At 32.5% G+C, this 72,089-nt stretch overlaps 2 protein-coding genes, 1 long non-coding RNA gene, 1 other non-coding gene and 1 pseudogene across 4 annotated transcripts; 1 reads left to right on the forward strand and 4 right to left on the reverse strand.

Annotated features, from left to right (window-relative positions):
* The first annotated feature begins 11,839 nt into the window (after window positions 1–11,839).
* On the forward strand, window positions 11,840–11,911 carry TRNAT-UGU. Its single transcript has one exon. It is a non-coding gene; the product is annotated as a tRNA-Thr (tRNA).
* Window positions 11,912–26,398: 14,487 nt separating this feature from the next.
* On the reverse strand, window positions 26,399–27,356 carry LOC110619184. Its single transcript, XR_002488612.2, has 2 exons — window positions 26,940–27,356; window positions 26,399–26,832 (listed from the first exon to the last, which is right to left on the reverse strand). It is a non-coding gene; the product is annotated as an uncharacterized LOC110619184 (long non-coding RNA).
* Window positions 27,357–30,254: 2,898 nt separating this feature from the next.
* Window positions 30,255–32,555, reverse strand: LOC110618633 (annotated as a pseudogene).
* An 838-nt stretch (window positions 32,556–33,393) lies between these two features.
* LOC110619639 lies at window positions 33,394–34,000 on the reverse strand. The gene has a single exon (XM_021763163.2). The coding sequence runs from the start codon at window positions 33,932–33,934 to the stop codon at window positions 33,695–33,697; it is 240 nt and encodes a 79-aa protein (XP_021618855.1). The 5' UTR covers window positions 33,935–34,000; the 3' UTR covers window positions 33,394–33,694.
* Window positions 34,001–39,082: 5,082 nt separating this feature from the next.
* LOC110619610 (inactive protein RESTRICTED TEV MOVEMENT 2) lies at window positions 39,083–40,466 on the reverse strand. Its single transcript, XM_021763122.2, has 2 exons — window positions 40,277–40,466; window positions 39,083–40,151 (listed from the first exon to the last, which is right to left on the reverse strand). The coding sequence occupies exons 1-2, from the start codon at window positions 40,383–40,385 to the stop codon at window positions 39,229–39,231; spliced, it is 1,032 nt and encodes a 343-aa protein (XP_021618814.1). The 5' UTR covers window positions 40,386–40,466; the 3' UTR covers window positions 39,083–39,228.
* Between the last annotated feature and the right edge of the window lie 31,623 nt (window positions 40,467–72,089).

The raw sequence follows: 72,089 nt of genomic DNA on the forward strand, positions 1-72,089 counted from the left end.
TTAGTTATGGAGATGGAAGATGCTTCTCACCACCATGTCTCTCCTTATGATTAAACCAATTAGGGAACGTCCTCTAATTAATTACTAATTAACAAATTGCCAAGGAACGTCCTTGGACCTTAGGCATCAAAACAATTGTTAATTGCATTAAGAAATAGAGAGATATAATCCTAGCTACCCAAACGTATGGTGACAACGCTAGATCATGCAACTTCCTTAGTTTTTACACCAAGTGTTCTTATGTCTGAATAATCCAAGCAATTACGGACTTAAATCATCCAAACTAACAAATAATTACTTTGCAATCAAGAATCAATGTAAATCCAAACAACAAAGCAATATAGAAATCAAGCATGAAATTACATGAATATTGAACATCCAAAAGATAAACAATGTTTGATCAAGTCTTCCAATCCGTAAAACAACTAAAGTATCACCTAATCTTCAACTAGAATAAAAGATTTCAGCCTCTCATGGCTGAAACAAAATAAAAAATAAAATAAAAGAAGAAGAAAAGAAGAAGAAGAGAAGTGTCCAATTGCAATCCCGTAGGTGTGCCCAATGGGGGGCTTGAAAAAGCATGGGGAGGCTCCTTATGTGTCTTTTTATAGTCTCTAGAGGCTGCCCTAGGTCATACTTCTTCCTAATTAGTTTAGAGGCTGCCCAAGACGCTGCCTTTGCTTCCTAATTAGTGAAGAGGCTGCCCATGTACAACTTGCTGCCCAAGTTGTTGCAAAAGAGGAAAGAATTGCATTGCAAGCTTACCCGAGGGAAGGAGGTGTGCGGCTTGTCTTCAGAAGAGGAAATAATCGTGCATTAATGTTTTCAGAAGAGGCAAGAGACGTGGCTGGAGCTTGAAGAGGAAAGAGGAGCGCATCAAGGCTTGCAGAGGGAAAGTGGCGCGCGGCAGGCTTTCCGAAAGAGGTGTGCGCGCGTACTGTTTCCTGAATAGGTGTGTGCGCAGATCCTTTTGCAGAAGAGGAAGGATATGCTGTCCAAACTTCCTTTTTAGGTGGAGCCTTTATTTGAATTTTGAATGCTGATCGCAGAAGAGGCAAGTGCATCTCCTTGAAATCTTGCTGCCTAAATATGAAGATATGACTACTGCAGTGTGTGCACATCTTCGAACAAGGAAAGAAAGATCTGCAGTTTGAACATCAAATAATCTTCTGACTGAGCTTTCCTTATTTGGTTTTGCTTCTGCACTTTCTTGATTTAAAAACTTCCCTTTTCTGAAACTTTCTTTATAGGAGAACTTTTCTTGTTTGACTTCACATTCTAAATAAGGAAAGAAGGATCTGCAATTTGAATTTCAAGGAATCTGTTGATTGCGCTTTCCTTTTTTGACACTTTCCTTATTTAGCACTTTCCATATTTAAAAACTTTCCTTTTCTGGCACTTTCCATATTTGGCACTTTTTGGCATTTTTAAGAGCATTTTTATCAGATTGTCTCTTTACACCTAATATCTGCAAAACATGATCAAAACCACAAAATTAGATAGAAAGGGTGTAAATAAACATCAATAATATCATGATAAAATGGTCTAAAATATGCTCTATCACCATACGAAACTGGGTACTGATGAAGCAGATGTTTGAACAACGGTTCTTCCTAGCGATCATGCTCAGGTCTTATATAACCGGTATCATGACTGTGTACAAAGGAACCGAAGGGTGGATGAGTATACCGAGGAGTTTTTAAGGCTGCAGGCGAGATGTGAAAACTGTGAGAACGAGGCCCAACAGGTTGCTCATTATCAGAGGGGGCTGAATCACGAAGTTCGTTGTATGATGGAAGTAGCAGCGATTTTCACCTTGGCAGACGCTATTGAGATGGCAAAAAGGGCAGAAGAGCGTGTTGATTGGTAGCCACGACAGCAGCAGTACAACCGGAATTTCAATTATAGAAGTTCTAGTTCAACAGGGATGCAGCAATATAGAGGCAACTATAGCAAGCAGCCTTCTAAGGTTGTAAACTCTGGCAACCCTCTGAATACCATGGAAGAAAGGAGAGACAGTAAGGGCAAGGCAGTCACTACTACAACAGACAAAGGAGGCAGGACCAATCCTTATCAGAAGCCAACGGGAGACATATGTTACCGGTGCAGGCAATCTGGTCATCGATCGAATAATTATCTAGAACGTAGAGGAGTTAATACTGACCGCCGGCAGGTTAATATAGTTGAGCAGGTGGCTGAAACTGACGAGGAAGAGGATGACGATGACGGATCTATTGCTGGTTCTGAAGATGGAGAGGTCACCTATATGGTGAAAAAGATCTTATGCTCAACAAAACAGGAGGACGAGACACAAAGGAGGAAGATTTTCCAGGCAAAGTGTCGAGTAGGAGAGGCAATTTGCAGGCTAATTATAGATAGCTGCAGTTGTGAGAATTTGATAGCTAAGCAGTTGGTGGAAAAATTACAGTTGCCTACACAGCCTCACCCCTCACCATACAAAGTCAGATGGATTAAGGAATGACCGACAATTGAGGTCAACAGAATCTGCAGCGTGCCTATCTCGATCGGTAAACCTTATACTGAACCTGTTAATTGTGATGTTGTGGATATGGATTGTTGTGGCATTTTGCTAGGTCGCCCGTGGCAATTCGACATTGATGCTTTGTATAAAGGGAAGGAGAATTCATACACGTTCACGTGGAATCAAAAGAAGATTACTATCTTGCCTTCCGATTCTGCGAAACATTCTAAGGTGGAAGGGAAGCATACTGTTGCTGTTTCTACGGGAGTGCAGAAGCTATCAGGCGCAGTTGAGAAATCTGGAGGCACACTAGCTTTATTGGTGAGAGCAAAAGGTACAATGGAGGATGCACCATCTTTACCACTGCCCTTCAAAGAGTTATTGAAGGAGTTTCCGAAGATAGTGGAGGAATCATCCAAGCTTCCACCCCTGCGGGATATCCAACATCAGATTGATCTCATTCCTGGATCAAAATTACCAAATCTGCCTCATTATAAGATGAGTCCAAAGGAGAGTGAAATCCTCCAAGAACAGGTGGAAGAATTACTGAAGAAGGGGCATATTCGGGAGAGCATTAGCCCCTGCGGAGTACCTGCCCTATTAGTTCCAAAGAAAGATGGGACTTGGAGAATGTGCGTGGATAGCAGGGCCATCAACAAAATTACAGTTCAATATCGATTTCCTATCCCACGATTGGATGACATGCTAGATCAGCTATCCGAGGCTAAAGTCTTTTCTAAAATCGACCTCAAAAGTGGCTATCACCAAGTTCGGATCAAGGAGGGAGATGAATGGAAGACTGCCTTCAAGACTAAGGAAGGCTTGTATGAGTGGCTGGTTATGCCTTTTGGTTTAACAAATGCACCTAGCACTTTTATGCGACTCATGAACCAGGTTTTGCGTCCTTTCTTACATAAATTTGTGGTTGTTTATTTTGATGACATTTTGATATTTAGTCATAGTGAGGAAGAACATCTACAGCATCTCCGTCAAGTCATGACGGCCCTACAAGAAAGTGAGCTAATTATTAATCTTAAGAAGTGCATCTATATGACAGAGCGCGTTCTATTCCTGGGATTCGTTGTTAGTGCAGAAGGGATACATGTTGATGAGACGAAGGTAGAAGCAATACGGAATTGGCCCATCCCCAAAACTATTTCTGAAGTTCGCAGCTTTCATGGCCTTGCCACTTTCTACCGACGGTTTATCAAAAATTTCAGCAGCATCGTTGCCCCTATCACAGATTGCTTGAAGAAAGAGAGAGTGCAGAAATTTGCATGGACTGAAGCTGCCAACAAGAGCTTTGAAGAGATTAAAGATAAGCTTACTTCTGCCCCTATTCTTGCTCTACCTGATTTTGATAAACTGTTTGAGATTGAATGTGATGCTTGTGGAGTTGGGATTGGAGGAGTATTGTCACAGTCTAAAAGGCCTATTGCCTTCTTTAGTGAGAAATTGAATGAAGCTAGAAAGAAGTGGTCTACTTATGAGCAGGAACTATATGCAGTATTCCAGGCTTTTAAAACTTGGGAGCAGTATTTGATGGGACGAGAATTTATTATTCACACAGATCATCAGTCTCTGATCCATTTTAAAACTCAAAAACATGTGAATAATATGCATGCCCGATGGGTAGCTTACTTTGGAGCCTTTCATTATGTCATCAAACATAAGGCTGGCCATAGTAATAAGGTGGCAGATGCTTTGAGTAGGAGGGCTGCTCTGTTGATTACAGTTAATCAGAAGATTGTAGGTTTTGAATTCCTGAAGGATTTGTATGCTACAAATGATGATTTTGCTGATATATGGGCTAGAGTCCAGACTCACCAGCCTACTGATGGGTTCTTAATACATGATGACTTTCTTTTTAAGGAGAACAGGTTATGCATCCCTCAATCTTCCTTGTGGGAAAAGTTGATTCGCGAGATCCATGGAGGAGGTTTGAGTGGTCATTTGGGGCGTGACAAGACTATTGCTGGGTTGGAGGAGCGTTTTTACTGGCCTCAATTAAAAAAGGATACAGGTCGAATGGTTCAGAAGTGTCCAGTGTGTCAAACTCAGAAGGGACATTCGCAGAATACAGGCTTATACACTCCACTGCCTATTCCAACCCATCCTTGGGAGGACTTGTCTATGGATTTTGTTCTTGGTCTTCCACGTACTCAACGTGGATCTGATTCTATTTTTGTTGTTGTTGACAGGTTCTCTAAAATGGCGCATTTCATTCCCTATAAGAAAACTAATGATGCTTCTCATGTAGCAAAACTGTTTTTCCAGGAGATTGTTCGCTTACATAGTGTCCCCAAGACCATTACTTCTAACAGAGATGTGAAGTTTCTAGCTCACTTTTGGGTGACTTTATGGAAATGTTTTGGGACTGAACTTCGATACAGCAGTGCTGCCCATCCCCAAACTGATGGACAAACTGAAGTCGTGAACCGAACGCTTGGCAATCTTCTACGCTGCATCTGTAGTAACAAGAAAACTGCTTGCGATCTTGCTCTTGCCCAAGCAGAATTTGCTTACAACAGTGCGATTCACAGCTCCAAAAATATGTCACCGTTTGCTATTGTGTACAGGAAAGTCCCAGCGCATACGTTGATCTTATCGCACTTCCCACAGGTTATCACAACAGTATTGTAACAAGCAACTTGGCAAAGCAGCATGTGGATGTTTTCAAACAGGTACAACAATGCCTTATAGAAGCCAATGACAAATATAAAGCTACAGCTGATAAACATAGGCGTTTCAAGTCCTTCAATGTCGGTGACCAAGTTATGGTGTATTTACACAAGGAGCGTGGTGGAGGACAGAAAAAACTTGACGCCAAGAAGATTGGTCCATTCCGGATCATTCAGAAGATCAATGACAATGCCTATGTTCTTGACCTCCTACATGAGATGAAAATTTCCAAGACGTTTAATGTGGCAGATCTATTTTAGTACTACCCTGCTGATGACAACTCGAGGTCGAGTTCTTTACAAGTGGAAGGGAATCACATGGAGCAACTAGCCTTGGATTTTACGGCAGACTTGGACCGGGGCTAACTTTTGTATTTTAATTATTATTTTTGGATATTTTGGGTATTTTCATAATTTTGCACATTAGAGTTTTGTTTCTATTATAAATAGCCTCCCTTGGCTATTAGAAAGATACTTTTCAATCTTTGAGAAATTTCAATAAGATTTTTAGTCTTTCATCCTATCTTTTCTCTTATTTCGTCTTAGCCAAATGATATTGGTTGAAACTCCTGACGGAGTCTAAATAGTCCTTTATCACCAATTATATGTCATTTAATCATAATTTATAATTAATTATATTGCTGAATACTGAGACATTATCTTATGGGTAGTCTGTGTAAATTAAGTCATAAATGGAGTCGTAGATGTCCAAATGACCAAAAATTATATTCAAAGGAAACTTAAGATAGGGAGAAAATGTATTAGAAGACAATTTTTCTACTTCTATCTTCAGTTCTATCTAATTGGTTGGTAAAAATAGAATACGTGAATAAGAGAATCCTGATACTAGTTACTTAGGTTGGTGGGTAGCCTTGATTTAATGGAGCATATCTTGAGTTCTATTTGTCCAAATGGGATTATTAATAGATTTTTAGAAAGCTAAGATATAAGTAATCAATTATCATGAAGAGACTATGGTGAATTGGACCTTTAAGATTTCCAAAACTTGACTATAACTTAAGATTGAAATTTTCCTTGAAGATATAGTGTTGAATTTGCAAGGCAAATGTGTTTAAATGTTATGAAATGTGTCTATTTTTGTTAGAAAGCAACCTTGAATGCTTAATTTACCATTTTCTTGCTAAATTGAGGCATAATAAGAGAAAATATGATGTTGGTTTTGTATTAAGCAATTTAAATGCCTCACATTAAATGTGTGCATGTGATTATATTAGAATATATGAATGATTATATCAATGTGCGAATGAGATGAGAAATAAACTAATGATAATTGTTTTATGATTTGGCGTTGTTCTAAATATATCATATGAGCATGCATAAAGTACCTAAAATGCTTAACTTGGAAAGCTAGTAGAAAAGAGGGGAATTAGCATGCCAATAGGGGCAATTTATGACAGTACCATACGATAGCATAAGACGACATCTAAAAGAAGGCGTTACAGCTTGAAAATATCATTAATGAAACTATATGCTACATTTTATATGACATAAGACAACACTTGAAAGGCAGCATCACAGTCCAAATGTATGATATAAGATAGCATTTGAAAGACTCTATTGCAGTCCAGTTATGAGACATAAGACGACATTTGAGAGGAAGTGTCATAACTATGTTGAATCCCCATTTACTAGCAGACTAAATGAAATTATAAATCAAAAAAATAATTATTAAATAAGATGATCACTCATTCCATAATTCCTTTTTCATTTTTGACATTTGATACTTGTATGAAAAGCTTATTGAGACTTATTATGAGCATGATTTAATTAATTTAATAATTGTAATTATTTGCATTGTATTGTTATTACTCTATTTCCTTTTTTATGAAACTTTTTTAGACGATGCTAATATTAGTCATTTAATGGAAAGTATGCACCACTAAGCTCTGAGCTTAGTGCATTTGGTTATCTTTTTCTACGTGCGGATACCGAGGTAGATAAAGTTATATTAGATCTGCAGAGTTACTAAGCATTAAGTCACAATAGTCGAGTCATCTTTGGTTAGATTTTGTAATAGTGATAATATTTTTATAAATCATATAATGTGTAATTTTAAAATACTATGTTTTGTAGAAGTACATTTAAGGTTTAATTACCATATATTGGATTGTGTTATTTTCACATGGGTTATTTAATTAGTAGGCATATTGAAAGTCTAAATTTGTACATATATCAAAATAAATAGAAGTATATATAATAGGAAGAGAAATCAAATATTACATGTAATGGTATCAGGTAATGCTCCCTAGTTTACTTATGATTTAGTTAATTAGGGGTGTTATAGTTATCCTTCAGGATGTAGGGTTAATAATCGGGTTGCCAATTAATTGTGCAAGCCTTTACGGTTCAATTAAGTAACCATTGACCAACAAATTATAAGTTGTTGTTAAGTATCATTCCATCTAATAATGCAATTATGGGATGTTATTTTAAAAATGCAGTGGCTAGTAGATGAATTTAGTCAACTTCAAGAAGATGCTAATAAGGAAGTTGTACAGAGATACACATAGACATGTATATTGAGTTATCAGATTTATTTTTAGTGATATCTATGTTTCTCGTGTGAACCTTACGTTTTTACCATTACTAGCTGATTTGGAAGAAGTCAGCAATTATAGCCGGAGGTATAGAATGACTGACATGGTTGTATAAGTAATTATATAAGGTAAAAAGTCCATTAGTTCTCCAGATTTATGGTCCATTATTCATACTTCAAATATGAACATGGGATAAAATTACAAGAGTAGCACCCACACTAGCTAATAAAAAATCGAACAATGATGCTCCAATTGGTAATAGATATATGATATTGTAATATTTTTTATAATTTTTCCTTAATTAAGCATTTGATAATATTATATATTATACAGGTGGTGGAGCAATGCTAAATAAATTGAGGTACAACATCAGTTAAATCGATCATTATTTGAGCATGCAATAAATTAAAAATAAAGTTAGTAAATAATTTATAAATAAATGTAATATGAAGATGTTAATTTTAAGTCATTTGAAATTTATACACCATAGTCCTAATCGAGTCACTCCCAAATACTGTCACTAAGACAAGAGATTTGAAAGATTGTTGTGCCACTTGTATACTTTCACATTATACAATGGCATCAACTAAATCATGTAATACGAATGTTTACTTAACCACAATAATTTGTTGTGCTGAGTTACATTTAATTTATTTTAATATAAAATTAATAATATATATTATTTTACTTTATTTTAGTCATATCCAAATATTACCTTATACGATTTTTTTATCTTCTCAATATATAAAAGTTAATGTTATCTATAACTTTTCAAAATAATGAATCCAAATTTAGATTATGGATAATCACATTTTTTAATGAAAAGTTATATATATATTTATAGATATTTTTTAATAAAATTTAAAGTTAAAGAAATATTTTGTGATACACATAACTAAGTTGAAGAAAATAAAGAAAATTTATTATAAGTTAACCAATAAATTAGTAATAGCAGTTTATACGAATTTTAAAAATATTTAAATCAATATTTGTAATATTTTATAATAAACTGTAGTTAATAGATATTTTTCATACAACCACTTAACTTGAGAGCAGACCAAAATTCCTTATAAATATATGAATAGGAGTTTGTGAAAGTCTTGTTGGAAATTATTTCAATAGGAACGTTAATGTGCAAAATTTAAATTAATAATTGCTTTTGTAACTCGGTGGTAGAGTGTTGGTCTTGTAAACTAAAGGTAGGTTCAATCTTGCATAAGGTCATTTTTAATGTTTTTTTTTTTTTTACCCTTTTTAACATTCCCTAAATAATTTTAATATTAAACTTGGATAAAATTATTATTTAGTCTATATAATATAAAAAAAACTCATTAGTTGAATCGAGTTTAATAAAATTATTATTTAATCTTTATAATATGAAAAAACTCATTATTTGATCTCTCGATTTTGAAAAATTAGATATTTTAACATTCCCTAAATGATTTTAATATTAAACTTAGAAAATATTATTATTTAGTCTCTAAAATATAGAAAAACTCACTAGTTAATCACTCAATTTTGAAAAATATATTAAAATATCCCTAAGATTTTAAAAAGTCTACTAGTTAGTCTCTCTGTTAGTTTTAACCGTTAAATATTGTAAAAAAGTTTAAAATACTCTTAATATGGAGGGACTAATTAGTAAAATTTTTAAACATTTGAGTAACTAACTAATAAAATTTTTAAAATTGTAGGAACTAAATAGTAAAATAATTAACGGAGAGACTAAATAGTAAACTTTTTAAATCGTCAGAGATATTTTAATGTATTTTTCAAAATCGAGTGACTAACTAGTGGATTTTTCTATATTATAGAGACTAAATAGTAAGTTTCGCTTAAACTTATAATACAAACAAAACAACTTTTAACATAATTATCCATACAAATTTTCTCTCTTTACAAACTAAACTTTCCTTGCTTTTTTTTTTAGAAAAAAAATATCCATTTCACATTTTAATTAAATATAAATGATGGAGAACACTTAATATCATATCTACGACTCAAAAATTTAATTTATATCAATCCTAATTCAACATAAGAATTATTAATATAACCTACACTTATATTGATCCATTACTAAATTATTTTTGAAATTAATAAATCTTATATTTTTTAATTTATCAAAATTTTATGATTTAGTCTCTCATATTTATTCCCTTAGTATATAAATGTTTATAATTATAAAATCTCAAAATCTAAAATATTTATATTTAAAAAAAAATTGAAAACTCAAAAGGCAAAATATAGTTCACTATTGTCGTATTATTAAATTATGCATTGATTTGTTTGTGTATTTAAACTACAAAAACTAAATTACTAGAATGTATAAAATTATAAGATTAATTTTTTTTTTAAGCAGAGGAAGAATCAATTACATAAAAACTAGAACTATTTAATTATCTCTCATTGTTTTGTAAGACAGAGGCAACGACTCAAAAGGTGGAGAGATAAAAATTTTCATTTGAACTCTAATTCTGAATGATATTGAGGCGAGAAAGTCTGTATAAGAATTGGCTTCTTTTAAAACATGATTGAAAAATACAATGCTCCTTTCTGAATCTGTCGAACGATTCTATTTGTGGAGACTCTTATATTATAAAATCAATTCAACATTGAAATAATAGACGAGTTATCACATTCCATCTCAAACCTATTAAAACGCCATCATTTAGCAAGTTTGATACCAAGAATAATAAGTTATAAGTCGGCATTTAGGACTATCAGCATTTAGGACTGTTGATCATCCAAAGGAAATGATGAAGCCTTTAATCTATCGGTCACTGTTGTCATGAAAGATACCTCCACCTAAAGCAAAATTGTCTTTTAGAGAGACTGCTGCATTAGTATTGAGTTTTATAAAATTCTCGACTGGTTTCTTCCATTTGGTAAGATAAATACTTCTTTGCAGCACAGAATCTGACTGAGGAGTCTTACTCAGAAATCGATTGACTTCAATTGTTTCATTGCATGCTAGACACATAAAAGAGTGTAGGTTAGAGACAACTTGGTTAACCAGAAAGTTGTTCCTCCTGTTCCATAATTGTCAACAGACAATACAGAATAATAAAGGTCAGGTACCTCTCTCAACTTCCTCCTTATCTTGTAAGTTCATTTTAATCCAGTCTTGTATCGACATGCTAGTGGAAAAAAAAAATCCTCCATTTGTATCTCGACACTAAGTTTTTTCATACATAAGTCGTTGGAAAGCAATCTCTAAAAACATGCAAAATAGATTATGGTTTTAAGTTGCAACAAGTACATAAAGAGATATTGTTCGATATTTGCCAAAAGTCTTTCATGATAAGCTAACTAAAAGAACATTCTTATGCGCTATGGACCTTCCAAGTCCAAATTAGTTTTCAAGTTATATCCTTTTTGTAGGATTCAATATCTCAGAGGAACATGTATGTCAATTTGACTGTGATTTTGGTAATAAAATAAATAAATCATATTTGTGTTTGTCATCGTAGGATTGATATGTATTTTCTAAAAAAAAATTAAAAAATTTGATATGCATATTTATAGGCTACCATGAAATGCTATTGATATGTATATATGTCAATTTATATCTAAATTTCACCCTCTTAAATTAATATATATATTTCACAAAAAAATTTTATAAAATAAGTTAAATAATTTTTATATGCAAATTAAAATTGAATGAGGGTTATAATACATACATAACAATTTATACATTATGAATAAGTAATTTATTTAAGAATTTATAGTTACTTTAAGAATTAAATTTTTATTTCTTTTTATTTTTGTTGATTGAAATTTTTAATTAATTTTATTTTTATAATTCAGTGAGTTATTATATAAATAATTCACTATATCTCATTTATTTTTATTTTATTGACTTCATTTTAATGTAAAAAATTAATGATATATACTATTTCACATTATTTTAATTATATCCAAATACTACTTGATATAGTTGGTCTTTTTTATGTTATACATATATACTTTGTTGTTGTATTATTTATATTAATAAATAATAAATTTCATTTTAAATTATTGCTAATTATATTTAATATAAAATTTTTCAGTATAATTCATCTAAGCTTAACAAATTAAATGTATATTATTAATGTTATTCATATTATACTTTTATTGTAGCCCTTATAGCTCAGTGGTAGAGCGTCAGTCTTGTAAACTGAAGGTCTGTAGTTCAATCCTGCATGAGGGCATTTCCTTTAGTTTATATTTTTCTACTTATTTAATTTTCTACTTATTTTCAAATACAACTTATGGAGGTGAAACATGAGATCGGGCATTTCCTTTAGTTTATATTTTTCTACTTATTTATTTTTCTACTTATTTTCAAATATAACTTATGGAGGTGAAACATGAAATCCTGAAGCAACTCCAAAATCGAAAAAATGCAACCCAATCACCAACAGTTTGAGTTCTATAGACTTACTCTTTAGGAAATTGAAGTGTTTTTTTTTGTGATTGATGAGATTGATTGATAATTGATGAACATTCTGAAATTTTTAAAAACTTTTATGTTTTTTTTCCTGCCATTTTGGTGTTTGAGTTAGAGGTTTATCCAACCCTATAAACACTTGATCTGTTTTTATGATTCTCAGCAGTTTCTCAGCACTTGCACTTTAAATTATTTCTCATATTTAATTTTTGTGATTCTAGTATTGACATCATTTTGTTCAAAAAAATAAAATAAATAAAAAGTAAATAAAAAAATAAAAAATAAAAAATAAAAATTTTTACAGCTCCTTACTTGCCATAAGAAATTGATATGTCCTTTATCGTAGAATACAAGTTATTATGTCATTTGTATGCTAGCTTAAATAGAATAAATTTATCATTATTTATTTTGTTAGTTTTATTTTTAAGGCTTGTTTTGAAAGCTCATGAAATATGATCTTTATTTAAATAGTTGGGTAATAAATACATATTCTTTTAAATGAGTTGCTGTCATTTGTTGAGAATGAATTAAAGGACATTTTATAGACTATATATTCATGTGAAAATTAAGGGGTGTCATCAAAGAAAAGAAAAAAGAGAAAAGAATATTAAAAATAAAAATAAAAATAAAAATAAAAATAAAAAATAAATGCACTCCTATGACCCATTCCTCTGGTTACTTGATTAATTGGTTATCAACCCGATAGCCCAAGTAGTGCGGTACTTAGTGACCCCTTAAGGTGATTCCGTGTGGAGAAATCGGTGTTTGGGAGAGTATCATCCCTTTTTGGGCCGTTTAAAAACTCGTTCATACCTTTTTATTAGTTAACTATGAGTGGAGCTAGTAGCCACCTGAGCTGAATAACCTGGGCAAGTGACTCAGTAACCATTTGTTTCAAGTTCACTTTATCGGTTTCAGACAAGATATAGTGGGAAGTGTAAATAATAATAAACCCCAAAGTCTTTAAATTTTATTGCAGTCTAGTCAAGAGTTCTAAAATTATATTCTTTCAAAAGGACAATTTAATATTATATGGCATTCTAATATTTAATGTGCTTAAAATTGAATTGAGGACCAACTTTATGTCTTGAGAAAGACGCTTTAAACATGAAACTTGTTGAAGTGAACTTTGATGAAATTAAGTTATTTCTGCTATCATCCTATTGCATGACAATTTGGTTCTTTGCTTTGGACAAATTAAATTTCAGATTGGTTGAGGATAGGGTTGTATCTTATTGTTTCATTTCAATTTTTGTGCTTGAGGACAAACAAAGGTGCAAGTGTGGGGGAATCTGATCAGTTCCAAAACTCACAATTTTTTCCTCATTTAATTCCTTAATTTTACTGTAATTTTGATATAAATATTTAATTTTAATTTGAATTTGATTTTGGACAGGTTAGTGAGCATAAGTTGAGAAAAGGAAGAAAAAAGGTTGAATTAAAGGATTTTTTTTATACTGGGAGACTACAACCTTGACTAAACCTGTAACCCGAGGCGATGGAGAGATAAGATAGATTTTGCCACTTAAGCAAGGATAAGATCAGCTTCAAGTGGAGTCAAATTGAATCAAACTCAATCAGATGAGGATAAAGATCATATTAGGATAGAGATAAGATGAGGATAGAGATAAGATAGAGATAATAGATTTTATTTTAAATTTTATCTTTTTGCGCCTATATAAAGGCTCCTAGCATTCAACCTGAAGAATCATATTCTATCTTTCACTCTCACTCTCTTCTCTATTTTTTTTCCTTCTTTTGCTCAGTTATTATAATTTTATTATGACCATGAGTGGCTAAACAATTTATTTTCAGTTGAAGGTTAATTTAAATTGAGGTTTGTTCAAGTTATGAGGTTATGCATTACAACTTTATTCATCTTATTTCTATTTTTTGTCAACTGATTTCGAGGAACACCACCTTCATTGTTGTTTTCTTGAGAATTTAAGAGGACTATTGAATCTCTTGGGAAAACAACTTATAACTAATTAATCTAATTAAATCCGTAATTGTTTAATTGGGTTAATAATAAGTAGTAATTAACATATTAGTTTATGTTAAGAAATTGACAGATTTAATTTAAATAAAACGCGTGTTTTTATTGATCAAGTTTGGGTTCTTCTCTCTTAATGCAATTGACTAATTAAATTTACACGCGTGCTGGGATTGTAACATAAGGAAGTTTTTTTAATAATAAAGTTAATGAGGTATTTTTCATATATTGTATTCTCCATGATAAGGAACAATGGGATTGCTTTTCTCAAAAAGATTAAGGAGACAAGAAGAGGCAACAAAGCAGGTTCTACCAGGCTAGGTCACAAGGCAGGTTCCGCTAGACCACTCAAGCGTTGGTCCCACTAAACAAGGCCATAAGGCAGGTTCCGCAAGGTAGTTCACAAGGCAGGTTTCGCCAGACTATTCGAGCGTTAGCCCCACTAAACAAGGCTGCAAGGCGAGTTCTATCAGACCAAGTCACAAGGCGGGTTTCGCCAAACCACTCGGGCATTGGTCCCACTAAATAAGGCCACAAGGCAGGTTTCGCCAGTCTAGGTCATAAGACGGGTTCTGCTAGACCACACGGGTGTTGGTCCTACTAAACAAGGCCACAAGGCAGGTTTCGCCAGGCTAGGTCACAAGGCAAGTTCAGCCAAACTATTCGGGCATTGGTCTCACTAAATAAGGCCACAAGACGGGTTCCACCAGGCTAGGCCATAAGGCAGATTCTACTAGACCATGTGGGCATTGGTCCCACTAAACAAGGCCATAAGACGGGTTCCGTCAGGCTAGGTCACAAGGCGAGTTCTGCCAGACCACTCGAGCGTTGGTCCCACTAAATGAGGCCACAAGGCAGGTTGCATCTAATGCTACATCAAATCTGATCCTGCATAACAACCGCCCAAAGTAAGCCGTAAACTGCCACTGCGTGATAGGTCCACATGGCAAGGACTCGGTACGTAGAAAATATAGTCTAGCTTAAGGAAGGAAGATCCGAACGCCATAATGCCCTGTGCATCCTCAAGACTCGCCTTTCCCTTAATAGGGCGAGTCTCGTCATGAAGTTACCGTTAAACAGACACAGGCTAACATATCCCCATGATTCTTATAATCACGGGATTACCAAATTGTTAGCCGGCAATATCCCTTATTAAGCAACTGGACCACATCACCGCCGGATTGTCAGGAAATGCTATATTTATCTCCACCTTCTTACAGTATAAAAAAGAAAGAATTACAGAGGCAAAGGTACGCTATTTTCTCACACAAAAGCTCTAAGCAATTCATTGTGTTTACTCCCTTCTCCAATATTCTGACTTGAGTGTCGGAGTGGCTGCCGTAGGCACCTGCCACCACCTCACATTCTCTTCCTTGCATGTTCTAACCAATCACAATACAGCTCTATTCCGGCCACATCATCAATCTAATCTCTACAACATCATTTGGTTCCGTTGCCGAAAAGATCCTCTGAATTTACCATTCATTTGGATTCACATCGGGCTCTCGTCCCTTTTCCCTTTAAAAAATGAACTTTTCTTCTTTATCTCTTGAAATGGCCAAAATTTTACATGTCATCACGGGAGGACCCATGGACCGAGCTAGAGGTAAGGTTCGGTTCTTCTAACAAAGCAATCGAATTCTTCCAAAACGATCCACTAGTCATTAAGATCCTCCTAAATCGGTACGAGGTAAGGCGAGTATTGGTGGATATAGGAAGTTCGTTAACCTTCTCATCGTAAATGTTTTTAACAAGTAAGGCTTAGATAAAAGAGCCTTGTTAGAGTTTTCAATCCTTTAGTGGGATTAGGAGATAAGATCGTGACAGTGCTAGGTACCATCAACCTTCCCCTGGTACTAGGTGATGAAAAGTATAGGCGAGAGTTGTATGCAGAATTTGTGATGGTAGATATCCCATTTGCATACAATGTGATACTCGGTCGTCTAGTCCTGAACTGCCATGGTATCATTATTAACATTAGTGTAACGGTTAGCTGTCTGCTTCTACTGCGGAAGCCGTCCCACATCGGAAGATTATAGAAAATCAAAATTGTATATAATAGCTAGCACGGAACTACTAAATAACTTGGGTTAATCATTTTGGGCCAAGTGAAAAGTGACTTCAAAAGTTATTTAGGCCAGTTTGGGTCGGGCTGTTTCAATTGGTATCAGAGCCACCTTGGGTCAGACAAATTGTGCAGCTAGTGGGCCTGTGAGGAAAGGGCTACCCGTGTGAGACAAGGTCGAGCCGCCCAAGTTACTAGCGAACCACAATACCCAAGGGTCTGGTCCTGGTTAGCAATTGTATCCGATTCAGTTGCGACGAGGACGTCGCAAAATTTAGCGGGACTGAGTGTAACGGTTAGCTGCCTGCTTCTGCTGCGGAAGCCGTCCCACATCGGGAGATTATAGAAAACCAAAATTGTATATAATAGCTAGCACGAAACTACTAAATAACTTGGGTTAACTATTTTGGGCCAAGTGGAAAGTGACTTCAAAAGTTATTTAGGCTAGTTTGGGTCGGACTGTTTTAATTGGTATCAGAGCCACCCTGGGTCATACAAATTGTGCGGAGCTAGTGGACCTGCGAGGAAAGGGCTACCCGTGTGAGATAAGTTAAAGTCGTCCGAAGTACTAGCGAACCACAATACTCAAGGGTCCAGTCCTGATTAGCAATTGTATCCAATTCAGTTGCGACGAGAACGTCGCAAATTTAGCAATAGCTAGAACGAAACTACTAAATAACTTGGGTTAACTATTTTGGGCCAAGTGGAAAGTGACTTCAAAAGTTATTTGGGCCAGTTTGTGCTGGGCTGTTTCAATTGGTGCTATGTGTCTTAACTTCTAGCTCTAGAGGAAATTGCAATAGTCCGAGGCAAACCCTGAGAAAATCAGCACTATCCAAAACATGGAAGCACCCATGACTATTAATGAAGTGCAAAGGTTGAATGGGCGAGTCACAGCCTTTAGTGTATTATCGGAACCTGCATGATCTGCATGATGCATTTCAGTTTCACCATGCAAGTACCAAACAAGTTAATTTTGCACAAAACCATGCTTCATTAAATGATATTTTACTGTATTTTCGTCTTGAAAGCTATGGATTTGACATTTATATTGGTTGCAAGGACAACGAATTTGATCACCATTTAAATAATCTGGTTAGTTCTTAGCTTTCTCAATAAATTCATTTATTCCATCTAAAAATTTGGAGTTCAGTAGACCCTCTCTGAGATGGGCATACATCCAACTTCTTTCAATAGCCATAATAACTACAATCACTATGTTGATATGGAAGCAGAATACTTATAAACCCTATCTTGTAATAGAGCCTATAAGAATAACAGAAGTTGAGTGTACATTTCAACCATTCTCAATTGTGGACAATTTGCAAAAAATTATTGGAGGACAGTTAAAAGCTTTTGGAAAAATAATATCCATAAAATTGTAGGAGGATATGTTATTGAAGATGCATTCACATCTATGCTCCCAAATGAGCAATAAAACTGATTCATAAAAAATCTACAATAATAGGTTCCCCTTAGAAGTTCCAAAAATGGAAGGAACCTACACACACACACATTCAGAGAGAGAGAGAGAGTGCAGAACAACTTCTAGATAAATAAATAACAACAGGCTTCAGCAGTTATCAGAATGAATTGATTACCAGTTAAGACAAATAATAGTGCAAAAAGTAAGAATAAAAAGCTAGACTAGAAAAACATGAAGTAAAAAAAAAGGAAAGAACTAAGTGATTAAAATATATATATGCAAATAGTTCCAATTTGATTTTTTAAGAGTCTCATGTGGAGAAATGGTAAGTTGACAAGAGATTTCAACTTGTATTTCTTTCATATGCCAAATATACAAAGCAATAATAACCCCATTTAAAGCCAAAACATCATCCCTGCGAAATATACTAGGGCTCTATTTATTCTAGAGAATGACTTGCATATGAAAAATGAATCATTCTCTCTTAATTGTTTCCAACACTGAAAATTAAGTCAAACTTTTGTTTCCTAGCCTTAGAATACTAAAAAATCTTAATTTTTCATTCTATAGAGTATACATTGTGAACGTTTAGACCAAGGATACTCAATGTATGCACAATGGTTTCAAATTTTACATGAACATAATAGACAATAAAGCAGAAAGTGGCAAATTTATGCAGTTCTTATGGTTATTGGTCACTACAGTGGATAGTAGTGATCTGCAGCAATGAGTATATGCCCTAATCCTTTTGTGAGTTCCTTCTCGTGTTGTGAGTCATAGACTTTCCATGTTCAAAATGTCTATGAAAATACTTTAATTTTTCTTTTGACTGTCAAATGTCTCTGAAAATACTTTAATTTTTCTTTTGACTGTCAAAATATTCTATATAAAAAAAATTTCTACACACCATATACCCTTGAAATCGTGAAATATCTTTCTTTTCGAAATATTATTTTCCACGAAAAAGGAATAGACCACAGATAAACACCAACCAGTACAACCCATTGAATGAGCTACCCATCCTCATAATAGCACAAGCCGGATCTCCAATAATATTGGCAAACATCCTCATTTTTTAAACAAGAACATTACAATTTACTACACACAACCATAATTACAAGCAAGAACAAATATTCTAAATTTCCAGAACTGAAGAACACCATATTTTACTACACAACTGAAGAACAAATACATGAAAACTTAGTTCATTAAATTTCCAAAAAACTAAGACAAAAGATAAGCATCAAATTATAACAAAAAGAAAGAAGAAGAATGAAGATAATAGAGGGGATAAAAAAATCAATTGAGTATAATTAAGTTTACCTTCAATTGACCATTTGGGAGAGAAAATAAGGTTGCCAATAGGCAGTTGATCGGTGATAGTGTTGGCAATGAGGGATTTCACATTAACGGGGATTTCAAAAATAGAAAAGGAGATGACAGGTGTCAAATCCGTCAATTAAATTTACTTCTCTTTTCTTGATTGATAAGAACTTGTAAATAGCGTAAGTGAGTATCGATCCCACAGAGGCCTTAATCCTGTTTAATTCAGATGACCAATTTGAAATAGAAGAGTAGTTTAATACAAAAGTGAGAAGAAGAGAGTTTTTTTATGAAAGTGATTTTGCCTTGGGCAAGCCAAAAAAAATAATAAATAATGCAATTGAAATTTGATAAACAAATAATTAATTAAAACTTTCAGCTGAAGGTAATCAAATTGAGGTGTTTTACAGTTAATCATTGGTTAGAAAAAAAAATAATTCATTTTATTATCTATTGTTTGGTTATAGTGGTCAAACACGCGAATCCCACCAATTTTTCCTTATGAAAATTAATCTGCTTCGCACTTAAATTAATTCCTAGTTAATTAAAAACTCTAACACGCGTGTAGATTTAATTAGTCAACTGCATTAAGAGAAAAGAACTCAAATTTGATCAATAAAAATATGCATTTTATTTAAATCAAATCTACTAATTTCTTAACATAAACTAATATGTTAATTGCTACTTATTATTAACCCAATTAAATAATTACGGATTTAATTAGATAAATTAGCAATATGTTGTCTTTCCAAGAGATTCAATGGACTCCTTGAATTCTCAAGAAAACAACAATGGAGGTAGTGTTCCTCGAATTCAGAATTTAACATAAAATAGAAATAAGATGAAAATAATTAAAGCACATAACCTCACAACTTGAATAAAACCTCAATTTAAATTAACTTTCAACTGAAAATAATTGTTTAGCTTCTAAGGCCATAATAAAATTAAGAAGAAAAGAAGAAAAAAAAAAAGAAGAAGATGGAGAAGAAGAGGGGGGCGGCGGCAAGAGAGGAGAGGAGGTAGAGAAGAAAAATATGATGCCTAGATTTAATTATAGGAGCCTTTATATAGGCACAAAAAGATAGAATTTAATAATTTAAAATAAACTCTACTACTCCTATCTTATTCCTATCCTAATCTGATTGTGTTTGATCTAACTTGAAGCTTATTTTATCCTTGCTTAGGTGGCAAAATCTGCTGAGGTGGCACTTTCTGAAACTTCTCATCGCCTTGGACTACAGGTTTGGCCAAGGTTGCAACATCCCAGTACAAAAATCCTTTAATTCAGCCTTTTTTCGTTCTTTTTCTCAACGTCTGCTCAAAACCTGTCCAAAATTAAATTCCAAGTAAAATTAAATATTTATATTAAAATTATAGCAAAATCATAGATTTAAATGAGAAAAAAATAGTGAGTTCTGCAACTCATCAGATTCCCCCACACTTGCACCTTTACTTGTCCTCAAGCATAAAAATTCAAAATAATAAAAACAATAAAATACATTCCTGTCCTCAATCAACCTGAAATTTAATTTATCCAAAATAAAGAACCAAATTGTCATGCAATAAGATGATAGCAGAAATAGCTTAATTTCGCCAAAATTCACTTCAACAAGTTTCATGTTTAAAATGTGTTTCTCAAGACATAAAGTTAGTCCTCAATTCAATTTCAAGCACATAAAATATTAGAATGTCATATAATATTAAACTGCCATTTTGAAAGAATATCATCTTAGGAACTCTTGACTAGACCAATAAAATTTAAAGATTTGGGGAATTTTTTACACTTCCTACTATATCTTGCCTAAAATCGATAAAGTGAACGTGAAACAAATGGTTACTAAACCACTTGCCCCAAGTTATTCAGTTCAGGTGGCTACTAGCTCCACTCATGATCACCAGATTAAAGGGTATGGGGCGAGTGTTTAAACGGTCCAAAAGGGGTGATACTCTCCCAAACACAGATTTTTCCATACAGAATCACCTTAAGGGGTCACCAAGTACCGTACTACTTGGGCCATCGGATTGGTATTCAATTAATCAAGTAACTAGAAGAATGGGTTATAAGAGTACATTTATTTCTAATTTTTTGCTTTTGCTATTATTCTTTTTTTTTTCTTTGTTGACACTCTTTATGTGATTCTTTTTTTTTTCTTTGTTGACACTCTTTAATTTTTCACATAAACACATAGTCTAGATAATATCCTTTAAATCATTCTCAACAAAAGGCAGCAACTCATTTAAAAGAACATGTATTCATTATCAATTATTTAAATAAGGACCATACTTCATGAGATTTTAAAATAAGTCTTAAAAACAAGACTAATAAAATGAATAATGATCAGCTTATTCTATTTAAGCTAGCATGCAAATCGCATAAGAACTTAAATTCATTGATAAATGACATATCAATTTCTCATGGCAAATAAGGAGCTGTAAAAAATTTTATATATTTATCATTATTATTTATTTATTATTACTTTTATTTTTATTTTTATTTTATTTTATTTTGAATAAAATGATGCTAATACTGAAAATCATAAAAAAATTAAATCAGAGAATCATAAAAACAGATGAAGAACAGATGAAGTGTTTAACAAGTGCAAGTGCAGAGAATCATAAAAACAGATGAAGTGTTTATAGACTTGGACAAACCTCTAACTCAAACAGCAAAAACGCAGAGAAGAATTTAAAACTTTTAAAAAAATTTCCAGCACACGGCAAAAATATATCTAGAATCAATCAATCTCATCAATCACAAAAACACTTCTATTTCTATTCCAACCATATCTCTGATTCCCCCACACCTACTCCTCACATTATTCTCAATGTGGAAAAAAAAATTCAATCAAACGGAGAAGTTTACAAAATAAAATAAAAGTCAAAGAGAACTTCCCTGAGGAGTAAATCACATAGAACTGAAACTGGTGGTGATTGGGGTATAGGCAATCCCAAGTGAGAGAGAATGATGTCCAATTTGGCATCAATGTGGTGCATGTTCTATCTTGGAGTTGCTTCAGGATCTCTAATTTCACCTCCAATTCTTCCTCATTATCATCACTCATTAAGTCATAGACAGGAGTCTTACCTTTTGTCTATGAACAAGTCTGGTGTGTGGCTGCGACCGACAAGAAAAGCTCCAAAAAGGTTCTCTAAATTTCCAAATTACCCAGAAGATCCAATCTGCTCCAAAAATAACAAATAAATTAATTAAAAATAAAAAAATTAAAAGAAAACTTACTTGTGACTCTACAAGCTTGGGCAAGCCTGTAACCTTGGGTTGCCTCCCAAACAGTGCCTTTGTTTATTGTCTTAGGCTAGACTTCAGTAGCATGTTAAGCTTTATCCACTTCCATCTTCGTACTCATTTAGCACCCAAATTAACTTTATTGCTTTTAAAGGATTCAACTTGGAGAAGATTATGATTGGAAGTGTGTTATTACTTCCTAAAAATGCATATTTCAAATGAGCTGAAAGCATTTTTAACTCAAGTTCTGGTGTCTTGTGGCTCAAAGTGTCCAATGAGTGGACTATTTCTATGATTTCTTCATTGAATTGCGATGTACTATTATCAAGGCAGTCCATTGCCAAGTTTTCGGTTAAAACTACCTTCAATTTGTTTTCCTTGCTTAGTTCAAATGCTTCTTGAGCGAGAGGTTCAACCACATCTATGCTGCAAAGAGAAAAGTTTTTATCAGGACACTTCATTGCATCATAGACATTAAATTTTATCTCCTGTCCATCAAACTCCATTGTGAGTGTGCCTTCGTGCACATCAATCTTTGTTCTAGCTGTGCTAAGGAATGGTCTTCCTAGCAATAAATCTGTAGAGTTGGATGAACTGCCATCCTCTATGTCTAGGACAAAGAAGTCTGCTGGGAAGATTAATTTTCCCACTTGGACCAAAACATCTTCCAACACGCATTTAGGATACACTATTGATCTATCGGTGAGTTGGACTGTGAATCCTGTTTGTTTCAAAGGACCTGCATCCAAAGACAAATAAACTGACAGAGGCATAACATTTATGGAAGCTCCTAAATCACACATTGCCTTCTTGATTTCAAGGTTTCCAACTTTACATGATATTGCAAACATGCCTTTATCTTTACATTTTTGTGAAAAATTTCTTTGAAGTACAGCTGATACATTCTCCCCTACTTTAATCTTTTAATGCCCATATAATTTTCTTTTATTAGTGCAAAGGTCTTATAGAAATTTCGCGTACCTGGGAATTTACTTTATGGTTTCAATGAGGGGTATGTTCACCTGGACTTTGCGAAAGATCTCTAAGATATCTTTCTCTTCCTTTTCTTTTTTTAATTGAGCAAATTTTTCAAGAAAAGGTGGACGTATTACCTGCATTGGGGATTGTTCTTCCTCAAATTTATGAGGTTGTTTCTCTTCTGGAATCTTTATTTATGCTTCTACCTTCTGGTCTACAGTACTGCCTTAGGCAAGCCTCTTCGGGTTGGCAAATTTCAACTCCTTCCCATTTCGCAGCGTAATTGCACTTACGTTCTGTTTTGGATTTGGCACGGTTTGGGAGGGCAGTTTCCCTTGATATTCTAGCTTGCTCACTGATATAGCAAGTTAGCTCATTTCATTCTCCAAATTCTGTATACTCGATTTTGTTTCCTATTGAAAAGCAAGAGTGCAATTAGCAAGAGATTGAACAAGGTCTTCTAGAGACATATCTAATTTTGTAGCTTGATTGTTTGCTCTAGGCTGGAAGTTTTGTTGTCTATTCCCATAGTTAAGGTTTGGATGGTCTCTCTACCCCGGATTGTAGGTACTTTAAAACGGGTCATACTTCCTTTGTTGTTCATTGAACCCTCTAATGGCATTTACCTGTTGCTCGCCTTCCTGAAGGATAGGACACACATCTGTGGGATGGTCGGCTTATTTGTAAATACCACAAGTTCGTACATTATTTCCTGCATTCAATTGTTGAATTGCAGCTGTTAGTTGTGAAATTTTAGAATTTAAAGATGCAATACTTACATCATTGGTATTTCTTGAAATGTCCTCTTCTTGGCCATACTGTCTAGAGTTGGCAGCTAATTTAGATATTAAAATTTTACCTTCTTCAGGTTCCATTTCTGTGATGGCTCCTCCACTAGTAGTATCTATTATTCTTCGTTCTAATGGCAAAAGTCCTTCGTAGAAGTGAAGGTTAAGCTATTTTGGAGTGATTCCATATTTTGGATAACTTGCAATTAATTTCTTATAACGTTCCAAATATTCATGTAAAGTTTCATTCTTTCTTTGTTTGATTCCACTTATTCCCTTTCTTATTGATGATGCTTTGGTCGCTGGAAAAAATCTTTCTAAGAATAAGTCTCTAATTTGCGCTCAAGTGGTGATTGAACCTGGGGGCAAATAGTAGAACCAATCCTTAGCGGATTCAATTAAAGTGAAATGAAAAGCTACCAACCTTATTTGTTCGTCAGTTATACCTTGTGGTCTCATACTTAAACAAACCACATAAAACTCCTTTAGATGACGATGGGGTCTTCATTCTCCAAGCCTTGAAATTTTGGTGACATATGAATCATACATGTTCGCAATTCCAAGGTTGCATTCAGTATTGGGTATGTAATGCAAAGGGGTTGCTCTTCAGCGGCAGCAGCTGCGGCCATATGGCCTCTCTGGTTTGTGTCAATTGGAGGCTCGGTTGGTGTTGAAGATGATGTCTCTTCGGTGAGCAAAAGGGACCGGGCATATGGTTGAGAGGCTCCCGATTTGGCCTGCTTTTACAACTTGGTTGCTTTTCTCAATCTTTTTGCAGTTTTCACGATTTCTGGATCAAACTGAATTCTGCTATTCTCAAATCTGGTCATAAAAACAAAAATAAATTGTTAAAGATCCCCGGAAACGACACCAAAATTTGACTGGTGTCGAATCCGTCAATTAAATTTACTTCCCTTTTCTTGATTGATAAGAACTTGTAGATAGGGTAAGTGAGTATTGATCTCACAGAGACCTTAATCATATTTAATTTAGATAACCAATTTGAAATAGAAGAATAGTTTAATAAAAAAAGTGAGAAGAATAGAGTTTTTTTATGAAAGTGAATCTGCCTTGCGCAAGCCAAGAAAAATAAACTTAAAAGAAAAATAATAAATAATGCAATTGAAATTTGAGAAACAAATAATTAATTGAAACTTTCAGCTGAAGGTAATCAAATTGAGGTGTTTTATGGTTGATCATTGGTTATAAAAAAATAATTCATATTATTATCTATTGTTTGGTTATAGTAGTCAAATACGCGAATCACACCAATTCTTCCTTATTAATAAATTAATCTGCTTTGTACTTAAATTAATTCCTAGTTAACTAACAACCTCAACACGCATGTAGATTTAATTAGTCAACTGCATTAAGAGAGAAGAACTCAAATTTGATTAATAAAACTACGCGTTTTATTTACATCAAATCTACTAATTTCTTAATATAAACTAATATATTAATTGTTATTTATTATTAACCCAATTAAACAACTACAGTTTTAATTGAAGATTTGGGGATTTCTAGACGCGTAGGGTGATAGGAAGCCATGCCAAAACAGCTATGGGTGCAAAAAGAACAACCTCTATTCCATAATCAAATGCCTTGGCAAGGACTTGGGTGAACTCCCACACTCCTGTATTCTTTATCTTGGGTCTCACAGCTTGTGCAATCTGAAAAATAAAACCATAATATGATCAACGATACAATATCCAAGAAAAAAAAAAAAGCTTTAGTCATACTTAGTGCTTACTAATATCAAGCCCCATCCAATGGGTAAAAACGCCAGACGACATACAATTACATCCTTCAAGGATATTTCACAGATAAGTGAAAGAGTAATTAAATTGGACACAATTGCAATGAAGAGAAATGATTTAAAAAGTCTGAAACTCATGTGGTAATTAGCAGTGAATTGTTGCCTTCCCATGTTCATAGCCTGTATTTGAGAAGATAATGTTAACACTATAAAGAACTGTGCATTTGAGCACTGGCTTTTACTAGTTTGGATTGTGTGGATTGGTGAAAGTATTACACATGGTTTTATTAGTTGAATAAGAAGATTGACATAAAACTTATATAACTCTCTACACAAACATAACTAGAATGCATGTAATCAAACAAAAAGTAATATCTCAAAAAATCTAGCAACTAGTCTTGAACGGTGAAGATTTGCTTGTTCATTATTCCACCAAGATTGCCAACTTTTGTCCTATTGAATTCCTATACCACCTTGCTCCTTAATCCATTTATTCCAGTCTTTCTAGTCATCCATTATTTTTTATACTACAGGTTAAATGTTAATAAAACAGGAAAATTCTGCTAAAATTTTAATTTAAAATCTCAAGTTTACTTTATTAACTTTATAAAATTTACATGAACTATCTATTAACTTGGTAATTACACATAGAGGAAAAGATTTAGTTTTGAAATATAGAGGAAAAGGTTTAGTTTTGAAATATATAAGAAAGCATGTAATTCTTGCTCTGTCTACACCTTGAGAGGTGTTGCATAAAACATAGACCAAGCCCAAGCCCACAAACCAAAGAAGCCCACATCCAAATCCTATCTCTTCCCTATTAAAACTACCCCGACTAAGAAAGCCCAAAACAGAGTCAAGGCCCACAGTCAGAAATTTGGCCCAAAGCACTAGTTGGAAATCCAACCCAAACAACCACCTGGAAATCAGGCAAAACCACACATCCAAAACCGCATATCTAGCACACAGGTTCCATCGCCACCATCAACTGACCCGTCACTGACAATTGATCATCAGCTTCGCCAGCCACAACGGTGAAATACACCATAAAGCGAGCATATGCTAGCGGATTCGGTAAAGGAAAACCACCTCAATTGACACATCCACCACTGCAATTGAAATAGAATAAAACAATAAGGGAAATAAAGTCGACCAAGGCAGAGAGGAGGTAGTCACAAATGTAAAGAAGACCAAATTCCAGCGAAAAGAGACCAACAGGAGAATCAAGAAGAGAATGGAACGAAAACAGAGCCCCAATAAAACAGCATCGGCAACCACCAAAAAGCATTGGCCCATGGCAGTTCCAGTCTCGCATAGCCATAGAGCCGCCTTCAGGAACACAAATCATGTTCCGACGCCGAATAATCACCAACCTTTCATCATCGACAGCGGCGATACATGGACTAAGCTCCAACAAAACTACATAACACAAACTTTAAACTATCGCAAAACCATAACAAAATTGAATTCAAAATAAAATCTAGTTTGTTCTGTTCCTTCCCTCTCTTTTCTCTCTTTTCACTCTCTCTTTTCATAGTATCTCTATCACTGCCTGTGAGAGCATTGAGACAAGATAGGGAATGGGATGGCCGCCTTTATTAAACTCCGGCAGATTTTTTTTTAGAAGAGGGGATAAATTACATAAAGCCCCTCTAAAATTGCTTCAAAATAATTTTCCACTTTTAGCCCTTAAATTATTAGGAAACAAAGATTTTGAGAAAATAATATATTTTTTAATTCAATAATTTAGTGATTAAATATGGTAATTTTAATTTTAAATCCTAGAATTTATTAATAAATAAGCAGTTTTGCCCTTATTATTACAGTACATCTTCCGATGTAAGTCTATTTTCTTTTATTAGCCGTTGGTATATATAGGTATCATATCTAAAGCATTTAATATAAAAAATTTTACAAAATGAGATGATTTTCCATAAAATATTTAATCATGAAAAATTTACTAATCTTAACCAGCATATACACCCTCTTCGTATAAATAAAAATATATAATAATAATAATTTTTTTATAAATACTAAAAAAATAATAGTTAAATAAAATATTAAAATAAGATATAGTCATATAACATTTCGCGTTTAAAATCTATAATTTTAATTAACATTTAAAGCTTTACAAAAAAAAAATAAAATAAAATTTGGAGAAAGCTTATAAGTTAATATAAAATGAAAATTATGTAAACTTATATTTTTTTCATAAAGCAATTGATCATGAATAAATTACTTATTTAACAGAAAAAATAACCTCTCTTTGCAAAAGCAAAAAAATCTATAATTCTGCAAATAATAGAAAAATATTAAATATAATATAGTCATTTAAAATTTCACGTTTGAAAATCAATAATTTCAATTAATATTTTAGGACTAGAAAATTTTAAAATAATGTGAAAAACGTAATAATTTAACATGAGTTTACAAATTATCTAATGATATTTTTTAAATAATACTTTTAGCTGTAAGAGTTAATTATGAAAAATTACTAATTTAATTAGAAAAAAAATATCTTTTCACAAAAAAGATATATAATATTCTTTATAAATATTAAAAATTATTAATTAAAAAAATATCATATAATATATCACACCTCACATTTTATATTTAAAATCTATAATTTTAATTAAAAATTTTAAAACTACATTTAAAATATTATATTCTAATATAATTAATCCGTCTAAATTAATTTTTTCGTTCATAATTTCATTAATTAATCAGTAGGAGAAAATAAATATTTTAAATACTTAAAATATTATCATAAATTTTTTTATTATAAATAAATAATTTTATACCGTATAAAATACACTTTTATTTTTTTAATTTTAACATAATAAATTAATTTTTATATTTTTAAAATTAAAATTTTAAATTTCTCCCTATTTAATTTATTTAATTTTATAATTTTTTTATTTATTATAGATATTAGTTTAAAATCAGTAAATAATTAAATTTTTAAAAAATAATGTTTTTTCTTAAAATACTTTTATAAAAGTTAATTGATACCGCATAAAAATAAATAAACTTGTAAATATTTTTTTTAAATTTTAAAATTATAAATATTAAAATATTTTAATAAATAAAAATTAAAAAATAAAAATATTAAAAATTAATTAAATAGAATATTATGAATAAAAATTAATAGAGATTTAAATGTTGTTGAAACGAATCCAATCTTTAAATTTTAAGATAACTAATACATCAATACTAAGATTCAAAAAGTACCATAATTTTATGTTAAATTTTTACTGGATTTAAAACATAGTTACTTTGTTTTAGAACTATGTTCTAAAACCAAATAAGCATAGAAAGTGTTACCGTTATTAATAATTTAAATTAGTTATAAGCTTTCTAAAATAGGAAGATCATAAATGGAGCTATGAAATAACAGTAAAAGCTGAAAAAAAAAAAGAAAATAGATAAAAATAATGAGATGAAATCAAAATTTAAAAATTAATATAATTTTAGATAATCTATTCGATTTTAAATTGAAATAACTCAAAAAATAAATTAAAATTATAAAGAAATCAAAGAGAATCAAAATATACATAAAACCAAATTGAACCGAATTGTTCAAATTCATCAATTCTGATATTCCCTCCCTCACTCACGTTGCACGTTTTAGCAATCTAGATAAACCAAAAAGAGCAAACCATTGAAACATCTCCAAAATGAATCCAAAAAACATATATAAAAAAAGATCCATTAAACAAAAGTGTAATCGAAGACCAAACTATCATTCTCCAAAAAAGCAAAAAGTGAGAACATTAACAAATATACAAAGGAATTTGTGTTGAAAATAAAGGAGGAAGCCAACAATTGAAGCCCAAAATGTTGTTGTACAACCACAATTCACTATTTAGAAGCATGACTTTGGCTATACAATCACAATACCCAGATATTACCTCAACACCAAAATGTTGAAATGCAAAACAATAACAAGAAGAACATCAAACTCATATGCAACACAATCACAATACTCAGAAGCATGACTTGTTTAGCCGATGTCAGCATTGGCATCGAGATGGACAATGAGTAACGATCATGAGGCACAGAATCGGTTGAGGTACTGAAGCTGTCAAGTGAAGTGCAACGAACATGATACAGGAACACCATACAATAAGGATGAAGTAAATACTCTCTACAAGTATTTTACCACTCAGTGGGCTAACTCCATGCAAACAAGATTGAGACAATTGTGATTAGACCAAAATAAAAGACACTTCATAAGAACTTATCAAATTCAGTCTAATCCATTTCTTCGATTATTTTTTTCAAATGAACCAAAGAAAACTGAAGAACCGAACTTCTTTAAAATAATGGCCAAAAATGAATTGGAAAACCTAATTAATCAGTACAATTTGATTTTCAGTTAAAATCTAATAATCTTCATCCCTATTTTAAAAATATAAAGACTATATCATTAATTCCACTATAATGCAAAGACTAAATTATAATTTATGTATAAAAAGTATACAGAAAATAGTAATAAGAAAGATAAAATAATTAATAGGATAGCGAGTCATTACCTAAAATATTTCTTCCATAAAATGCTTGCTGAAGCTTACAAAATTAAACACAAAGGACGCGAGATACCGGCATCACTAATAACTCACTTATCAAGTTATGCCTCCCATGTTTTTGTTTTCCTTTTCTTTACTTGCTCATCCTACAAGAAACTAAAATAAAAACCCAACAACAATCAAAAAACTCAAAATGTATTAGGATAATTCAGAAATTATGCTGCAAGAACGATCTTTCTCCAGGAGAAGCAGGCCCAATTTCTTCCTCCAAGCTCCTTAAACTATCCTCAGCATTTCCAATGTATGCCTGATTTTTGCTTCTGGGTTTTTCCCATCAACATCCGCTTCTGATACTGAGGATTTTCTTCTATGGGAAGATGTAACACTTGGAAATGTTATCCATGAGCAAGCTCGAAACTTGAACCTTTGATCTTCTGCTTCGACTGTATCAGTCTCTGATGCTGATCTATTTGAAGATCTTTGAGAAGATTGCTTGTGCAACCTACTGCTTCCAAGAACCACCTCAGCTGGTAAAATTGGCTGCTCATTACATGGGCTGCCCATCAGCTGTGCAAGTGCATGCTCCAATGCCGTTGTTACTTTGTCCATTGATGGCCTCTCTTTGCCTTCAATTCTAACACACTGGCAAGCCACATTTACAATCCTTTTCAATGCTTCAAGCTCAGATGGAGGCTTCAAAACTGGATCCAAAATCATTGATATGTCTCCTGCTTTGATCAGAGAAACTGCCCATTCCACGATATTGCCTTCTTCATATTGCATGTCTATAGCTTTCCTGCCACTAAGGATCTCCAAAAGCAATGCACCAAAGCTATAAACATCGGATTTTGTAGTAAGGTAATGAAGTCTATAGTATTCGGGATCAAGATAGCCAAGTGTTCCTGCAGGTAGCTCAGCTAATGGTGAGCTACTATCAGCTGGTCCCAACAAAGAGAGACCAAAATCAGCAATATGGGCGTTCTGTTGGAAGATTTTATGTCTTGATGAATTACAGGTGGGCAAGCATATCCGTCAAGGTAGTCGATTCCCCAGGCTGCTTGGACTGCAATGGTGACCCTTCGAACCCAATCTAGCTGTTCTTTTAGTGCCTTTTTCTTCCCATGGAGATGCTGGTGCAAGGAACCATGCATAAACTAGAAGCCTTTCTCCGCCTTCTTCACAATAGCCAAGCAGATTGAGCAAATGGGCATGGTTTAATCTTGATAATAGATCAAGCCCAGTGTGGAATTCTTTCAAGTTCTTCTGCTTATCAGAAGACACTATTGCCTTTTTAACAGCAACCACTGTTCCATTCTTCATACCCCTTTATAAACACATGAAAAACTCCCTTTCCCCACCAAGGATTCATCTTTGAATCCATTGTTGGCCCTCTCAAGTTCCTCATAAGAGAACAGCTGAGCTCTCCTTATTTTACGCTCATCCAAGTCATGGCGGATCTTTCCATTGTCTTTAGGCCACCTTTGTTTTTCTTGGACTTTAACCTTTTCTGAGCACTGGCAATTCCTCAATCTGTAGCGAACATACAAAATAGCCGTTGCAGATACTACAATCACCAAAAACACAGCAAAGCCAATCTCCACAATGATGACCAGCAATTGCAATGACCAAAAGCAGTCGTCCTTCTTTCCTTTAGCAGCATCAGAATACAAGGCAGAACAATTTGAAAAGCATTTTGATGAATAACAACTTGAACAATTATAATCACATTGACAATCAGATTTCAATGTACATTCAGTTTTCTGATACATTTCAGCAGGGCAACCATTACTGCAAGTCAAGCAGACATGGGAATTAGGAGACTTGCAAGGTGCATTCTCATTGTTAAATTCATACCATCCAGGTGTGCAAGGAATAGTTTTGCAAAGTCCTGGTGAGACTGCTAAAGGCAGAGAGCTAGGGAACCCAAGACCCCAACAAAACAGGTATGAGAGATTTCTCGGCAAGAATTCCACAAGTGAAGTTATTTCCAGCAGCAATTTCACAGACCTTAATGCCACTAGGAGCTGGAGTGCTCAGCTTTACAATAAAACCCCAACAAATCACTCCATGGTCATAGCTCTTGATCCCACAAGCATGGAACTATCCTCCCACAACATAAAGCATTGGATCACTTGGAGGCAAATCCACATTTCCTCACTTGAATATGCCACAGAGATCTCTTCCTCAAGGTCCAAGCTTCTTCCCCAGCAAAAGGCTTTAGAATCCAGCTCTAAAATCCCACAAACATGATACCCACCAGCTAGGTTCTTGTTGGAACGTAGAAACTGACAGTGAACAAGGATTCACAGAAAGGTCCATCACCTAACTGGTCCTGTCATCTCTATTGTTTTTCCTCCATGATTATTCTTCCTTCCAATGTAGTCAAATAGCCTGTGAGCAGAAATAGAACAGAGTTGAAGCTTTTGTTTATTCCATTTGCACAAGGCATGGAAAGGAAGACAATCAAGATCTGTCATTACACCTAAAAACTAATGAAATTTAAATTGATACAAAGTTATAAATTTTCATAGCAAGAAAATTTATAAAAGAAAATGAAAATACGTGGAACAAGCAGAATAGATAGAAAATGACGGAAGAAATCTTACCTTAAGAAATCAGTCTGGTAGCTTGAAAAAATGGAGATGTCTTGAATGGGAGAGGATGACATCCACACAGAAGAGCCATAGCTGCGAATTTCATACCCATCACCGACTTCCATAACATGAAGCTCTATACGCTTGCATGTTGGTGGGGATACTATTACCTGCCGCTGTTGCTGGGTTCATGCCTGAGGCCAAAGTTTACACTCTAAAAAGACTCAAAACCAGTGGTAGCTTGCTGATGAGCACGTTCAGACTAAAAACAGCTATAGCAGCTCAAGTGCTTAATTGCTTTCAAAAAGATTGGCTTAAAATATGTTTATTTCATTTCATTCATATGTATGGATGCCATTTGCAATATATGAAGGGCTCAGAAGGAGAGAGAATTTCTCCACTTCCATCAGTGAGAGACAGCCTAACACACTATAGGCATCATATATATATATATATATATATATATATATATATATATATATATATATATATATATATAATATGCTAATTTGAAAGCCTAAGAGAAAGGGTAAAAAACAATTAGCCATGACCAAAGCAGAAGAGTACCATTCATATATCTGCATCTCATAGAAGTATACAACTGACAAGAACAAGACTGCAAATAAACTCAAGCCACTAAGAACTAATACACAAATTTGATGGTGCAATTTCTCTACCATTAATCATCTTTCCTTGAAAGATTGCAAACAAGTGCCCGAAAAATCTTATCTAAGAAACTAGGAAAAACCTAAAAACTGAAATTGATGAAACAAGAATTAACTTTTTCACCGGTTCCTTCAATGCATAATTTCCTCCGGTCACCAACGAGTGCCCTTCACGGCAAGTATTTAATCAGTAACAGTAGCAGAGGCATCTGATTTGTCCTTTCTGCGTTTCTTACGCTTTTTGCGATCGGGTTTGGGATGCAGGCGAGATAACTCATCGAAGGCGGCGGTGGCGCGTCGAAGGTATGCGCTGACAGCCTGGGAGGCACCAGTCTCTGTAGAAGCGAAATTGGAGAGGATAGAGCTGGCCTTGTAGATGGGCACTGGAGTTGAAGAAACGATTTTGCCAGTGACAGTCTTCATGATTAGGTTTAGGGTTTAGAGAGGTGTGGAATCTGCAGTGTTTTAAGGAGGGAAAGGAGGTTCGTTTATTAGGCGGTTAAATTTTAATTACTAAAATTCTGTGGAATTTAATAAGATTTTATATTTTGTGTGTTTAATTGGAAGAAATATTAATTTTAATTAAAATTGAATTTCATCAAATTAATTATAAGTAAAATTAATTCGTTTAAATTTTAATAAAATTTAAATTAAATTTTATAAAATATTGATTAAAATACTTCTAATAAAATTTTTGTTGATTATTATCTATTTTATTAATTAATTAAATAATTAATAATTAATAAATTATTAAAAAATATTGATGATTGTAAAATAAATAATTAAAAACGACTTTAATAAATAATTATATTTTTTTAATTTTTTATATTATTTATAAATATTAAATAAAAATAATAAATGCACCTTCACATTTTTAAATTAATTGAATGAGATAAAAATTCTCTTACATAAAACTACATATAAATATAATTTTTATATTATTTATTTTAATTTTATTAATATATTATTATGGTTCATTATTATATATTTATTATGAATAAAATTTTTTCAATAATATATATATATATATTACAGTGGGCCACAGATTTCTTTTTTAACTCGACGACCAGAGTACTTAATTGAGCTAGTATAAACAATTCATGAAATTATACCAACCGTTGGATTGATGAATAGTAAATTCAAATTATTATAAATTTAATTAAAAATATAAGTTTTTGTTTTATATGTAATATAGAATTTCATTACATAACTGCTATTAACAACAAAATAAAATTATAACAAGATTATTAAATTCTGTAATTAATGCAAAAATAAAGTAAATTTTTAAAATAAAATTTAGCGATTACATTTATCGAACTATTAAATTGATATGGGATACGGTAAAAAGAGACCTAATAAATATGAAAGGATAAAAAGAGATCAAATAAATATGAAAGGATATATCTAAAATTGATGCTATCGTGATCTTAATATCCCATGATATAATAAATCTTATATAATGCAAAGTATCATACACAATTGCAGAATCTGTTATATACTCAATTGATGTAAAGCCTGCTTTATATACCAATTTAATCGTTGCTAATACAGTCCGTGTATCTCTTGCTGTAGCAGATAAACATCAAACTCTCATAGCAATACCATGCACAATTATCTCTACACCATTAAAAGCTAGCACAGAATAGCAGCGGGTGAAAACTAATCTTTTTATGTAACATCGTAATTAAGCTTGATACTTCGTCTTTAGGGAGTAAGCCAAGCAACATAAGTAGATATGCAATGTTGAAAGTGAGAAGAATCAGTAAAAATACCATTCTGTTGTAGCTACCTAAAATCAACAGGGATACATTGTGACATAGCAAAAAGATTCGGATGTTCTAAATCGAAGAGACCTCTATTTTTATCCTTTTATATATGCCATAAAATGAGAGTGACCAGAGTCAATAACAAAGGGTCATCCAGTTTCAACCGAAACCTTTTCCAAAGAGTTTCCCACCATAATATAAAATTAGAAAAACCCACAAAATCTTATTTATAATCACAGGGACTAACAAACCAAATTGCTCAAACATATGGACACAAAAATAAAACATGTTCCAAGGTTTCAGGTTGAGATTGACAAATGGGGCATATAGGATCGTACAATGCACCACATCTTACTAAATTAACAAAGACTGGCAAAGCATCATAAAGAAGTCTCCATAGAAAAATTTTTAATTTAGGAGAGATTTGGAGAGACTATATACCCTTCCAAATGTCTAGATTGACAGTATAAGAAAAAGAAGGTTGAGATACAACATGTTGTAACTGGAACATACACTTTATAGGCCATTACGTGCATAATACCATACAAGAGAATCGGACGTACCAAGAGGAGCTACTAAGACAAAGAGAATAGTCATTGCCTATTGATAAGGAAAGAAATGTTTCACCAACTGATGGTTCCAATCAAGGCACTATGATTAATTAAGTCTGCCACCATTGTAATACCAACAGGATAAGTTGTTGGACTAGGCAATTTGAAACTATTCAGCTGGGCCACCCAAGGATCCGCATGCTAGTATTCCTACCATCTCCAATATTCATGCGAACTCTCTTATGAAGAACTTCTCTACCAGCTAACAGACTTTGTCATATCCATGAACTACATCGCTTGTGGGTAGCCTTCCAAAAGGAAGATCGTGGAAAATATATAACTTTCAAAGCCCAGACCCACAAGCGAGTCTGATTATGAAGAAGCCTCCAATACTGTTTTACTAAACAAGCTAGATTGAAGTTTTCAAAATCTCTAAAACCTAAACCACTCCAAAACTTAGAATAACAAAATATTGCCAACTAATCCAATGAATCTTTCTGGACTCCTCTTTACCACCCTACCAAAAGTTCGACAAGAGACTATTAAGCTTAATTGAGAATTTCTTAGGATATTGAAAAATCGCCATAGAATAAGTAGGGATAGCGAATAAAACCGATTGGATCACTATAGCACGACCAATCTGAAATAGTAATTTATGTTTTGGGAGGACTCGACACAGTACAAAATCATTGACGTCCTAGAGCTGCATCATTATTCGAAAGATAGTCATGTGGCTCCTGGAGTCTACTGTCCTATCATATTTATCCAAAATAGGCAGCTTGAATTTTATAGAAAAGGTCTTTGGAAGGATTTCCTTCGACAAGGGTAAAGTATTGTCCTATAAAAGAGTGTAATATATATATATTTGAATCTCTAAATTTCTCTTACATTTTTCTCTAATTTCTTAACACAACACTCTTCACTTTGAGATTTGCAGCCCTATAAAAGCGCAGGAGCAGCCCTCGTTGTATAATTGAATATACAACATACACTTACGAGGATAAGAATCAATTTTCACATACTCTATAAGCTTTAACTATATAAACAGGAATCAATAATCTTTACTAGATACTACAAGTTATCTCCGTGCTTGGAGTTGTCCAAAGTATTAATTCAGTCTTGTTAAGTTGGCAAAAACTTTATTTTAATCCTAAGTCTTTAAATATTTTTTAGATCAAGATAAACCCTTCAACTATTTAAATAATTCAATAATCTTTAGATTTTATTTATAGATTAAATATGCTTTTAAATAGAGGTCAAGATAAATCCTTCACCTATTTAAATAATTCAATGATCTTTAGATTTTATTTATAGATTAAATATGATTTTCAATAGAGGTCAACAGTATTTGATTTAAATCAAAAAAATCGATTAAACTAAATTAATTCAAAATTTTGGTTCGATTTTTTCTATTCGACTTGATTTTTATTTTCAAAAATTCCGTTATTTCAATTTGATTTTAGTAAAAAATAAATCGGTAAAACCAAAATAAATTAATTATTGATAATAGTATATTATTTTTGATAATATAAAGATATTAGTCCATAACCAAAATTAAAATATTTTAATTAAATTTTAAAATATTAAAAATAAGTTATAAAAAATAAAAAGGGCAACTGATCAAATCAAACCGAATCAGACCAGTACAATTCAAATCAATATTTTTTCAAATCAATTCGATTTTATTTTTATAAATACTAAAATTTCAGTTTATTCAATTTGGTTTAACTTTAAACCGAACCGATTGAATGCTCACTCTTCTTTTAGGATATATAAATCCTTCAAATTCTAGGAAAATATTAAATAAAATCTTTAAATTTTTGAAATATATTAAATAAACTTACTTGTGATTCAAATCTTTTACCATATTCTATTACATTATTATGCAACTAATATTCTCATAGTGATATCTATCAATTTATATCGTTTACTAACCTTACAATAGAATAGTCGATATTATGTTTTATTAGATCATATTTAATCAGTGATAGTGACTATAATAAATATAATAAACCTAAACTCTTTAAATCATTCAAGAAAGAGCAAATTATCAAATTTCTCTATCTTGCACCAAAATCATCGCAATAATATTATATATCAAGTACATAAAAGAAATTTTGAGATCTTTATGCATTAAAAGAATTTTCGCGGTATATAAAATGAAACAAATTATAATTTATTCTTTTTTTTTTATTATTTCAAAAAGGTAAAAGACTTATTTTTTCTATTTTAAACTTTTGAAGGGTGTATATACTCTTAAGACATATTTTGTAATGACCCGAAAATCGGACCGCCACCGGCGCTAGGATCCGGGTCGACTTAAGGTCGCCGGAACCCGTAGCAAGCCTGCTATACTCTCTGAGTACCTGTAAAATCTCATACCTGATCATACATTTTCTGTAAAAATATAAAATTGTACTCTGTATCAAGGCTCAACCTGTGCATGCACTATCTCTGTAACCCCTTATTAGAGCTCTCATCCATGCTCCAGACGGGTTAACTCATACTATGTTAAGCATGATTTTTCACACTCATCAAAACATTTACATAAAATAAACAGATCAAGTATAAAAAAAGGATTTACAATACAAATGGGTCAAGCACACTACTCAACTCTATACATCGCTTTACAAATAATACATGTCCACACTATGCTATTACAAAACTCTTTTACTCTTCACGTCCCCACGAAACTCCCTCTGCACTCTGATCCTGCAAAACTGGGATTAAGGGAAAGGGATGAGCTACTATAGCCTAGTGAGTAGAACACTAAAACATGTTATTAAACATGCTTCTTTCAAAAACTCATTTCCTTTTCACTTTAAAACTATAACACATACTAAATTACTTTAGAAAAACATAATTCTTACCCTTCTAGCGGATTCCAACATCCTAGATTCCATCGGAAAGTAGAATTCCGATGTCGGACTCTAGCCGGGTATTACATATTTGATCTATTTTAAAAGATTTAAAAATTTATTTAGCTTATTTTAAAAGTTGAAGAGGTTTGAACATAAAAAAATAAAAAATAAACTTATTCCTAATTATTATTTTCAACATCACATGTAAAATAATATTAAAGAAATGATATTGAAATTTAAATTTTTTATAGTTTTTCTTTGAATCTAAAGAGAAAATCGATGGAGAGGAAGGTATCATTTGTACAAAATAACGAAAGGCAAGTCAATTTTCAGATATTTCATTGTGAATATGAAACACTTGTTTTATATCAGAGTCATTTGTCTGCTTAGCAAGTAAAACATGAATTAATTAGTTGATAGATTTTCGGGTTTTGAATTATTTTCATATATAAATAAATGTTTTTATAACAGAAACATATATAATATTGATCGATGTTATTAATTTGAGCAGTATTTATTTAAGGAATATGCTAGAAAAGCTAGTCCGTGGGATTTCCAGATGATCCATAGTTATAATAGATGTAAGTCCCAAGAGCTGCAATCACTAGAACTGCCGCACCAATATTCACCAAAGATTGCCTCTCTTCGCTCAGAGTCATCACACTCTTCTTTGGAGCAAATGCCACATTCTTCACTTTCTCACCTAACAAATCTTCCTTTGGCTTCTCTTCATCTCCTACACCACCAAATTTCAAACTTTTAGCTTTTTCAGCAGGTCTCGTCACCTTCGCTTCCTTTCGTTTCTTGCCATTTTCTTCACTTTGATCAGCTAAGGATGATTCTTTTACTTCCTTGCTAGTTTCCTTTTGTTTGGATTCACTTGTATTCTCGTATCCTTCCTTCCTTTCTTTGTTTTCCTTGATCTTTTCTTCGCCAACTTTGTCACTCTTTTCATCTTCTCCTTCCTTCCTTTCTTTCTTTTCCTTGATCTTTTCTTCGCCAACTTTGTCACTCTTTTCAACTTCTCCTTCCTTCCTTTCTTTCTTTTCCTTGATCTTTTCTTCGCCAACTTTGTCACTCTTTTCATCTTTTGGCTTCATGGTACCATCAGTCGTCGAAGCGACAGTGGCTCCAGGGATATGAGCTGCTGATTGTTTTTCTGTATCAGCAAAAGTTTTGGGTTGCTGAGGGATTTGAGTCGCTGTCTTATCATTTTCTTCTTTGCTTGCAGTAGTTGTAGAGGAAGGATTCGGAGGGATTGAAGGTGTGAGTTTTGGCATTGTAATGGTGAGAACACCATTTTGAATCTTGGCCTGAATTTTCTGGACGTCACAATTTTGAGGAACGGGAAATGTCTGGTTGAACATGCTCCATTTGTTACCGGTGATCAATCTCTCTCCAGCAACTCTAATCAAACGAGTCGAATGGACATACGTGATCTTCATGTGCTCCTTTTGAAAATCTGCAACATAAGAAAGAAAATCCTAAACTATCATTAAAACGTCAAATATGTAAATTGAGAAAAGGCGCAGCACATATTCTGAAATCTTGACAAATGATTCCTTATTTTGCCTAAGTTAAACTCACCTGGAAGATGAACAAGTAATATGTTGGCTCCTTCTTCTTCCATGAGTTCAGACACGGGCTTATAATCCACGTACTCAACTGATCCTCCTGTACTTGTTATCGTAGCCATTTCTGTTGCTGTTTTTACTTTGTTTTTCCTTCACCTTGGATTTGAATTGAATGAAAATCTATTGGTGAAGCATATGTCTTTATATACACAAACATGCATGTATTGGATTTGTTTCATATAGTTTTCTTGATAATGAAACAATTCTTCCTATTATCAGCTAAGAGTATAAAGTTTGAAGTTCTTTGTTTGCCCTGTACTCTTTTAACTGTTTAGCCACCTCCCTTTGATTTTCATTGTTTCTCTTTAAGTTTTGGTATATGAACATGTCTGAAATTGTTTTCATCTCATTTTGCAAAATTCATAATTGCTTCAAACTGAAGAATCGCCTATGGAAATCTTAACAATTTGGGTAATCAACTGGATTTCTTTTTCTTCAAGGTATTTCTGCCGATGCTGTATCAGAAAAGAATACCTTGCATCTGAATTTTCTCTACATATATTATTATTTCCATGGCTATAGTATAATATTATTATTCTAAATGTAAATATTAATTTATTGTTCTTCCTAACATTCTGTGTAACTTTTATGGAAAGAGGACTTGCATAAATATTGGACTTTGAGATTGAAATAGGGTGAATGCTAATTGCGAATCTAATACAAGAGCGTCATCGGACAAAATTTGAGTCGCTTGAAATTTTTGTTCTGAGTTATAAATTGTTGTCACCAAAGACGGAATTAAAGTCTTATCTCTACAACCATGAACTAATATGGATGTTGGAACACCCGTTTGATCTCAAGAATGATGCTTAATTTGTACTTGCAAAATAATCCTTAATTTATAATAACTATTTTATAAAAGGTGTAAAAGAAATCAAAATTTGAAAACCAAAAATTAAGTGTAACACACTGTAAATGAATTTGTGATATATTTAGCCAGCGTTTGGTATCTTAACATCTTTTTTTGGTCCAATTCTTATATTGATTTGAACAGTTTGGATATACCCAATACAATTAATTTATTCAAATACATCTAAATAAAAAAAAAAACAAAATAAAAACATTTGATTAATTATTAGAATTCAATATAATAAAAAAAAGAATAAAATATTTAATTAACCAATTAAAAATGTATCATTGCCACACTATTCTCTTTAAATTCTAAAAAAAAAAAAAATATCTGTTAAATGGAATTGCAGCTTCAACTAAATCAATTTTTATTAAACGCATTTCGCATTAATTTAATGAGAAATGGATGGTGGCTAAACTTGTAGTTTCTCTATACAGACAAAACAATCTCCGTCCACCAACATCAACGTTTTGTTTTTTTATAAATCCTTAGATTGTATCCTCCTAACACGAAAATAATTAAGTAAATATAATAGTACATATAATTAAAAAAATATTTAATTACAAATTTTTTTAATCTATTATCAAGGAGTTAAAATTGAACAATTCATTTAGATTATATGGACTATAAAAATTCTATATCCTTGCAATTTACACTTTAATTCGAATGGTCTAAAACCTATTATCAATTTCTGATAACAATGTATATGACATGTCTTATAAACAATAAAAAAAAAAAGTAAAATGATATTAATATCATAGTTGAGTCTATAAATAAAAAAATTTGAAACAATTCACTGAAAATTTTATCATATACAACATTGTATACTTATTAACGCTATTTAGAAGATCAAATTTAGCAACCAAAATAATTTTAATTCCTTCTTTTGAAGTAACTCTTGATAGAGTTACATATAATTGTTCATGACAAAAAACTGGTTTGTTTAGAAAAATATCAACTCGTATAATCATGCAGTATAAATTTTAATAGAAAATTGCCTACTTTTCAATACAAATGGCTATTTTTTATTTAACATTATCAAAATTGTTTTAGGGATATAAACTTTATCTCCTATGATTGTAATTACACGATTTCCTATCAATTATTGTTAGACGAGTTTTATTGCATAGACCTAAGCTTTAACTTAAACTGTGCATAATATTTTTGGTGCATTTATTTTTAAATTTAACTCATGGTATGGAAAGCAATTATATTCTAAAATATTTAAAAATTGAGGAGGATATAAAATTTCCAATATTTGGATTTGCTGAAATTTTACATAAAGAATCAAAACAATAATAAGTTTTTAATTCTGTATGCACTATGTCTAAGAGTTTTTATTCATTTCATCAACAACTTGGTTGGCAGGAGTGATGATCATTCTTTTTTTAAAATACATAGGGTCACTCTTTTTTTAAAATACATAGGGTCACTGTACTTTTCTTGAAATTTTTCATAAACTGAACAAATTAAATTTGAAAAAATATCACCATTGTTAGGCACCATTAATTCCTTTGGTATTTTAATCCATTTTTTTTTTCTCATCAATGTGAGCAATTTTGATCGTGGTAAAAAAATTTTTCACACTCATCTCGGCAAAATTTTTTCACACTTATCTACAAATATAGTAAAATTTTCATCTAAAAGTCGTATATTTTTTTTCAACTAAAATATTTTCAAAGAAAAGATTTTGTTATAGGTTCATTTAATATATCTTCTCTACTTCCATTAATAACAATTGGTAATATTTGTCTAAATCACCACCTAATTATATAGTTTTTTCACCAAATGGACGATCTTTATTTAGCTTGTTATTTAATAAAATATCTTTTAATGATTTATCAATTACTTCAAAATAATATGTATGATTCATTAGTGTCTCATTCCAAATTATAAGTGAAGTTTGACTTAAAATGGAAGCTAATTGAGTTCCTTTATTAACTTCATATATTAAGATTTTATTTATAAGTGAAGTTTGACTTAAAAGGGAAGCTAATTGAGTTCCTTTATTAACTTCACATATTAAGTTTTTATTTATTTCAATAGAAATATTAAATCTCGAATGTGCAGTACGAGCTTCTGTTAAGTAAAGAAGAAATACTTGAAGAAGCCACAACTTAAATAACTTGACTTTCTGATCTAAGACGTAAAATTATAGTTACAAACAAGTCTTACCTGTTCTACTGTGATCATAAATGAAAAAATAAAAAGAAAGATCACCATCATTATTATACACGGCTAGCTATGTTAAAAAAATGTAATAATTAATATACAAAAATTTTAATTAATACAACTAAAATAAAACCTAAAACTCCTAAACTAAGTTTAGATTCACTTAAATTAAATATTATTATACACTGTAATGCTAAATCATGTTAATTCTCATTTATTAGCTATTGATCTATTGAATGAAATTTCAAATTTAATTTGCTAATTTCATTCCACCTTATACAAGAATTTCATGATCAATACTAGCGGAAAACAAATGAGACATTTTCTAATTTAACCTAGGATAATAAAATCTATCTCAATCCCATAAACGCCTTCATACAATTTCTAATATATCTAATTTATCTTCATTTATTACTTATGAATCAAGTAACATGTAAAATGAATCAAAACATAAAAGTTTCTATATAAAATTATTTATTAATTTCAAATCAAACGATCACTTACACAATCATTACTTAAGTAATCCATAAGTACAAGTTATTTTTCATATAAATTTCTCAGACTGTTCAGTTTAATGCACTTATTTATAAAATAAGCACCAACATATTAGTTCTACATATCTCATAAATCTCAACCTATGAAATTAGTTGCTTCCTCTAAAAAGAAATAATATAGTCCCATAATTTTTGCCTACATTTTATTTTTTGGTTGTTTCAAATTTATTGTCCACTTTCCTTTTTTAGACTATAATAAATATATAAATTGACTATTATAATCCAATTTAATTTTATTTTATTTTCAATAAATCTCATTTAATATTTAATAAAACTTAATGTATTTAAAATGGGTATAATTGAAAAGTTAAAGAAAAAAATATATTTCTAAATATGTGTAAAACAGCAAAGTGGACAAAAATTATAGAAAAGAGAGAGTAATATGTACAAGTCTCAACAACTCTACTCATTATCTAATGAATATCGACCAAGAACATTTAGATATTACTTAAACACAATAGAAATTTCGCATTATAATTTTTTTTTGCATAGTAATATAGTTTTATAAACTTTATCTTTACTCTAAATTCAATTAAATTAACATTAAAGATAAATAAATAATAGTCTTTATTAAAAATTACATAAAATAAAATATTTGACTACAACCAACTGATTGATTACAATGCACATAACTAATAATTATAACATACAAAAATTATATTATTTGATTATACTCCATCATCCTAATCAGAGATGACAAATGGATATAAATTTTTCAACAAATGATTTATCATCTTGATAAATTTCAGATACTTTGGCAGTTTTTCTTATTTTTGCTAGTGTTACTTAATAGTTGTCATGGCAAGCCTAGAAAAATTTGAATGCATACATGTCTTTTTTATGCGATAAATCTTCTAAAAATTGATTATTCATATAATATTTTGTAATATTGTGTGTTCCTTTTTTTACAAGTATAGAATAGATCTATTTTGATACATGTTTAGGAGTTAGGTCTAAGTAATAAAGCGTCAATAAGAGTCATTAATGGGAGCGAGGCAAGAAAATTCTTAAACACACCAGGCTACAAAATACACAATTAATAAAATGTCATCAATACATTTTTATAAGTATGAACTGCCATGATTTTAATTAGCACACATGGTGATGATCTGATATTCAGAAGAATATAGAGTTTTGGTCTGAGTGAATGAGTTTAGCTTGAATGGTTTACGCTTTCCTCTTTTATTCCTTTTTTCCTTATCCTTTAATAATGCAAACCGCCACTCTATTACAGTGTTATCTGTCGCTATCATATAGAGTCGTACGTACGGGCGTACCTGCCTTCTCACCATTTTCAAGTGGCCATTTAATTCTCTTTCAGCGCTCATACTGATAGGACCGTAGTATAGCTGGATCTGCTCTCCTACTCCTCATCACCTCAGAAGAGCTGGGTCCCCCTTTAATGAGCCCGAGTCCCGATCAGCCTGGCCTGCTCGATTGTGAACTGGGTTGCGCGCTAATAGTCCAGCTTGTGTAGTGAGCTATGATACATTTTGGGCCTACAATCTAGGTGTCAGTGGCCAATGGTCGTCATATGGTATTTTTGAATTGGATAGATATACAGACCAAGGTGCATGGAAGACTGATCTGAATTAAGTAATTGCTGAGGTTTTGAAAATGGTTTGAAACAAAAAGTAAAAAAAGAAAAAAAGATATGGGAACCAAAAATAGTTTTAGCAATTAAAAAAGTGGCTTGGTTGCAAGAGAAAAGAAACAAAAGATTCTTTAATAATTGAAGCTTCACTTTGATAGCCGAAAGTTCCTAGAGGCAGTGGTGGACCCATTCAAGGGCTAAAGGGGGAAGGGGGTATTGAGCATCCCTTAACTTTTAAGAAATTCCAGGACTATTTTTGTAATTATACAAAACCTATAGCGTAGCCAGTGTGAACCTTGATGACTGGTGGGCTCTAGGAATAAAAATAAGAGCTTCAGCAATTTTTAAGAAAAAGAAGGTGTTATAGGAAGATTTGGTCGGTTAAATTTAAAATTAAATTAAATAAATTAAAAATTAAAATTTTAATATTTAAAAAACACAGAATTGAATTAATTTTAATTAAAAATCGAATCGAAGTGAATCGGTTTGATTCAATTGTGATTCGATTTAATTTAATCGATTTAAATTTTTAATAAATTTTGTATTTTTTATATTTTATTTTTAATATTTTAAAATTTAATTAAAATATTTTAATTTTAATATAATTTAATCTCTATATTATTAAAAATAATATATTATTATTACTAATCGTTTCGATTTAATTTTTTTTATTAAAATTAAATCAAATTAAAATAAATAAAAAATTAAGTTAAAATTTTAAATTAATTTGATTTGATTAATTTTTTAATTTAAATTAAATACTAAGATTTTTTTTTTCAAAAGTGATAGAGGCATTTGGATTATTTAAGATGTGGGGTCCCGTGGTGGATATGGGATCGTAAGGAACTATTATTTTATTTGATATGATTTTATTTATAGTTATAAATATCAAATGCAAGTTTGTGTAATGATAGATTTGTCATGCTGCACATGGTTGTGTGTTCAACATGGTGTTGAATTTTTGTAATTTTAATTAAATTATTTAAATATTAAAAGATATATATTAAATTTAGTATATTATGGGTTTTATGTGGTAAATTGATTAAATATTAGAAAAAAATATTAAGAATATGGTTTCATGCTCATAATTTTAAAAAAAAAAATTAAATAATAAATATTATTCAACTTATTATTAAAAGTCCACGTTATAATATAATAGAAAATGAAGTATTAAAAATTGTGGTAATTTGTATTTAAAAGGTATAAATATATCTATAAATATTGACAATAAAAATATTAGATTTAATTATAAGAATTAATTAATTAGTATTTTATGTAAAATTTTCTTGTTTACTTTTATCTAATTTATGTATATTATTTTAACTTATTTTTTTATCCAGATTATATTACTTTTAAAATTTATTAATTATAGATTGTAACATTAAATTTTTATATCAATAAATTATTTAAAATTATAAGATAAAATAGATAAATTAAAAATATTATATATAATAATTAAGTTAGTTATAATATTCATTATCATAAATAAAAAATAATGTATATGTATGAAAAATAATTATAATTTAAAAATTATGTTTTTAATCATATATTTCTTTGTCCAATAATTTTTATTCATTTTTTTATTATTTTAAATTTATTGTCTACTTTTCTTTTTTAAATTATAGTAACATATAAATTAATTATTATAATTGATGTTGCTGGAGCTAAAAATTGTGACGTGGATGGATTAGAGCAGTACTGTGATTGGCTAGACCTTCAAGAAGAAGAAAATGAGATGATTGACACTTATAGCAGTCATTCTGACGCTCAAGTCAGTAAACTAAAGAACAAGGCGAGAGTAAGAAATTGCTGAGAATTTAAAGTATTAGAGTGAGAGAATAACATATTTTTGCTTCTATGATTGTTTCCCTTTTATACTATAAGAAGGTGGAGATAAATATAGTATTTTCTGATAATCCAACGATGATGTGGCCGGCTTGTTAGTAAGGAATCTTCACCGGCTAATTGGTAGGGAATCCTGAGATCATAGATATAAAGGGGACCTGCTGGAGTGTAGCTGTTTAACGGTAACTTCCTTACAGAGACTTGCCCTTATATTTAAGAGGACGAGTCTGTCTGACCTAAAGCCGACCTTTCTTGAGGCCAGATCATTTCTCTTTGTTTCAAGCATAATGGTCGTTTGAGTCTTGATTAGGAGCCGATCGTCCGAGTTTTTCTTTCTACGGGTGAGACCGCTTATCGGCTTATCAAATCTTGCCACGTGGCCTATCTTATGGTGACGGCTCACAGCTTACTTTGAAAAGTTCTTATGTAGCATCAGAGATCCCCCTACTGGTCTTTGATTCTTTAGATTCAAAGGTGACAATTGTCTTCATGGTCTGGGTCATGTGACTTATTTGTTCAGGCTGAGCGCACGATGTCCTTACTTTCTTTTTACTCGTCTTGCCGACCAGTTAGGTCCAAGACCTTGTCTCATAAAAATTGGTTTGAGTGATACAGTAATGCCTTGACGAGCTCATGGGTATTTTCTCACTTTGTCGAGCTTCCAGCATTTTTTTGTCCTTGCAGTCTCCCTAGCTTTTTACAACCCTGATGGCCTTCCTAGCCTTTTACAATCTTGATGGGCTTATGCGTATTTTTACAGCCATGACGAGTTTTCAAGCATTTTCTCAGCCCTGATGAGCTCCTTGGCTTTTTACAGCCCTAACGGGCTTCCAGGTATTTTTCTAGCCCTTGCAAGCTCCTTGGCCTTTTCTAACCTTGACGAGGTTTCGGGCATGAAACACCTTTGCGAGCTTTTGTTCTAGCCCTTGTGAGCTCCTTGATCTTTTCTATAACCCTGACGGGTTTTCTGGCATTTTTTAGCCCTAACGTCTTTTCGGGCTTTCTCTAGTCCTGACGAGGTTTATGGCATCAAATGCCTTTGTGAACTTTCGGGCATTTTTCTAGCCCTTGTGAGCTCATTGGCTTTTCCTAGCCGAGCTTCCAGGCATTTTCCAGCCCTGGCGTCCTTTCGGGCATCAAGTGTCTTAGAAACTTCTCATGATGCGGGATTAACGTCTGGTAGGTCAACCTGGCATGTATCCATCTTGAGGCCTGATATCAAATGCCTTTAGAAACTTTTCATGATGCGGGACTACCACTCGGTTATCAAATGCCTCATGTCATGTCCCTTGTGACCTGGCATGAGATGCCTTGTTATGCGGAACCCATGCCCGAATGGCCTTGTGGCCTTTGTTTCTGCAGACCAATGTCTGAAATATTTGCGGGACCCATGCCTAGATGGCCTTATGGTCTTTTTTTTCAAGGACCAAAGCCCGAAATATGTGCGGGACCCATGCTCGAATGGCCTTTCTTTTTTTCTACACGCTTTCACCCATCCAACATTTCTGGTAAAAGAAAAGATTGAAGAATACGTCATAGTTTTATTTATAACATTTTTTACGAATTACCTTCTTTTAGGAATAGAATAAAAGACTCGAACATCTAACTTGACCAATGTCAAAACCTAGGGGTTTGACTCAAGGGTTGAATGACTATGGCACTCTCCTTATGGCCACCCCTATTAACATTCGGTCCTCCTACAATCACATGAATAATCTCTTATAGTTCACTGTAGGGGTGGTTTTGAGAATTGTTACCTCGAGCTCGGACCTCCTATCTTTTCTACTCTTTCTAATGAATTTTCGAAATGTGTCATTCCCTACTAACCTTTTGATCTCATCTTTCAATTGCTGGCACTCCTCCGTTACATGTCTCTGGTCTTCATGAAAATAGATGTACATGGTCCTATATCATTTTCCAGATTTCTTAGGGTTGAGTTCGAGAGGCCACCTGATCTTCTTGTTATTTTTCCTAATCCACATTAGGATATGCATTCGTGAGTCATTCAATAGAGTATATTTCTTATACTTGCCTTGGCTATTCCTTTCTCAAAAAATTGGGTTACTTCTATGGTCTCCCTCATACCCTTGCTTCTCCGGCTTTTGGCCTTGCTTCTGACCCATCCTTTGGTCCTCTTGTCAATCCTTCTTAGCACCTTTGGGCAGCCTATCCTAGCTTTTAGCCAGCGTCCTTAGAAACATCATCTGATGACTCTCCTTCCTCAAACTTGTCCTTCCCTTTAGACAATGTTTGGACTGTCTCCGTCCGAGTCCCTGAGGTATCTTCGGAGACTTTTTTCCTTTTCCTGGGAGCCACAAGTAATACCTTTTCCCGAGCTTTCTATTGCTCGAAAATAACCTGCAACCTGCTAACGTACTGGAGTATTTGCTCAATGCTCAAATTGTTGAAATCTACTTCGGCAACCATAGAGGCTGTATTTTGTCCACTGTCAAGAGTGGAAGAAATGATAATATCCTCATTAGTAGCAGTTCGTGAATTGTTGGCCATTAAGGATAAAATAGAGATTTCTTTTTAAGAGAAAAAAGAATAAGAAACCGGTTTTTATCCAAATGAACAGAGATAATTCAATGGATATTTTTTATAACGAAACCAATAATATTGCTGGAATTAAAATTATGACGTGGCTGGACCAAAGCTGTGTTGTGATTGGCTAAACCTACAAGAAGAAAAAAGAGAGGTAATTGGCGCCTACGACAGTCACTTTGACGCTCAAGTTAGTAAACTAAAGAACAAGACGGGAGTAAGAAATTGCTGAGAATTCAAAATATTAGTGTGAGAGAATAGTGTACTTTTGTCTTTATAATCATTTCCTTTTTATACTATAAGAAGATGATGATAAATATAATATTTTCTAATAATCCAACAATAATGTAGTCGGTCTATTAGTAATGGATCTTCACCGATTAATTGGTAGAAAATTTCGTGATCACAGGCGTAAAGGGGATTTGTTGAAATGTAACTGTTTAACGGTAACTTCCTTATGAAGACTTACCCTGACGTTTGAGAGGGTGAGTCTGTCCGACCTGAAACCGACTTGTCCTGAAGTTAGGTCTTTTCTCTTTGTTCCGAGTATAATGGTTGTCCGAATCTTGATTAGGAGCCGGTTCTCCGAGTTTTCCTTTCTACGAGTGAGACCGCTTATCAAATCTCTTATCATATGACCCTATTTTATGATAATAGCTTACTACTTACTTTAGAAAATTTTTATATAACATCAATAATTAAGATTTCTAATTCGATTAAAATTTTATCCAATAAAATGGTATGATATTAAACTATGTTTTTTTAATTAAAATAAATATTATCAATTTATTTAGTATTTAATGAATGTAAAAGATTAAGTCGATATATATATATATATATATATAAATGGGTATTCTTTCTTCCCGTTAAATCTTACACACAGTCTTCCTGTATTTCAAATATATTATGGTTCTATTACAAAAGTCAATAAAAGTCGTATAAAACCAAGAAAGATTAAAGAAAAATCGATTTATTCAAATCCAATATTCTCTCCTCCTACATTAAAATATTTCAAGTTAATTTCGTATTAAATATATTTTTTTATATAAGTAAGATTTAATTTATTTAACATCTATTATTAAAATATTAAATTAATTTTATATTTATGATTTACATTATATTTTTATTTATGATAATTAAAGAATTATTTTATAGTTTCTAGCTAATTTTTCTCTTTTAATTAATTTAACCACTAAAAATAATTAATAAAATAATTAGTTTCTTAATTTCATTAGTAAAATAAAGTAAATTTATAAAAATTAGTTAAATCACTTATAGGCTTAAAATAATTTTTATGCCCTTTTTTAAAATCATTTTAGTGTAAATATTTTTTAATTTTATTCTTTTACTTCTATTTAATTTTGTTTTTTTAAATCTAAACTTGTTAAGGTTTTCGTTGGAATGATTAATTTTATATAAAAAAAAATCAAAAGAGTTCTTATAAGATTTGCATAATTTTAATTTGTTTAAATTTAATTTCTTAGTTACAAATTTGATTCTTTTAATTTAAATTAAAAAAAAATAATTAAATTAAATTTCTAGAAAGTTCTTAATTTCTAATTTATGTGCTTTAATTACTGAAATAAAAAGCGTGTATCTTAAATTCCAAGAACAGTCAAACACGTTCATATTGTGGTCGCCATTTCCGACATGGTAGCATTCACACATGTAACACGTTTATAATGTTTGTCCTGAACGTACCGGCAACTGCTTATTGAATAAGATAGATTTAACCTGCCCCCTCCTAATTTGCATGGCGGATTGATCCTGGATTCCAATATCAAATCCTCCCCGATACCTCTTCCCTCTCTGTTTTTAATAAAATTAACTATTAGCTATCAAGTATTTTTTATATTTTCAAAAATAATATAAATTTTTAATTATTAATTAATTAATTTTTGTTTAACTTTTAAAATAAATAATTTTAATTTAAAATTATAATTAATAATTATAATTTAAACTTTAAAAACTGAATTTTTTACCAATTTAGTGTTGATGGAGAAAAAATTTGGTTTTTTAAGTTCACATTGGTTTTATTTGCTAAAGAAGAGTTTGGCCATCCACGTTGCTGTCAAACCCACTCCTAATGTGCTTGTGCGCTTTTCATAAAGACATCAGATTTAATTTTTTTTTTTATTAAAATGATTGATAGATGCTTTTATAAATAGTGCCAATTAATTATTTATTATTTTTTAAAACTTGCTTGTTAGTTGGCAGAAATTCTCTACCAATTAATTTTTTATTAAATTAAAAAATAATATTTATAAAAATTAAAAAAATAAAAAATAATATTTTTAATATATTTTAAAAATATTACTTAATGTATTTTTTTTTATAATTTTTCCAATCTCTCTAATTTATCTTTTTCAGTAAATAACTCTTCATTCACTTTAACTTAAAAATTTATAATAAAAAAATAATAATCAAAATAATCATATCATTAAATTTAATTTTACAAATTAATATTAATAGTAACAACATTTAAATTAAAATTGACACAATTAAATATTGAAATTAAATCTAAAATAACATTGTTCTGGATGGCCAGCTTTCAGTGATGACAATGTAGATGACCCACTGTTCCACACTGTCGTGGTCTCCTCTTTTGAGGGCGACTTATGTTATAACGACACTCATCAAATGATGGCTTCTGTCAAACCTCCTTTGAATCTCCAACATCATCGTCAGCCATAGATAGATTTAAATAAGGAGGTTGAGATCGAGACCTTGAATTCTCCCCAACAACTGGATCCTGAGCTGTAAATCTAAAAACACATGAATAAGGTGTTGATGAAAACAAGTCAGGAAAATTAGAACTAAATAAGTTTAGCCGACTTGATGGATCATCCAGTAATTATTGGAGGAATGCAGGAAAAATGGACTCAGATGGAGTATGTATTTGTGCCGGAGAGAACTTGTCGAACGACATGCCAATCTGATCGTATGTATAAGGTGTTGGAATAAATGACTGATAAGGCATAGAAGAAGGCCCTAGCGCCCATCCTGTATACTGACTCAGAAAATCATCTCCATAAGTAGGCACGTGCGAAGAATGGCCCACTTCTGTGTACGAGTCGTATAGATGGAATGCAACTAATGCTAGTATCTGTATTACTCTAGGGTCGGGCGTAGGTCGAGGAATCTCCATCTCCCTTGAAGGCCTAGTACTTTGACGACGATGTCTTGGAGGATTCCTAGAGGCCGAGGGTACACTACGTCATTTGGAATTGGTTGGGAAGGTGGTGCCGGCTGTGGAGGTAGTACTTAGGAAATGCAATCAAACATTTTCAATGATTAAACATTGAATTAATTGCACTTTCAATCTTATCCATTGTTAGGTGTCGCACTTCATTCGTCCATAAGTGATAGTTCTCCAAACCATCCTCCTGTAAATTATATTTATTAAAGATGAAATAAAAAATTATTATTGTAATTAATTTTCTAATGAATACAGAAATAAAAGTTACTACAGCTCCAATGGATGCCCCCTTTTGAGACACCCACCGATGTGCAATCTGTTTGTACCATTCCATGTATTGTGAATGAAAATATAATGGTTGGATAAGAGGAGTGTTGTCGGCTATCCGCTGGTGCCTGGATTCCCATATCGCAATCCAGTATTCATATTCAGCCATCCATTTTGTAGTTGAAAATGTTAATTTTATGCTATGTAGATCATCTATTTGACGTGGTGGAGGCAGAATGGATTGAGCTAACCCAAACTATCGCAATACTGTGTCAGGCTGATGCCACTCAATAACATGAAAACAAATTAGTGACATAACTTATCATTATATTTGTCTTCCTTGTAGGTAATAATATGGCAGAGCATCCACCATGTCATCAGAGTAGGGCTCCATATAAACTGTATAGTTAAAATACTTTAAGTACTTTAAAAATACAAAATTGAATTGACATGCATTGAAAATAAAAAATAAAGAGAATAAAAATAAGGGAGATTTACAATTTAGTCTCTGAGTATTGCCATTATTAATTAGTCAGTCCCTGTATTTTTAGAAACCTATTAAAACATCCTTGTATTTTCTTTTCGTCAACAAAATAGTCCTTCCGTCCTTTTTTCCTTTAAAATTAGATAAAGGAGGAGAGAGAAAATTTTTAAAATCCAATTTTACCCTCAAATAAAACCTCTTATTTACTCCTTGGATATTGCCATTATTAACAAGTCACTCCCTACATTTTCATAAATATATTAAAACGTCCTTATCTTTTCTCACATCTATTAAAATGTCCTTATTGTTTCTTTCCGTCAACAAAATAGTCCCTCCTCCTCCTCCTCCTCCTCCTCCTCCTCCTCCAAAAAGAAGAAGAAGATGATGATGATGAAGGAGAAGGAGAAGATGATGATGAAGGAGAAGAAGAAGAAGAAAAAGAAGAAGAAGAAGAAGAAGGAGAAGGAGAAGAGGAAGAAGAAGAAGAAGGAGGAGGAGGAGAAGGAGAAGAAGAAGAAGAAGAAGAAAAAGAAGAAAAAAAAGAAGAAGAAGAAGAAGAAGGAGGAGAAGGAGAAGAAGAAGAAGAAAAAAAGAAGAAAAAGAAGAAGAAGAAGAAGGAGGAGAAGAAGAAGAAGGAGAAGAAGAAGAAGCAGAAGCAGAAGAAGCAGAAGCAGAAGAAAAATAAGAAGAAAAAAAGCAGAAGCAGAAGAAAAATAAGAAGAAAAAAAGCAGAAGCAGAAGAAGCAAGAAGAATTGATGAAGAAGAAAAGGAAGGAGGAGGAGGAGGAAAAGAAAAGAGGGTAATTTGATCTTTTACTATATTTTTAACGGCAAAAATAGACAGAAGGACTATTTCGTTGACGGAGAGAAAAGATAAGGACGTTTTAATAGATTTCTAAAAATACAGGGACTGACTTGTTAATAATGGCAATACTCAGGGACTAAATTATAAATCTCCCTAAAAATAATTACCTCTTCGGCTTCCATCCAGTCAAGTTGGTACCAAAGTTACATTATCACATACATTGTAACTTCGGTAATTGTTCTAGTATTACTCCACTTATACGGTAAATTGTGTACAATTAATAACATGTTTTTTTGTTAAGATAACAGTAGTATGTTGCCAAAGGTGTATCAAATTAGGTAGAATACTAACCGATTGCCTATCGGTGTATCTGACATTGGATCTATTTGGGTGATGCTTAGTGCTATTATTTTTATTTTGTCCTAGCTCACATTTGTAATATATGCAGTGCGCTGCTCATTTGCTGGACCCATGGTGATGTGGCTCTATATAGCTCCTTATACAGCTAAGCAAGGCATGCTAGACCCCAACTGTATTGATTACATCTATTTAAGTTTGCTAGGATTGGTAAAAACATTAGATTGACTGTGTGCAGATCTATCTATAAACAGTGATCCACCAATTAGCCTTAATATGAATGCCTTAGCATGCCTTTGAATAGTAATATCATCGGCATAAGTTGGAATATGGTCAAAGTTATCCTTCAACCAGTTAACTGCAATTGAATTGCCCTTCATAACTTTCTGATCTGGGACAATTCCAAGCAAATAATGACACAACATCTACCAAGCCTAGCCTGTGGATCTAGTAATAGTTTTATCATCAATAAGTAATCCAGATATCAACCCAATATCCTATAGTGAAATGGTACACTCACCATGAGGCAACAAGAAAGTATGACTCTCTGATCTCCATCTCTCAACCAAAGTTATAATAAGGTGGTGATCTAATTGGAAGAAGCCTAGTGGAACTACTCCATAAAATCCACTAACACAGAGATATGAGATGAGTCTGTCATCAATAACATGACTATATAATACTCCAGCAGATCGTTGATATGTAATTACACCAGCATCTTGTGGTTCATTCCACACCACTTAAGACCTATGAGAATACTACAAACATAGCACTAAAGTATCATGTGATCCTGGATGTGGAGCCTCTATTACTGTATGTAATATATTAGGTCATTACAATGCCATTGGATCAAATATATATTGCAAGTAATAAGTGAGACAAAAAAAAATCTGTGTGTGTTAACATATCATTTATTACTTATGTTGCAAGTGATAAAGTAATAACAAGATGAAAATTGTGAAGTCATATTGCATTTATTAATTTTGTTGCAAGTGATAAAGACATAAGAAGATTACAATAAATCTGTTTGAAGTTACCTGCCAACTATTATTTTTAGTGCTAGTGATATAGACATAATATTATTACAAATCAGTGTAAAGTTACATGTAATTTATTATTTTTGGTGATAGTAATAAAGACACAATTTACAAATCACTGTGAAGTCGCATGCCATCTATTACTTTTGGTGCAAGTAATATAGACATAACATTATTACAAATCAGTGTGAAGTCACATTCAATTTATTATTTTTGGTGATAGTGATAAAGATATAACTTACAAATCATTGTGAAATCACATGTCATATGTGATAAAATTTTAGTATATATATTGGATTAGGCATTTGATGGGTATGTTGCCACAAATATAATACATGGTAGTTATTCATATTGAAGGAATGGTCAACTATGGATGATGCCTATATTCAATGACGATTATGTTAGAGAGAGACACACTGATAGTCGAGAGTATTATGTCGGGCTACATCGTGAATGGGTCTTTCGTGTTGAGAAATCACATAATCTTGTGAATGATTATTGTGAACTTAATGCTCCAATTATAAAGCGTGAGTCACTTAAAATGACAAAGAGTAACATCCGCACTTATGAGATTACTTTAAGGAGGATTCGTGAAGAAAATAATTGACTACTAGTACATAGATTAAGGTATTATATATTGCGTCTTGCCAATGAATAAGTTGCTCATAATAGTGGCTCATTATCAAAAGTGGAGATAAATAATGTAATATCATCTCCAATGTATGCATCAAATATTGATATGTCTGATGAGAATTAACCTGATATTATAATGTCAGTTTTATTAATGGAAATAATAATATGATTATCATATATTATATGTTATATGAAATCGTTTTTCAGGATATTCTTCATACAAATCACTGATGACTATTCCTCATCAGACATTTTAATATTAAAAATACAATCGCTAGTACTACAAAAATTTATCGAATTAGTAACGGAAATTTCCGTTACTAATTATTAAAAATCCGTTACTAAAACTATTTTGTAATGGATTTGTAACGGAAATTTTCCGTTACAGTGAACCTCGTTGTTAATGCATTAGTAACGGTTTTCTAATCCATTACTAAATTAGTAACGGATTTGTAACGGAAAATCCGTTACTAAATTTAGTTTCCTTTTCGTTGGTTTTAGTAACGGATTTTTTTAGTAACAGATTTTTCTGTTACAGAAATCCGTTACTAATTGTGAAAAGGTAATAACATATTTTTCTATTACTAATCCGTTATTATTTTTAACAGATCAGTAACAACTTAATCTGTTACTAATCCGTTACTATTTATAAAATTACAATAAAATATTACTAATTATATAATCTAATCAGACAATTTAACCTATAAATACACTCACCTATTACAACTCATCTCAATAACAAAATGTAAAAACCAAATGTCATACATATCATGAATGAACTCAAATCCAATATCATATATTATGTAAATCAAATCAAACATATATCCAAATATCAAGTTGTGCAATTTTAAACTAAAAAAATTAACAAATTATTTATTATCCTAGTACATATGTGTAATGAAAAAAGAAATTATAAATGTGTAGTGTTCTCGTCATCGTCCTCGTCCTCATCATTAGCTTCATCTGCTTGATCAGGAGGCTATGTAGAAGTTCCCTCACCGGGAGTTGAAGGCTGGCTGCCTTGCCTTTGACTCACAAGCTGCACAAGTAAATCCTTCACCTGTGAGAGTTCAGAGGTAATCCGCACATTTTGCTCACGCAATACTTGTTCATTATCCTCACGCTCCTGTAGCTTGCGTCTGAGATCAGCCTTTTCATCTTGAAGATCCTGATTTTGCTGAGCTGATGTGAAGGATGTACTAGCAGAAGTCTTGTTTGGGAAGAAAACTGAAGCCTGTGATCCAAGACCGTACACCCTTCTTTTTTTCTCTCCACCTACTACCTCAAAGTATAACTGAGCCTCATCAATGCGGGATGCCTGACTACTGTCATTATCTGTCTGTGATGCTTGCTCTTTCAAAGTCAGAAAGTGGTTCTTAAAAAAAAAAAACCATGTGATATAACATTATAAACTACAAATCAAATAATTTACTATAAATTTATTTAATTTCTCACATGAATGGCCTTTGAGCATGCATCAACAAACTCTAAGGTACCCTTCTTCTTATGAGTAGCCTCAAATAACTCATGAGGTAGAGCATCTCTGCCTAGTCTTTCACGCTGTAAGTAAAATATAAATAGTAATAAAATGCTTCAATATAAATTCACAACAAATTGGATAAAATTTAAAGTATTTGAAAAAATTTAAGTGAAAATGAATAGTACATACCATCTGTTGTTGATGCCTATATTGAGATATAGATCCTCCACAATGTCTTGCTGGGCCAGCGCCTTGCCCACCTGTTTCACTCTTTCTATTATTTGAGAATTTTTTGCATTTCTTTTTATACTCAGTTGCTCCCCAAGCGGATTGCCATGCATCCATTACTCCTTCTGTCAGTGATAGCCTCTTCTCCTTCCCATTCCTTACGCTACACATAAGGCTACGATACCGCTCGGCAGCTTTCTTCCTCTAAGCTATCTTTATAAGCTGCTCTATTGCCTCCTCCCATAAGAAGTGTTTCTGTAATTACTCACATTTACTGATAAATAATACAAAATAAAAATAATCACATGTACTGTAAAATTTGTATTACCTTAAATTCTTGCCAATAGAATTCTTTAACCTCTTCTGGTACATTTTTCCAACAAAAGCCATCTGCTACTAACTTTTCCTTGAAGATCAAGGTAATCTGCCTAGCAATCGGATCAGAAGGCTGCATGCTGTAAAGGAATAATTGACAAAATAATTATCTTGAAATAAGCATAAAAATGATGTGCATAGTTACAAATACTTATAAATTTTACTCACACTGAGTTTACCAAGGAAATAGATGGTCTGTGTCCTGTAGGTCCACAACTACCAGAAGCAGATGCAGATGTAGGAATAGATGCAATAGGTGGCAAACCTATGGGAGCTGAGGCAATAGTATATGTGTGCACTGAATGGATGAGAAAACCTTAACTGGAGAATCATTCCCAGTTCCCAAACAAAAGGATTCTACTGTCTGGGCTGGCACTATCAACCTTAATGGTAATAACATACACTTTCTGCTCACTTCTTTTGGATAATATTAAGCTTCTTCAACCTGATAACATTTCTAAATTTCAGATTACATAAGTGTTAAAACTACTGTTTTAGCAGAAGACTGTGTAGTTGCTAAAATGGTGAAGCTGGTTGAAGAAGCTCAAAACAACAAGTCTAGAACTCAAAGACTGATAGACAAAATTGCTCAGTATTATACTCCTAGTTAGTCATTTAGATTCTATCACTCTTGTTTTGGGGCAATTTACAATATAGTCTCTAACATTTAGCAAAATCTTTCAATTTATTTTTTGCTTTTACACTGTAAATAATTTAGTACTGAGTTTTTTGTTTTGTTAACAAAATAGTCATTTTATTAAATTTATCTATAATTTAAATTAAAAAGACTAAGCTATTATAAATATTAAAAATATAATGACTAAATTACTATAAATTATTAAAACTAAAAGAATTAAACTGTTATAAAAATTAAAATTCAAAAAACTAAATTGTCATATTATAACATTAAGACTATTTTATTAACGGAATAAAATCTCAGAGACTATAAATTCTTTCTCATTAAAATGAGGATTGAGATATGAGTTTTGTTAAATTTTAGAAATTATATTATAAATTACCCTTCTATTATTTTGATATATCATTATCAAGTCTCTTTATATTTTCTCATTTAATTTTAGATTTTTTTTCCTGTGTAATTTGGCCGTGGTTGTAATCATATCAGTTAGCTTGGTAGTAGTTCCTTTGACACTAAGAGTTCACAATCGTGATCACTGGTTTCACTTAGCATTGGTGGTGTTAGTAAGTGCATGCCCATGTGGTCTTATACTCTCCACACCTGTTGCAACTTTATGCACACTTACAAAGGCTGCAACATCTGGTGTTTTGATCAAAGGTGGAGACTATCTCGAAACACTGGCCAAGATCAAGGTAATGGCTTTTGACAAGACTGGAACTATCACAAGAGGTGAATTTGTCGTAGTAGATCATTGTGTTGAATTTTTTAAATTTTAATTTAGCTTTTAGAATTTTTAATGAAAGACATATTGCTCAAAATATCATTCTTCTATATTTAATTTCAAAAGACCTTAATATTTCCTCCAGTTATTAGTTTTATGGATTTTCTTCAAAAACTACTGGAATCACGAAAAACAGCCACAATAAAGACCAACCAACCATCCAAAGCATTAAACAGAAAAAGTGCAAATAAATTCACTTGATGAAAAATCCACAACAAGAATGCACAACAAGGAACAATGAAAATAGCAAACAGTAAGAAAACAACACATTATAATCACACAAAAAAATTCAACAACTCATTTCAATAATCTCACATTAACATATCAATAAAATTAAACAACCCATTTCAATAATTTACACAAAAAAGAGAGCATTTGAAATCACAATCTCAAAATTAATTCAAACCTGCAGTGACTGAGGACGTTGAGTATAGAGGCGAAAATCAGCAGAGGCATGATTGAGGATGAGGAGCAGCACCGGACAGCAGAAAGACTGGACCAGCGGATGCGCCGATGAGAATTAGATGATGCAGCAACGATGACCAAAGGGAGCAGCGGAGGAAAGAGAAGAACCAACCACTACCAGCGGACGCAGTAGCGGCGTGACTGAGGACGAGGAGCAGCACCGAACGACAAACGGACTGGACCGACGGAAGCAACGACGATGACCAGAGGGAGCGATGGTGGAAATAGAAGAAGCAGCCACCACCAGCGGACGCAGCAACGGCGTTGACAACGGGAAGAGAGGTTTTGGAAAATTGTGTTCAAATGCCGGGAAAGGAGAAGTCAATTTGTGTGATTGAGAAAGGGAAAATACAGGATTTCATATATTAGGGATTTCAATTTTAGTAACGGACACATCCATTACTAAATTTAACTTCTATAACGGATAGTTTATCCGTTACTAAATAACTGAGTAGAAAACAATTTAGTAACAGATTTGTTCATCCGTTACTAATTTTGGGCCCATTGAACCAATTCTGTAACGGATATGTATCCGTTACAAAATTTAGTAACGGATTAATAACGAATTATTTAATCTGTTATTATTGTTGTTATTTACATGATATCCGTTTTTAATCTGTTACTAATCAGTAACAGAAGTTTTTCGTTACTATTTTCCGTTACTATTCCGATAAATTTTTGTAGTGTAGATAACATCATATTTCGGTAAATTTGATATTGATTTAAATCTCCATCAACTAAAAATTCATTTGCCTTTGTCTTAAAAAATTCTTTATTTAATCGAATAGCTATTCGGTTATTCTCTTCACGAATACAATAAAGTGCACAATGCATTTCTTCAATCGTTGATATTGACATAGAAATAGCTTTACAGTGTGGACATTTAATTCCACATTGAACAGATTGCTCCCTTAGAGATTCTAATTGTCGTATACGAAATGTCCATTCCCCTCTCATTATATTATATACATAGTCACTATTATGCATGTAAGGGTTAAGTGGATATAAAAATTCATCATCTAGTAATCATCTTCTACCAGTAGCTCAAAAAATATCACGAGGAGTGTAATTAATCATGATAAACCTATAATAATTTTAAAGTTGAAGTATTAACCATAGAGAAAATAAACAACTATGCCATTGTCAATATATTTAGTTATGTCACATCATTGTCAAGATAACTCACATATTTTAATAATATTTTGGTAGACAATATGGTAGATATTCAGTAAAATTATTATTATCATTGTCTCTATAATCACATATCTCCTTATTTTTATATAAAAATTGCTGAAACTTGAAATCTGGCTGTTATCATACACACTTGGAAATTTACTTTTTTTAGCATGAAATTTATCCAGCCTCTTTTCCATCACCTCATTCTCCTTAAGAAGTTGATCCTTCATCTTCTTAATTTCATCATTTGTATTGCGAGACAAATTTACTGATTTAGCTTTCAAAATTGATAACTCATGATAGCTATAATATGCTTCTAATTTACATCAAATCTCCTACAAACGTTGCCAATCATATTGAGGAGAAATTATCGCATGTCCAAAATTAGTTAGTTTATCCGAATTATTTTCAATAAATATATGGTTGGCAAAAATTTGTTGCAAGCATGTATAAATGGGTTGATTAATAAAAGGTTGCTTGTGACTATACTATGTACAACCGTTTGGGTCAATGTATTTATCCATTAAAGTGTTAGAATAATTATACTTTTCTTTTTGTCTGCTTGGTTGGCCTGTTGCTGAGTGACAAGATTCTTTAGAAGAAAACATTTTCTTATATAATACAATGATTATATATTGAAAAAATATGAAATAAAACAAATTATTTAATAAGGCATATCAAATCAAGCATGTCGATTCACATTACAAGTCTGTTTATTGTGACTTGACTGCTCACATATTGAACAATGATTTTTTCTCAAAAGATTAATTTTGGAAACCCTACAATCCATCTCATTTTGAATCCTAGACGACTTTGGTTGTCCTTTTTTCCTAATCCTATTCTTATTTAGCATAAGTGGTAATTCATAATTTGTAGGTCAATGGTCTGAATTACTAAGAGGAATGAACATATTTTTGTAACATTTTAGTGATCTGTCTAGTGAGTAGTAGCTATCAATAAATTTGATGTAAGCACAAATTTTGTATTTGCATTAACAGATTCCTCATCACTAATTCAGGAGTGGGTAGTTATTTAGCAGTTGATAGTTAACCAGTAGTAGGTAGTTATCCAGTAGTGGGTAGTTATCCAGTAGTGTGTAGTGACATAGATCATGGGTCTATGTATAGTAATGGGTAGTGGCAAAGATCATGGGTCTTTATTTAAGTTTTTACTTATTTTCTTTTTCTAATTAGGCTAGGCTGCCCTAGAGTATATAAAACATCTCTTTTTCCATACTGTACAGAGATTATCAATTATTCAATACAATTGTTTTATGCGATTCTTCTTTGAGAGCTTAAGAGAGATCTTGGTTCTTGATATTGCATCACAAATAAAATTTGATACTAACTTGTATGGTTTTTATTCTTACTTCTCTTAAAATCAATCAGTTATAAGTGTTCTTAATTGCATGTTAATTAAGGGTGATTTAGATTGGGAAATTAATTTCTAAATTAAGTTCTTTTTACTAGGGTATGTGTCGTTTCAGTCTCTAATATGCGGGGGTTCCGCATCAATTGGTATCAGAGCTAGACTTAGTAATAATTTCTTAACTATCCTTTGTGTCTTTGTATTAAATTTTGTTCATTATTGGCCGAATATATCACTTTAGTTATTTGGTGTGTTTTCTTTAATTTTTCATGATCTTTTCGTTTAGGATACCTATTAGAGTCGAATTCATTGTTTAGTTGCTGTTCAAATCAAACTTTACCCTAAATTTTTGTTTAGGCGGAATTACTATCTTTATTGATTTGGTTTGTGGTTGCTGCCCTAATCTGTATGCTCCTATATTAATGTGGAACCCTAGCCTATTAGAGATTAAAACGACACATACTCTAGTAAAAAGAACTTAATTTAGAAAATAATTTCTCAATCTAAAGCACTCTTAATTAACATGTAATTAAGAACACTTATAACTGATTGATTTTAAGAGCAGTAAGAATAAGAACCATACAAGTTAGCATCAAACCTTATTCGTGATGCAATGTTAAGAACTAAGATCTTTCTTAAGCTCTCAAAGAAGAATCGCGTAAAGCAATTGTATTGAATAATTGATAATCTCTGTACAATATGGAAAAAGAGATGCTTTATATATTTTAGGACAACCTAGCCTAATTAGAAAAAGAAAATAAGTAAAAACCCTAAATAAAGACTCATGATCTATGCCACTACCCACTACTGGTTAACTATCAACTGCTAAATAACTATCCACTCTTGAATTAGTGATGAGAAATTTGTTAATGCAAATACAAAATTTGAATCGTCAATAAGGACACATTCAGCCTAATTGACTTGGAATGGCCAAGTTGTTCTTTAACTTCAAAATGAACCTGCAAAGTTTCAACATATCCCTTCATGAATCCTTGAAGTGCTTCATTCAATCTCTTAGATCTCAACTTTGTAATTAGTCCTTGAGACAATGCTAGCTCATTATTTTTAGTATTATTGGTTGTGTTAACATCAAAATTGCTTGTAATTCACACCTCTTGACATGTATGCTACTATGGCATATGAACATGGGATGCACATCTCTTAAAATTTATTGCAAGTGAAGTTACATTTATAAGTTTAACTACTTATTTTTGCCCAGATCTTGCACTACAGACTTCGAAAACCAATTCATCGCTATCAAATATTGTCACTTGATGGCCATTTACAGATTGAGTATTCTTGTGTATAATTTCACCATATGACTATGTAAATTTATAGTCATCTTATTATTGCTGAAAGAATTGGCTTCTTCTATTGTTAAAGTAATGCACACATTGATAAAAAAAATTTTCAACTATTGCCGTAATAGGTAATGCTAAAAAACCTTTTAACATGTTATTTATAGACTCGATGATATTAGTTGTCATGGATCCATATAGCTTACCACCATCATGGAAACGAGTCCATTTGTCCAGAGGAATTTTCATAACCCATTCAAAAATCTTTTGGTTAACTTCCTTAATTTTATTCATTGTTTCATAGAATTTTCTCCTTTGGTTATGAGTGGTATTACAATTAAAATGTCAGAAATATTATAAGAAATGCTACCTAAAATTTATAATATAACATAAAAGATTATAAGTGTTATTTATCAGCCTTTCTTAAATATTCTTTCATTTCTGCATTCTTGAACTTCATGTTATAATTGTTCAAAATATGTCAAATGCAATATCCACCAGTCTTATTGCATTGTTTTTTTATTCTAATGTGACGATCAAATATAACATATAAATCTTCTCTTTTTGTCACATAGGCTCTCAGACAAGATATGAATCAGACTCAATTTTTTGAATCCTACTCATCAACAATTGCAAATGCTAGTAGAAAAATCTGATTGTTTCCATCCAGTCTTGTTGCACACAAGATACACCCGCTATATTTTCAGTTTAAAAATATACCGTCAACAAATATTACAAGCCGACAATGCTTGAAACTATCTATAGATTGATGACACACCCAAAGCATGCAGTCAAATACTCGGCATGTACGATCGATGCGATCGTCTATATTGTGGGGATTGTCTTCTATTAGTAGTATTGACCTAGGATTGAAATGACAAATTGCATTCATGTATTTTTGCAACCTTCCATATGATTCATTTCATATTCCAAAAATTTTTCTAATTGCAAATTGTTTTGCCTTCTAAGTCTTCGAATAAGATGGTTCATATCCAACTTTATCCCTAACTTTGGCTTGGAGGGTTTTGATTTTTATGTCTAGTTGCTCTTCAATCATCGGCAAAATAAAATGGCATATAAATTTGATATCCAATTATCGATGGTCTTTTTCTACTGTTGGATTAGAACATATATGTGGTCCATTATACTTGACAATTTTTCAAATATTAGATTCCTCTTTTTTTGAAGCATGAAGATGCTATATGCAATTGCTTTCTTATGTCTGCATTTAATGCTGTATGTTTTGCTTTTCGTCTCATCAGAACAATACTGATAATGTCCATGCAGATGATATTCCTTAGCTGCTACCATTACAACATCTTTTGACGGAAAAATCATCCCAACAGCAAACTCCTTGCTCGAATGCCAAAACATATCAGCAGGAGGTCTTGCTTAGGGATTGACCTTTATAAAGTCAAAATCTATTTCTGAATAATAAGGAGAATGTTTATGAGCTATAGGATTTTCATCTTCCGATAATATTTCATCATTCTCAATCCAACTAATCTTATACTCATCATCGTTTGTATCAAAAAAAGTATAGTCATCGAAATATTCATCAACTTCATTACCAACCTTTTTAACCACAATATCAAGACTGCCCACAACAGTCATATCTTCCATATCAAATGGATTTGATGGACGAACAATCTCCTTATATTGCTATTTATTATTGGGGAAAAATTACGATATTGAAGCCTCAATATCAACAGTAGTAGAGGGCTTAGTACAATCAACATTATTATTTCTATTAACGTCTTTAATAACATCCACATAAAATAAAACACTTTATGCTTCTATTGCAGTTACATAATCAAATATCATCTCTACATCCTCGTCATCCCATAGCTCAACTATATCAAATTTGAAATCATTGCCACTAATTATTGGTCTCCGATACTAAATCTTACATATGAATTCATTATGATCGGAGAGTTTAGTCAAACGAACTGATTTCAACAGTAGTTCATTGTACGTCATTCTTCGTTTAATACAAAAAATATTATGTTTTCTACCCACATATTCATAATCTATTTTGGTTCTAATTACATGTCCATCCTAATGCACAATGCCACATGCCAGAGTACATAGTTACACGTAAATAGATGTATTTTTCATATCCTACTCAATTTATTTGATTAATGCATAAAAATATAATAATTTAGTCACATGTCATTTAATATATATATATACATTCAATAAATAAAATATCATACTTTTTTCTTAACAGAATTTTAAAATCGCATAAATAAATTAGATTATATAACAAACTACAATATCAAATACAAAAATTTTTTCAGTTAATAATTACATTTTTGCAACAAATATTTTTATGTACGAATACTAAAAAAATTAAATTAAAATTAACTAACCTTAAAACATGACTTAATTTCTCTTAAATATGTGCTCTTCAGTTGATTATTTAGCAGATATGAGTGTTTTTCCTCTTTTTTGTTTTGAATAATAAAAAAAATTGGTCAATAACTTCTACGGTCTCCTGCTCCTAAAATTAATATTACAATCTCATATACTATTACGATTATACAATAAATAATCTAACATTAAATTCAATTTTTTAGAACTGTATACATAGCTCTTAATTTTTTATTTTCTTTTTTATAATATTTTTTTTTTGCAAAATAGAAAGATTATTTTGCAGGTATGTCTAAGGTGCAGAATATTTGTAAATATGAAAATTAGTATTTACTAAATCAGAATAATTTCTTATTTTAGATTTTTTCTAAATAGTACCTAAAATTTTAAAATAATAAAGCGTAATTGTTTCCACCAATACATCAACCATTTGTATATCCCATATGTTATAACCACAATAAATAATTTATTATAAACAATAATTGAGCCATATAAAATGTTGAAATAAATTGCCCTGATATTCTATTTTTAGTTTGTAGATTTCTTCTTATATTTTCTTTGCTCTCTCTTCTTAATAAATTTATCTATTAGTATTTTTGAAATAATATAAATAGGTGTCATATGATGATATATTAACAAAAAAAAAATTAATAATAATTAAATAAATAATATAAAAACTTATGTGTGCTAAAATACAAATTAATTACTTCTAAATAAATAATTGAATTTAAAAAATTTGTATAAGTATATAATAATTAATTTAACTAAGTATACAATTAAATATTATTCAACTATAAACTTACGTTACACTACAAGAATTTTAAAAATTATCAACGGAAATTTTCGTTAGTAAATATTGATATTCCGTTAGTGAACAATTTCACTAATGGATCTGTGATGGATTCATTCCGTTGGAAAAAATCTCGTTAGTAAATTATTCACTAACGGAATTTATATCCGTTAGTGTCACTAACGGATAACCAACGGAAATGTCTGTTGATGATACTAACGGATTACTAACAGAATTATTTTCGTTGGTGACACTAACGGATTACTAACGGAATGCAAAATGGCGTTGTTTTCCTTTGCGACGGACATGGATCCGTTAGTGACACCAACGGAAATTCCGTTGGTAATCCGTTGGTAAATCATAAAATTACAAAATCATCCCTATATTTTCATCATTATCAAAATACGCCCTGGACTTGTACCTGTACCCTGTACATTCATATACATCCATCATCATCATCCTGGATATTATTAAACTATATATGTAAAAAACCAAATTAATCATTAAAATATATTTAAAACTTAAAGATTTTGTACTACAATTATAATTTGAAATAAAAATTACCAACTGGTCATAACAAAAGATACATACTAAACTAAACTAGCAAGCTCATCATCTGTATCATCATCACTGTCTGTATGATGATCACCAATGACAAGGCATTATCATGCCTCTGCTATGGAGACGGAGTTGGAGGTGCCCTAGGAGCAGATGTCTGAGTGGATGTCCCAATACCCTGTTGTGCCATCATCCTATGCATAAACGCCTGCAACTCCTCCACCACTGTGGTAATTCGACCATTCTCTGTCTCTAGCCGATCAATTTTATTCTGCATCCTCTTCATTGCTTCAATTGTAGGAGGATCCACTGGGGGTGCAGACGTGTATGAAGCGAAACAATGAGATGGCTCATGAAAATATGCAGAAGCCTGGGACCCTAATCCATAAACTCGACTCTTTTTCTGCCCGCCAACCGCTTCGTAGTAAAGCTGGGCCTCATTTATGGGTGTCGGCTCATTGCTTTCCTCCTGTTGCTGTGTTGCTGCCTCTTTTAGTTGTACGTATTTATCCTGCATTATAAATTTCAAATAGCATATTAGTAAAATGATTTAATAGTACATCACCAGATCCGTCATACACTTCAGTTTCACAGTGCAAATACCAAACAAAGTAATTTTGCACAAAACCATGCTTTATTAAATGATATTTCACTGTATTTTCATCTTGAAAGCTACGATTCTGACATCTAAATCGATTGCAAGGACAGCGAATCTGATCGCTATTTAAATAATCTGGGCAGTTCTTAGCCTTATCTATAAATTCATTGATCCCCTCTAAATATCTAGGATTAAGTAAACCATCTCTGAGACAGGCATATATCCAACTTCTTTTAGTAGTCATATTAACTACAATATCGATACTGATATGAAAACATAAAACTTATAAACCCTATCTTCGAATGGAGCCTAAAAAGCAACAATTAAATTATGCATTTTATCTAAAATATGCAGGAATTATTTCAATTTTCCTTGAGAGGATAATTGATGCAAAAAAATGCAATAATAATACAAAAATCTGAATTACATGATAATTAATTACTAATATCTTGATAATCACGTGTTTAATTAATTATTAGGTATGCCAATTTATTAGGTGCGCCAAATTATTTTAGAGAAGTACACTAGCAGTTGTAGTGGATAATGCACCTGCTAGTGCACTTGCCAATTGCACTAGCAGGTGCAGTGGATAAGCGCACCAGTAGGTGCAGTGGATAATGCACCTGCAGGTGCACTTGGCAAGTGCACCAGCAGGTGCTGAAAATGCACCAGCAGGTGCACTTGGCAAGTGCACCAGCAGATGCACTGGAAAATGCACCAGCAGGTGCAGCACTTGGCAAGTGCACCAGCAGGTGCATTGGAAAGTGCACTAGCAAGTGGACTTGGCATGTGCACCAGCAGGTGCACTGGATAATGCACCTGTTGGTGCACTTGCCAAGTGCACCAGCAGGTGCACTGGATAATGCACCTGCTGGTGCACTTGGCAAGTGCACCAGCAGGTGAACTGGATACTGCATCGGCTTGTGCACTGAATAATGCACTTGCTGGTGCACTTGCCAAGTGCACCAGCAGGTACACTGAAAAGAAATCACAAATTTCAAGAAATCACAAATTTGACAAAAATCAAAAATTTCAAAAATATCAAACATTTTACAAAATTTTCACAAGACTAGAGTACATGATTAAGGCAGAACACGAATCAGATAAAACATGAATAAAAAATCAAGCGAACATGAATTAGGAAGAAAATAGCTCACCTGTGGACACTGTCTGTTGAGAATGGCAAGATTGGAGAAAGAGAAAGGCTCACTCGTGGACCGTGATGCCGAAAAGGGTGCACCTATCGACGATGGATGGTGGCGGACGGTGGATGGCGGTGGCAGTGAAAGACCCAGAGGTTGGACGCAATTTCGGATTTCAGAGAGATTTTGATTTCCCAAGCACACGATCTAGGGATTTCATTTAGGACATTCTGTATTTGGGTTTATAATTCACTAACGGATGATTGGTCCGTTAGTGAAAAAAATATTAGATAAAAAAATAATAAAATCACCTATGAATTTCTAGCGGAAAAAATGTCTTAGTATTTCACTAACGGACCTGTGATGGATGGTTACAAGCGTATTCTTCACTAACGGACTTCAATCCGTTAGTGAAGTCCGTTAGTGATCAATTGAATTCTTGTAGTGTTAGATGAAATATAATAGCTGAGAGTAAGAAAGATTGAATGAGAAATAAAATTAAGTAGAGAGAATGTGAGGAGAGGAAGAAAGTGAAAGTGAAAGTAGAAGGAGAAGGGGAAGGGGAAGGGGAAGGAGAGGCCGCCTTATATAGGCAAAATGGCGCTTAGAAGTGCTAGAATATCCGAATGTCTTGCCGCGTTTTTAATAGTAAAAGTGAAAAAAAATCGACTTAACGCCCTTGTGAAGAGTGCTAGGCTTTGGCTGTAATACCCGGCTAGAGTCCGGCATCAGAGTTCCTACCGTCCGGTGGAAGTCGAGGATGTCAGAGGTTTCTAGAAGGGTCAGAGGTTTTCAAGTAGTTTAAAGGTTTAAAGGATTGAGTTTTGAAGAGAAAAGACCAAGGAGACTTTGGCCAGGTTCGGCCGCCGAAGCTAATGTTCGGCCGCCAAAAGTGCCTTAGAGAGTATGTTGTGAGTAGATGCCTTCCAGCTGACCTAGTGGTTCTAGACTTGATTGTGTGATGTCATTCTAGTGGTGGATTGGCTAGCTACTCGAGGTCCTACCTAAGTCTGTAGAGACAAGGTAGGAGAGTTCAGAGTGCAAGATGGATCAGAGATAGTCCTTAGAAAGGGACATAGTAAGGTTACCCAGAGGTTTGATATCAGCCCTATAGGCTCGTGAGTTGTTCAGGAGAGGTAATCAGGGGTTTCTTGCTCTTGTTAGAGTATAGTAGTCAGGTCAGGGAACCAGCCTCAGTGCCCGTAATCAGAGAGAGAGAGAGAGAGAGTTTTAAATGTTTCCCCAAACAAGCTAGCAGGTTTACCATTTGTTAGGGAGATAGAGCTTGAAATTCAAGTGAGGATGAGGACTAGGCTCATCTTCACCTCTCCCTTCGAAATGGTACCGGTAAAGTTTACGAGTTGAAGAAGTTGTAAGAGCTAGAGGAATAGTTGTAAAGGTTGAGAGAGTTGTTAGAGCAGTTGCGAACTTGGTAGATAAGGATTTATAGTACCACACCCTGGAGTGTTCCAGTGTCGTTGTGAGAAACGAAGGATGAAACCTTGCGACTTTGTAACAAGCGTGAGTAGTTGAACAAGGTCACTACCAAGGACAGGTATTCCCATTCCAGATTGATGATCTATTAGACCAGCTAGTAGGAGCTGGTTGTTTTCCAAGATAGATCTGAGATTCGGGTGCTATCTGTTGAGAGTTAGAGAAAAAGCCAGTTTAGTAGAGATAAGAGAGAAGGGCAAGGAATCAGAGTGCGTAGCGGAAGCGTAGAGCAATCCAGAAAAACCAGAGAAGCATGCCCATTATTTAATGAAGGTGTTGCAGACTCTAAGAGAACATGGCATAGAGGCCAAGTTCTTCAAAAATGAGTTCGAGTAAGGGGCATGTCTATTTGAATCATGATATGTCAGAACAAGGATTTTGAGGTAAATAGAAAGTTGAAGCTATCGGAAGTTCATCTCGCACTTTCCTAGAGTTGTTGCTCCTATGACCAGGGTGAGTAAAGAGAAGCAGAGGTAGTGTGAATAAAGCTTGGAAAAGCCAAAGAGAAGAGTAATGTCGGTATAGTAGTTACTTATGCTGCGAGACAGCTAAAGGAGCATGAGTTGAATTGCCCTACACACGATCCAGAAATAAGAGTTGTGCTCTGTGCACGCAAGATGTGGAGGCACTAAGGCAGGAAAAATGGGTAGAACTGCTTGGTG

This window comes from Manihot esculenta, chromosome 7 (genome assembly GCF_001659605.2).
Source record: "Manihot esculenta cultivar AM560-2 chromosome 7, M.esculenta_v8, whole genome shotgun sequence".
NCBI lineage: Eukaryota > Viridiplantae > Streptophyta > Magnoliopsida > Malpighiales > Euphorbiaceae > Manihot > Manihot esculenta.

Excerpts from the sequence above, each read along its gene's own strand:
- LOC110619610 (XM_021763122.2), bottom strand. The coding sequence starts at position 40,385 with ATGGCTACGATAACAAGTACAGGAGGATCAGTTGAGTACGTGGATTAT. Across the intron at positions 40,152-40,276 it reads ATTACTTGTTCATCTTCCAG|ATTTTCAAAAGGAGCACATG; the intron begins GTGAGTTTAACT and ends CTTATGTTGCAG.
- LOC110619639 (XM_021763163.2), bottom strand. The coding sequence starts at position 33,934 with ATGAAGACTGTCACTGGCAAAATCGTTTCTTCAACTCCAGTGCCCATC.